The sequence below is a fragment of the Podarcis filfolensis genome (assembly GCF_964270895.1).
Source record: "Podarcis filfolensis genome assembly, chromosome: 8".
NCBI classification, from domain to species: Eukaryota; Metazoa; Chordata; class Lepidosauria; order Squamata; family Lacertidae; genus Podarcis; species Podarcis filfolensis.
The window spans coordinates 86,889,302-86,959,750 of NC_139611.1; the positions used below are offsets into that span (position 1 = coordinate 86,889,302).

The 70,449-nt window shown below is 49.2% G+C and overlaps 4 protein-coding genes across 5 annotated transcripts in view; 3 read left to right on the top strand and 1 right to left on the bottom strand.

The window, feature by feature from the left end:
• Positions 1-149, top strand: part of FOSB (FosB proto-oncogene, AP-1 transcription factor subunit) — a 10,055-nt gene extending 9,906 nt beyond the window's left edge. For both annotated transcript variants that reach the window (XM_083627750.1, XM_083627749.1), the window contains one exon: positions 1-149. This exon is cut by the window's left edge. The gene's annotated coding sequence lies outside the window, so the exon portion shown is untranslated.
• A 4,692-nt stretch (positions 150-4,841) lies between these two features.
• Positions 4,842-37,857, bottom strand: RTN2 (reticulon 2). The gene is made up of 10 exons (XM_083627541.1): positions 37,742-37,857; positions 29,361-29,405; positions 26,824-27,318; positions 23,870-24,118; positions 14,574-14,781; positions 12,622-12,760; positions 11,292-11,361; positions 9,025-9,071; positions 8,071-8,129; positions 4,842-5,591 (listed from the first exon to the last, which is right to left on the bottom strand). The coding sequence occupies exons 1-10, from the start codon at positions 37,770-37,772 to the stop codon at positions 5,549-5,551; spliced, it is 1,386 nt and encodes a 461-aa protein (XP_083483667.1). The 5' UTR covers positions 37,773-37,857; the 3' UTR covers positions 4,842-5,548.
• Positions 37,858-40,191: 2,334 nt separating this feature from the next.
• PPM1N (protein phosphatase, Mg2+/Mn2+ dependent 1N (putative)) lies at positions 40,192-55,941 on the top strand. Its single transcript, XM_083627600.1, has 5 exons — positions 40,192-42,534; positions 49,096-49,213; positions 52,191-52,305; positions 53,809-53,872; positions 55,439-55,941. Exons 1-5 carry the CDS (start codon positions 41,608-41,610, stop codon positions 55,466-55,468), a joined length of 1,254 nt encoding a protein of 417 aa, XP_083483726.1. The 5' UTR covers positions 40,192-41,607; the 3' UTR covers positions 55,469-55,941.
• Positions 55,942-63,513: 7,572 nt separating this feature from the next.
• LOC310768780 (amino acid transporter heavy chain SLC3A2-like) overlaps positions 63,514-70,449 on the top strand; it is a 25,186-nt gene continuing 18,250 nt past the window's right edge. The window contains exons 1-2 of the mRNA XM_083627548.1: positions 63,514-63,583; positions 69,936-70,286. Coding sequence (XP_083483674.1) covers positions 69,959-70,286 — 328 coding nt within the window. The 5' untranslated portion in view covers positions 63,514-63,583; positions 69,936-69,958. The remainder of the gene's footprint in view (positions 63,584-69,935; positions 70,287-70,449) is intronic.

Here is a 70,449-nt window from a genome sequence, read left to right on the forward strand (position 1 = left end):
TTTTTGTGTGCAATGTTGTTTTGTTAAGCAGCAGGGGGGGCCGTCGGACGGGAAGGAGGGGAGAGAACCCTGGACCCGGCTGGTGACTCTTCCCTGCACTTAACCTTGGCTAGCAAAAATAGCAAATAAAGACAGCTTTGAAAAATGCACTTTTTAACGATGGATATAAGATCTCTATTTTTTCAAACTCCTGTAAAGTTCACATTAAGGTGCAATAATAAAAAAAAGAAAAACCTCGAGCCGTAGAGCTGCCTGGCTTTCTCCACACCGAAACCCCCATCACCTTGTGCCTTAACCCTTCACATTCAGGGCGGGGCAGACCCTGGGGTGGCCGGGTGGCAGGAAGCTGAGTGAGTGACATGTTTATGCGCTGGGACCTTGTTTGGTGTTGGAGTGCCCTCTGCAGCATGCCAAGTGAAAGCACATGTGGTGAGATCTCCTGGAAAGCAGATTTTGGGGTGTATGTGTGTCGTTACAACCCTTAAATCCAGGGTCTAAAATTCAAAAGAACCCATGATCAAAGTGTTGGTGCTGACCTTTGAAGCCCTAAACGGGCTCGGTCCAGTATACCTAAAGGAGCGTCTACACCCCCATCGTTCTGCCCGGGCACTGAGGTCCAGCTCCGAGGGCCTTCTGGCAGTTCCCTCCGTGCGAGGAGTGAGGTTACAGGGAACCAGACACAGGGCCTTCTCAGTGGTGGCGCCCGCCCTGTGGAACGCCCTCCCACCAGATGTCAAAGAGAAGAACAACTACCAGGCTTTTAGAAGGCATCTGAAGGCAGCCCTGTTTAGGGAAGCTTTTAATGTTTAACAGACCACTGTATTTTAATATTTTGTTGGAAGCCGCCCAGAGTGGCTGGGGAAGCCCAGCCAGATGGGCGGGGTATAAAAAAATAAATGATGATGATGATGATCAGACTAAAGGGGCCCATCTAGTCCAGCATCCTGTTCTCACAGGGCCAGCCATGATGGGAAACCTGCGAGCAGGATCCGAGCACAAGAGCAACTCTCCTGCAGTTTCCGGCAACTGGGATTCAGAAGTCTTGCTGCCCCCGACTGTAGAGGGCAGAATATAGCCCTTGTGGCTGGTAGTGATTGGTTGCCTTCTCTCTCTCCCACAAATTTCCTAGGTGGCACTTCTGCATGGGAGGAATCTTGTAGGGTCTTCCCAGCATTCCATTGTAATAAAAGAAAATCTTCCCTTATGGGGGGGACACAAGAGCCCTTATAGAGTCCTTTGCAGGGGGGGCAAGGAGAGAACTCTGGACCCGGCTGGCAACTCTTCCCTGCACTTAACTCTGGCTAGCAAAAATAGCAAAGACAGTTTTGCAAGAGGAGGAAGCTTTGACGCTCCTCCGTCTGGATCTCAATTGCATGTCACCCCCCCCCCCCCGGACTTCCAGCCAACTTTTGGTTTGAACCTTCCAACCCTGCTTTTCGCTGAATTCCAAAGATTTAAGAGTTTGGAACTAGAATGAACTACCGTTTCACGCAGCACATAGTTAAAACTGTGGAACTCCATGCCGCAGTGTGCTGGGCCTGGGGGTAACCCGTGAAACGCGGTCCTGGTGCGGTTCAGGATCCGAAGGTTCTGCTGGAAGTCAGTCCGACAGGGCCGAGGCAGGACACGAGGCAGGAAACCAGGCAAGGACAGGTGCAGGATCTAGCATACAGCAATGTTGCTCCCGCAACCTGGGGTGGGGTCCAGCAGCCTTTTATCTCTGCCGGGGTGACGGCCGGTCCTGATCCCCTGGCAACTTACCTCCCTGTTCTGCCTGAAGGCGAGCACTCCTCCTGCGAGAACTCAGGTCTCTCCTCCTCTCAGACCTCAGTCTCTGCAGCTCAAGAGACGTCGGTGGGTTACTAGACCCAGAGGCCGCCTCAGCCTCCACTGACCTAACTGGTAGTGGAGCAGCTGTAAGTGATGGCCCAGCTGGAGGCAACGAGGGAATCCCCGCATCTGGAGCCAGGGCAGGCTCAGGCCCCTGACACAGCCCAGCTGGTGTTTGCTGCAGGGGAACCTGTGCAGACTGGGACTCTTCAGGATCAGGCCCCAGACTTGGTTCAGATCATGCCTGAGGCAAAGGATCCGGTGCAGACTGAGTCTCCTCTGGTTCCAAGTCCAAGCCCAAGTCCCAGGCCATCACATGCAGGAGGCAGGGCTGGCCACCAACTTATTAAATTAAACTAAATTTTTATTTATACCCCGCCCTTCCCGGTTTAAAAACCGGGCTCAGGGCGGCTAACAGCAAATACAAAACACTGATCAAAATGTGACTTTAAAACAGCATAGAAACAGCATAAAATACAACATAAATGCAGCATTGATGTCAATAAAATTAAAAAACCCAGGGGTCATTGGGGGGGCGGGAAACCCCAGTCAGTAAATATCAAGTCATGGTAAAGGTAAAGGGACCCCTGACCATTAGATCCAGTCGTGGCTGACTCTGGGGTTGCAGCGCTCATCTTGCTTTATTGGCCGAGGGAGCCGGTGTACAGCTTCCGGGTCATGTGGCCAGCATGACTGAGCCGCTTCTGGCGAACCAGAGCAGCGCACGGAAATGCCGTTTACCTTCCCGCCGGAGCAGTACCTACTTATCTACTTGCACTTTGACGTGCTTTCGAACTGCTAGGTTGGCAGGAGCAGGCACCGAGCAATGGGAGCTCACCCCGTCGTGGGGATTCGAACCACCGGCCTTCTGATCAGCAAGTCCTAGGCTCTGTGGTTTAACCCACAGCGCCACCCACGCTAACTGGCCAAGTTGGTCCTACTAGGGCCAGCAGGAGACCAGGGAAGAGTTTAAATGTGGGGTCCCAGATGGCTTTAAGAGGATTGTAGGAATTCATGGAAGAGACGGCTGTTGATGGCAGCTGGAGGCAGCGATAATTCAGAATGCCAGTTGCTGGAAGCCAAAAGCAGGGAGAGCTTTTCTCCTGCTCAGATCCTGGGGCATCTCTCCTCTGCTAAAATCCATCAGCATTCTTGATGAGTACAGTTCCCTTAGTTTCCGTTATCATACCATCAAAAGGGCAAGAATACACAGATATTTTAGCATCTTTGACAGGAGTAACATCACTTCCAGTTTCCTTTTTTAAATAACCAGGCCATGCAATACTGTACAGGCACAAATGCCAGAACCTAGGATCTTGCACTCTGATGTTGTCAACATTAAAGTGGCCCAACTCAGGAAGAATAGACACATGCCTGAGCGATAAGCTTAGTAAGAAATATTCCATTGCCACATTTTTTACTCATTATTGAAGTTTGCAGCAAAGACGCCAGTTCTTCAACATCCCAGAGATTTTTTTTGCTGAGCGGCACACTAGATCAGGAAGTATCTCTAAGGCTGTCTTCAAAGCTGCTTCATAGCCTTCAATTACCTCTCAAACAGAAAGTCCCATTCTTCGAAGCTCTTCTGCATGTTCTAGGAGGGCTCCAGGAAACACCAAAATTTGTTCCATCACCAACTTCTTGCTCTTGCATGTGAGAAGCCAAGACAATCATTTCTGCAGCCGGTTGGCCACAGTTGAGAACAGGATATTGAGTTAGAGGGGCCTGATCAGATCCTGAGGCTCCAAGACTTTGGCCACCTCATGAGAAGAGAAGACTCCCTGGAAAAGACCCTGATGTTGGGAAAGATGGAGGGCCCAAGGAGAAGGGGACAACAGAGGACGAGATGGCTGGACAGTGTTCTCAAAGCTACCAGCATGAGTTTGACCAAACTGCGGGAGGCAGCGGAAGACAGGAGGGCCTGGCGTGCTCTGGTCCAGGGGGTCACGAAGAGTCGGACACGACTAAACAACAACAATGGGGCTGGTGGGTGCCTTGCGGTTCACTCACTGGATAGGGTTGTGTCCCTCTCCTCGGTGGTTTTCACTTGCTGGTGGAAGGACAGCAAGGAGAGAAGCAGCCTGGCATCCCTAGACAGGGAGTTCCAAAGTTGCCTGGGAGCAGCCACCACCAAGAAGGCCCTTTCCTGCATCCTCACCATGGGGTCCTGAGAGGGTGGGGGCCTGAGAGAAGGGTCTCTCCTGAAGACCTAGATCCTGGGCAGGTTCATATTGGAGGGGGGGGCGCGGGATATGGTGCTTCAGACAGCCTGGGACGAAGGGGGCTTGCGCAGGAGAAATCCCTAAGGATGAGTTACGGTGTGCTTGAATTCGTGTGCTATAGGGCTCCCTGGAAAAGACCCTGATGTTGGGAAAGACGGAGGGCAGAAGGAGAAGGGGATGACAGAGGACGAGATGGTGGGACAGTGTTCTGGAAGCTAACAGCCTGAGTTTGACCAAACTGCAGGAGGCAGTGGTAGACAGGAGTGCCTGGTGTGCTCTAGTCCAGGGGGTCACGAAGAGTCAGACATGACTAAACGACTAAAAAACAACAAGCAGCCAGGCTCTTCTTAGCCTCTTATGGAACCTCCAGGCCCAGAGGCAGTCTACCTGGATTCCTAGGTTCTTTGGGACATTTGGCTACTGTGAGAGTAGGATGCTGGCCTGACCCAACAGGATCGTCTTACATTTCCAAATGCGGATGCCTCCAATGCCTTCTGCTATCTTCCCTCTTTTAAAGCTCCACCTGTAGCATTTGAAGGCACCTGATGTTTTGTGAAGGACGCATTATTTTTTCGAGACCGCCCCCCCCCCGGCCGGCAATGCAGAGGGGGGACTGGGCATGCTCTGCCCCTTTTACAAACTGTGCGGAAAGAGGAGTGGGTGATTTGGGCAAATGCAGGCGTTCTCACGTGACCCCCCCACCCCGCCCACCCCCCAGCAGCCCATCCGTACATGAGCCCAAACCCCAACGATGCAGGAATCACAGCCAGGAAGCCACACGTCGGACACTTCTTGTTGTTTTTTTCCCCAACAACCATTTTTATTAAAGTGTAAATCCAGGCAAAGATTGAGAACCGGCTCGCGCCAACCCCGTCGTTGGCCGGGATGGGTGTGGCAGAAAGTGGAGCGTCCCGGGAGAAAGAAAGAAACATAAAAAGGTGCGTGGAGGTCGATTGTGTGCTCTGGCCAGCGTTGGGCACCTGTTTAAGACGGAGCCTTTCTCCTGGAGAAAGAAGGTGTTGCTCCAAGGCTGGCGGGTCCGTGTCAACTTTCCCTTAAGAAATAAATTCAGCAGACAGGGAGGGAGACCGGGGAGGGTGGCGCTAGGGTAAGAAAGGGGCCTTTGCCCACCCCCCAAACAGCCACAGCTTCCTGCAATTCCCTTGGGGGTGCTGGGGAGGGTGCCCCCCTCCAAGCTGTGCCAACTCTGCCCAAGGACGGCAGCCGCTCAGAGGACTACGCTGGGAGAACGGACGTCTCCGGCACGCAGTTAGCCCAGGGGGGTGGACTGGAGAAGGCGAGCGGCTTTGTGTCGTGTCCAGGCCATGGCGGGGAGGGGGGGAAGGAGGTGAGAGGTCAGGAGGGTCTCTTTGGGAAGGGGTGGGTGGGAAGCTGGAGGGAAGGAAAGGGGCAGAAGGAGGAGGAGGAGGTATGTGTGGGTGTATATATATCTGTGTGTGTGTGGAAGGGGGTCAGAGCAGGAGGGTGGGGTTCATTCATTCGGCTTTCGCTTTGGCCGTCGGCAGCTTGGACAGCATCCTAGGAGGAAAAGGAGAGGGGAAAAAATTAAGCCAGTAGCGAGTGGAAGGAGTTTCTTGCTTTTAAAAAAATTATCTGCAGGACATCGTCTAGAATAAAATACCGTATTTTCGCTCTATAAGATGCACCAGACCACAAGACGCACCTAGTTTCTGGAGGAGGAAAACAAGAAAAAAAATATTCTGAATCTCAGAAGCCAGAACAACAAGAGGGATCACTGCGCAGTGAAAGCAGCAATCCCTCTTGCTGTTCTGGCTTCTGGGATAGCTGCGCAGCCTGCATTCGCTCCATAAGACACACACACATTTCCCCTTACTTTTAGGAGGGAAAAAGTGAGTCTTATAGAGCAAAAAATACGGTAGCTTACTAGGGAAATGCTGAAGTTGCCCTTTGGGGCGCCTCAGGGTCAATTTTTTATGGTAGCCCAAATCTCAGTCGTATGGGAGTATGCACAGTGGTACCTCCGGATGCGAACGGGATCTGTTCCGGAGCCCCGTTCACATTCAGAAGCGAAGGCAACCCGCTTCTGCAGGGAAAACCCACAAACAGGATCCGCGCACAACACTCTCCCTTCCTGCCATTTCCAGCAGCTGATGCTCAGAAGCATCGCTGCCTCTGACTGTGGAGGGCAGCACAGAGCCATCACAGCTAGTAGCCACGAGAAGCCCTCTCTTCCTCCATGAAATTGTTCAATCCTCTTTCAAGCCAATCAGAGTTGGTAGCTGTCACTGCTTCCTGTGGCAGGGAGTTCCGCAGTCTATTTCCCCCTTTTGAACTATTGGCCCACCCAACAACACAGCGTACACATTTATGCAGGTTTAATCCACGAATGAATCAAGTCGATGCACATTCCAAGAGCTCTGCAAACAGGTGACAGCCCTGAGTTTAAGCCGGTGAGCCCAGTCCCTTTGCAGCAGCCCAGTCCCCACACCTAAAGCGAAATGCACATTAAGGACTTAATCCAGATGTGAAATTCTGGGGGACGTACGAGAGGGGAAACTCAAACACTTTCGCATCTCCTTTTTGTGTGTGAGAGTGTCTTCGAGGCTTGTGGTTGAAAACAGGATGTGAGGCCAGACGAACTTGTGCTTTGCGGGGAGCGAGGCCAGTTCTTCTTAAATTCTTCTGAACTTCCTCACGGCAGGTGGGCGCTAAAGGCGACGGGTGGTCCCTCCAGCCTCAAATTTGAGAGCACACTGGTGCAACTTCCACCAGTCCCAAGTTTGCCTGCGACCAGCAGGGTGATCAACTAACATAGAAACATCTAACTATGGTCTTCTGCAACCTGGTGCCCCCTCCAGGTGTGCTGATTGGGGGCTGGGGGGTGTTGTCATCCAAAACATCTGGAGAGGGCACCGGGTTGGCAGAGTCTGCTCTGGAGGTTGCAGGAGGGTTAGGAGAGCTGCTTCCCTCGCCAATGCTTATCGGAAGGGCCTGCCTCCATAATTTCTATAGGTCCCGAACAAGCACTGGTAGCAGTGGCCCAGTGTGCCAGCAGGGGGTGCTGTGGGGCTAGGGTATATACACAGAAACCCCATACACTATTCAGTTTCTGAAAATTCATAGCACCCACGGGTGACGCTCTCTCTTCCAAACAGCAGTGAAATAGGGGCCAACGTCATGCAGTGCTTGGAGTGTTGGGCCAGGTAGAGGTAGAGGTAAAGGTAAAGGGACCCCTGACCATTAGGTCCAGTCGTGACCGACTCTGGGGAGCCGGCGTACAGCTTCCGGGTCATGTGGCCAGCATGACTAAGCCGCTTCTGGCGAACCAGAGCAGCGCACGGAAACGCTGTTTACCTTCCCGCCAGAGTGGTACCTATTTACCATATTTTTCGCCCTATAGGACACACTTTTCCCCCTCCAAAAATGAAGGGGAAATGTGTGTGCGTCCTATGGGGCGAATGCAGGCTTTCGCTGAAGCCTGGAGAGTGAGAGGGGTCAGTGAGCACCGACCCCTCTCCCTCTCCGGGCTTCAGGAAGCTATCCGCAAGCCTTGGGAGCCCGGCGGGAGTTCCCGCCGGGCTCCCTAGGCTTGCAGATAGCAGCCTGCATCCTGAAGCCTGTGGCACGCTGAGCACCTTAGAGACCAACTAAGTTTGTTTTGCATGTAAGCTTTTGTGTGTATGCACACTTCTCCAGAAAGTGAAATATAAATAAATAGAAATATAAAGGTGAGATATAAATGCAATTCAATGGCAAAGGTAATGAAGAGGACAGCAGAGTTATGGGGGTGCTGCATGGCCCGCAAGCTTGACCAAAGGCAGGACCTGAAATGCAGAAGGCGAACCCTGCAGAGGAAATCAAAATTCCCACTTGGGGTTGGGGGAATCGAACTGTTATCCCCTTTGACCAAGGATCCAGGCCTGGTGGGCAATGGAAAGATGTGGTGGCCCCCTCCCCAGCTGAGGAAGAAGCAAGGAAAAGAGGCAGGGGGCAAAGGAGAGAAAATACCCCCCCCCAAAAAAACCCCATAACTTACTTTGCTCTGAGGTTACTCAACTGATTCCTCACCAGCCCCACGTACTGGTCAATCTGTGCCTGGAAAGAGGAAAAAGGAAAAGGGTCTGTGGTGAGCGGAGATTTGCTGGAAATGCCAGGAAGACGTTCAGGCTCCAGGATATGTCTGTGTGTGCTTTAAAGAGGCTGCTTCCTTCAGGTGTCACTCCATACATGCTCAGAGGCACGCTGGCCTTCCACTGGTATGTTTGAAAAGCTGCTTTCCAGAGAAATCGAAAGGCACTCAGGCACCTGCTTAAGGGGTTCCTAGACTTGCATGCAATCCATGCCAAACATCGGAAGAATCCTGGGAACTGTAGTTTGCACACTCCTGGAGCCCCTTAATAAGTGAACTACAGCTCCCAGGGTTCTTTGCCCAGTGAGAGAGGGCAAAACAAGGAATATGCAAGAACATGTCAGTGATGGGCAGGTCTGAACCCAGTGGATCTTCGTGCAGACCTTAGTCAATCAGGGTCAAAACAAGGTTGGGGGACAGCTGACCCTGCCCTCAAATGCTGTTGGCCCCCAGCTCCACAATGGTCAGTAATTATGGGAGTTCAGATGTCTTCTAAAAGTCTGGTACGTGTTGTTCTCTTTGACATCTGGTGGGAGGGCGTTCCACAGGGCGGGCGCCACCACCGAGAAGGCCCTCTGCCTGGTTCCCTGTAACTTGGCAGCTTCTCGCAGCGAGGGAACGGCCAGAAGGCCCTCAATGCTGGAACTCAAGTGTCCGGGCAGAACGATGGAGGTGGAGACACTCCTTCAGGTATACTGGGCCTTTGAGGCAGTTTAGGGTTTTAAAGGTCAGCACCAACACTTCAAGGGCTTTGATGTCAGCAGAAGGGGCCCCCGCACCTTAAAGGAATTGAATTTTCCCTTGGGTAAAGTCTCCCAATTCCAGCTACACTCCCCCCCCTTCATTGCCCAGGACACCCACCTGATGTTGCCTGTACAGCAGAGGAAAGGTAAATGCACTTATCACACCTGCAGAAAGGAGGAGAATAAAGAAAAATGAAAGTAAAAATCTGCCGCGCTGCTCCCTGACTTTCTTCCCCACCCTGATACCCTAACCGAGAGAGACCTTGCAACTGGGCTGTTAACTGGCCTGCCGCCCCCCCCCCCACCCCAGCTCATCTTGTCTCTTTCAGGCAAATCTCAGAGGCAATAGCAGGGAACCATGGCAGATTCTCCAGTGGTAGTTTAAAAAAAACTAAAACTGCCTTTAGTCAAAAGCCTCCCCCCCCCCCTTTTTAACAGCAGTAGGAAACGGTTGCAATAATGAACCGTTGGTGTAAACTCCCCACCCCAAAATATATATACCGTACTTTTCTATGTATACGACACCCCCATGTATAAGATGCCCCCTTTTGGGGGGACTCAAATTTAAGAAAATGGGGGGAGATGGCACAGAGTTGAGCTTTTTTGCAGAGGATTTTTATAAAATATATATACATTTTTATTGGTTTTTTTAAACATATCATTTAACCTAACTTCTTATCTTATACAATATTTTAGACTTCCGTCAACAACTTCTGAAGATTTTCTGTTCTTTATCACTTGTTCTGCATTTCTTAATTTCTCTATTACTTTTAATTATCCTTAACTAATAATTCTCATCATAGTCTTTTTCAAGTAGTTCTCCTTACAGAACTTCCTGCAGTCCTACTAGTGTAATCTGTTTATTACAACTTTTCTTCAAATAGTTCAAATATTTACTTTTTAGCAGAGGATTTTAGGGGTGGTTGCTGAAAACCTCTCACGCATCGCAAAATTCGCCTCTCATCTGCGCCCTCGCCGGCAGAAGCTGACAATCGCCCGCCCGATTGCAGCAGCGTCAGCCAATCAACGCCACCCGTTGACACAGCAACCAATAACACGCACGATAGCCGCTAACAGCCACAGCGGCAACCAATCGAACATCCACCGTATGCACTCCCCATGTATAAGACGACCGCCATATTTTTTTTTTGCATGATTTTTAAAGGGAAAAAAATCTAGTCTTATACACAGAAAAGTACGGTACAGTCATACCTCATGTTGCGTTTAAGTCGAGGGTGCAATGAGATTAAGGGCCACTATCTGAACAATAATCTTGGTCATTTGATTGCTCTTTTTACCCATTGCTGTCTTTTTTATTTGTATATATTTTATTTGTATACCGTATCTTTCACTCCATAAGACACACTTTTCCCCTCCTAAAAAGTAAGGGGAAATGTGTGTGCGTCTTAAGGAGCGAATACAGGGGGGAGGCAGGCAGGAAAAGCCCCCAAGAGCCGCACACAAGCTCCACGAGGCTCTTGCGGGCTTTTCCCCAGGAGGGAGAAGGGACTGACACGGCCAGTCAGTCCCTTCTCCCTCCTCGTAGAAAAGCCCGCAGGAGCCACACGCTCCTTAAAGGGTGCGCGGCTCCTGGGGGCTTTTGCGTGAGGTGGGGGAATTGCCATAGTCGCGCGCAGCCTCTCCCGGCCGGATGGATGCTGCTTGCTTTCTTGCCTTCTTTGCTCTTTGGGGCTGGGAGGGGGAACCCGGGCTTCCCCCAGCAGCCCTGAGAAGCTCTGGGAGAAGCGGACAGGCTTTCTTGATTTCCCCCTCTAAAAACTAGGTGCGCCTTATGGTCCATGCACCTTATGGAGCGAAAAATACGGTATATTGCGTGTTTTATGTTGTTATGGCCGTCGGCTAATGCGAATAAAGTTTATCTTACCTTATTGTTACGTTCTTTCAGGTTACGTCCCGTGGTGACTCGGAAGTACCAGAAAGAGTTACTTCTGGGTTTGCCGCTCGCGCATGTGCACAAGCACTAAATCAAGCTTCATGCATGCGCACCAGCGCCAAATCGCACCGCGCACCTGCGCAGATATGGAACTTCAGGTTGCGCTCTTTAAATGTTGTGAACGGGCCTCCGGAACGGAGTCCGTTCGCAACCAGAGTACCACTGTATATATCTGGCAGGGCACCTGTGTCATAATCCGACAGGTGGAGTTTTGTGACAAAGCTTCACCAGCTGAACCAGTGGCTCTTAAAGGCGCAGGAGACTTTTCTCCCTGACTACTTCTGTCTAGCCCAAGGCGACGCAGTGAATCTCGACTGAACCACTGGGACCGCCTGCAAGGGCGTTGTTGCTTGTTCCCCCAGTTGGTGGGCTCCTCTTATCTCTGCCCCAGCCCTGAGATGCGTTGCTCCTTGCCCAGCCCACGGCCTTACCCAGTATCAGCAAAGTCAGCCCATTGAAGACGGCGCCCACGTAGGTGAGGATGTAGAACAGGAAAGCAAACTGAGAAGCAATGGGGGAGAAAAGAAAAGGGTTCAGGAGGCGTTCATTAGGCACAGAGAAAGTTCCGTGACCGGCTGGAGTGCAATCTTGGGAGCCCCCCCCCCCCGGTCCTGCTGTGTCCCTGGCAAGATTGGAACCTGTTCCCCTATCCACACACACACACACACACACACACACACACACAGCATCCGCCACAGAGGATGTAGTGCTTAGAGTGTCAGACTAGAAACTGGAAGCTAAAGGTAAAGGGACCCCTGACCATTAGGTCCAGTCGTGGCCGACTCTGGGGTTGCGGCGCTCATCTCGCTTTACTGGCTGAGGGAGCCGGCGTACAGCTTCCGGGTCATGTGGCCAGCGTGACTAAGCCACTTCTGGCGAACCAGAGCAGTGCACGGAAATGCCGTTTACCTTCCCACCGGAGTGGTACCTATTTATCTACAGTCATACCTCAAGTTGAATGTGCTTTGGGTTGAGCACGTTCGAGTTGCGCACCGCGGCAACCCAGAAGTAATGGAGCATGTTACTTCCGGGTTTCGCCGTTTGTGCATGCACAGACGCTCAAAATGACATCACGTGCACGCGCGGAAGCGGTGAAACGCGACCCATGCACGCGCAGATGCACCGTCGCATCTTGCATTCCGTTTGGGATGCGAGCGGGACTCCGGAACGGATCCCGTTCGCATCCCGAGGTACCACTGTACTTGCACTTTGACATGCTTTTGAACTGCTAGGTTGGCAGGAGCAGTGACCAAGTAACGGGAGCTCACCCCATTGCGGGGATTCAAACTGCGACCTTCTGATCGGCAAGTCCTAGGCTTTGTGGTTTAACCCACAGCACCACCCGCGTCCCAAGTAACTGGAAGAGCAGAGTTCAAATCCCCCCCCCTAGCCCACAAAGTTCGCTGGGTGACCTTGGGGGCCAGTAATTTGGCTTGCTGTCATTCTGACCTACCCCGCAGGGTCGTTGTGAGGATAAAATAGGGAGCAGAACCATGGACCCCCCCTTCAGCTCCCTGGAGGAAAGTTGGGATGTAGATGGAACAACAGCGCGAAATATAAAATAAATATATGAGACATGCCAAGCTAATTGCATGTCTGTTGACGTCAGCACACATGGCCATCTTAGGGTCTATTCATGTCAGTGGGTCTACTCTTGAGTTGGATTTAGTCGGACGTATCTCTCGGCCAACCAGGCCCTGCTCCGTGACAGCTGAGCGGAACCTCCACATCCAGGGGCAGTTGAGCCCGACTCCTCCTTACCTTAATGGACTCCACCAAGTCGTCCACCAGGAAGAGGCGCTGGAGGGACTTGGTGCCCGACGTGACGTAGAAGACGACCCGCTCCGTGAGGCGCTCCAGCTGCTCCTTCGACAGCCCCAAGTCGGCGTCCAGCTGGGCCCTGGCAAAGATGGGATGGGTGGGTGAGCAAACGCCAGGCGACCTCGTCAAAAGGCAACCTTAAGAAGCACCCCTGTGCACATCCCCGGCTGCACAGCTCAAATTATGCTCCTCCAAAGTGGTATGGGAGCGGGTTGGGCTAGATGACCGCTGGGGGTCCTTTCCAAGTCTATGATCCTGTGGTTTGCAGCTGCTCTCCTGGAGAGAGGGGGATTTACTGGGAAGCAAGGTGAAGGGGGATTTTTGGTCTGCCATTCAAGGATGGAAGGCTGAACCCCAGGCAGAAGGCGGTGAAGGTCCTGTGTGAGTGCCTGGAGGCGGTTGGAGGATGGATGGTGGCTAACAGATTGAGGTTGAATCCTGACAAGACAGAAATACTGTTTTTGGGGGACAGGAGGCGGGCTGGTGTGGGGGATTCCCTGGTCCTGAATGGGGGAACTGTGGCCCCGAAGGACCAGGGGCGCAGCCTGCGAGTCATTCTGGACTCACAGCTGTCCATGGAGGCGCAGGTCAATTCTGTGTCCAGGGCAGCTGTCTACCAACTCCACCTGGTACGCAGGCTGAGACCCTCCCTGCCCGCGGACTGTCTTGCCAGAGTGGTGCATGCTCTAGTTATCTCCCGCTTGGACTACTGCAATGTGCTATACGTGGGGCTCCCTTTGAAGGTGACCCTGAAACTAGCAACTAATTCAGAATGCGGCAGCTAGACTGGTGACTGGGAGCGGCTGCCGAGACCACATAACACCGGTCTTGAAAGACCTACATTGGCTCCCAGGATGTTTCCGAGCACAATTCAAAGTGTTGGTGCTGACCTTTAAAGCCCTAAATGGCCTCAGTCCAGTATACCTGAAGGAGCGTCTCCACCCCCATCGTTCTGCCCCAGACAGTGAGGTCCAGCTCCGAGGGCCTTCTGGCGGTTCCCTCACTGCGAGAAGCCAAGTTACAGGGAACCAGGCAGAGGGCCTTCTCGGTGGTGGCGCCTGCCCTGTGGAACACCCTCCCAGCAGATGTCAAAGAGAAAAATAACTACCAAACTTTTAGAAGACATCTGAAGGCAGCCCTGTTCCGGGAAGCTTAGGGAAGCATGCCTGGCATGTTCTGGTCCAGGGGGTCACATAGAGTCGGACACGACTAAACGACTAAATAACAACAACAAATCTTATATTTTGGAAATGTACATCCAGGGTTTTTTCCTTTAATTTTGTTGGGGCCTCCAAGAGAGTGGTGGAAGGGGCAGGATGGAGGGCAGGGAGGCTGACAGCAGGGGGCGCCAGAGCCAAGGACTGGTGGAACCAGCTAATTCTAGGTTGTGTATTTACAGCCTCTACCCCAAAGAGAGACGTCACCTTGCCAACAAAGGTCCCTATAGTTCAAGCTATGGTTTTCCCAGTCGTGATGTATGGAAGTGAGAGCTGGACCATAAAGAAGGCTGATCGCCAAAGAATGGATGCTTTTGAATTCTGGTGCTGGAGGATCAAACCTCTCCATTCTGAAGGAAATCAGCCCTGAGTGCTCACTGGAAGGACAGATCCTGAAGCTGAGGCTCCAAGACTTTGGCCACCTCATGAGAAGAGAAGACTCCCTGGGAAAGACCCTGATGCTGGGAAAGATGGAGGGCACAAGGAGAAGGGGACAACAGAGGACGAGATGGTGGGACAGTGTTCTCAAAGCTACAAACATGAGTTTGACCAAACTGCGGGAGGCAGTGGAAGACAGGAGTGCCTGGCGTGCTCTGGTCCAGGGGGTCAGGAAGAGGCGGACACGACTAAACAAGAACAACAATGGGACTGGTGGGTGCCTTGTGGTTCACTCACTGGAAAGGGTTGTGTCCCTCCCCTCGGTGGACGGCGAGTAGTATTTTGCTGTAAACCCTGAGAGAGATGGTGACGCTGAGGGCCGCCAGGGAGACATAGGAGGCCACGCTGATGATGCTGAAGTGCAGCAGGCACAGCAGGGCCACCATCAAGGCGGTGAAGACGAACGCCGACTTGCGGGTGTCGCGCCAGTACACCAAATCTGCCACTGCAAGCAAAAGAGAAACAACAGCTGCATGACGCTGCAGAGAGAGAGAGATAAAAACCACCCGTCTTGCTAGTCCTCAGGACCAGTGCAGGATTTACCTAGAAGCTAAGCAAGCTATAGCTTAGGGCCCCAATCTCTTGGGGCCCCCCAAAAAATGTAAAGGAAAAAAAAACAACTGAATGTACATTTCCAAAATATAAGATAAGAAAGCAAATAAAATAAAACCTACATACAGCAACAGTGTTTTGGGTTGTGTTGTGTAGGCTCCTGTGATGTAAGTCATGGGCCCTGCCTGCTCCCTCAAATATCACTGCTTTGCTCCTTTCTATATATAGGGTGCCTACATTCTGCATGGACTGGTTGCACAGCAACATGTGCAAATGGCTTGAGATAACTAAAGGTAAAGGGACCCCTGACCATTAGGTCCAGTCGTGGCCGACTCTGGGGTTGCGGCGCTCATCTCACTTTATTGGCCGAGGGAGCCGGCGTACAGCTTCCGGGTCATGTGGCCAGCAGGACTAAGCCACTTCTGGCAAACCAGAGCAGCGCACGGAAACGCCGTTTACCTTCCCGCCGGAGCGGTACCTATTTATCTACTTGCACTTTGACGTGCTTTCGAACTGCTAGGTTGGAAGGAGCAGGGACAGAACAACGGGAGCTCACCCCGTCGCAGGGATTCGAACCGCCGACCTTCTGATTGGCAAGTCCTAGGCTCTGTGGTTTAACCCACAGCGCTACCTGCGTCCCTGAGATACCTATTAGGCTCATAAATTACCATATAGCATATATTCAACACACAAAAAACAGCGGCAATTTGTTGTTGACAAAGGACAGCTGGCCATATGAAGGGCCCCATTACCTTCAGTAGCTTAGGCCTCATCAAACCTAAATCTGGCCCTGCTCATGACACCAAATCCCTGCCACTGCAGGGAGAAAGCGAAGCAAGCAACAGCAACTTCATTGTGCTGTAGAGAGAACCACCCATGTTGCTAGACCTTATGAAGGTGTAGGGATTTGCAACACAGCAGGCAAGAAAAGGGAAGCAGGAGGCACTAAAATAGGGGTCAGCAAACTTTTTCAGCAGGGGGCCGGCCCACTGTCCCTCAGACTATGTGGGGGGCCGGACTATATTTTGGAAAAAATAATAATGAATGAATTCATATGCTCAACAAATAACCCAGAGATGCATTTGAAATAAAAGGACACATTCTGCTCATGTAAAAAAACACTGATTCCTGGACCGTCTGCGGGCCGGATTGAGAAGGCGATTGGGCCGGATCCGGCCCCCAGGCCTTAGTTTGCCTACCCATGCACTAAAAGTTTCAGAACCACCAGGAGAGATCGAGCAACATCATCTCAGGTCTGAAATTTAACGCACTGGCTTTTTAACGCACTCCCGAACTTTTCTAGTCACTGCCTGCTTGGTTCCTTAAACTCACCCCAGTGCCCCCTACCCCGCCCTCTAAAAAGCATTATTCAGAATAGCAGTTTGCAAGACCCGCTGATAAAAGCAATAACATAATCTGATTCAAAATAGTGGTAGACCGATTGCACATTTGATCCAAATCTAATTGAAACTCTTTGATCTGAATAATTCAACCAAGCTGGGGAACTTGCAGCACGAATACTGTATGCCCAAAGATGGGAAGAAGGAGACGTTCTAACCGAGGAAGAACGGTTTTTGAAAAGGAAGGCGGAGTATGCAGAAGTGGCAAGACGAACAGGCAAGATTAGAGACCAAAACGACGAAAAAGTTCCTTGAGGACTGGAGACCTTTCACTGAGTTTTTAAAGAACTAAAATAGCAGGATGAAAACACAAGCAGGGCTCGAATTACGAGCAACTGTGTTAATTAGTGAGATAAATAGGTTAAATTGAATGAATGGAATAGCATTTCCAAAAGGAAATAGGGAAAGCGTGGAAGGGGAGGGTGGGAAGCAAGTGGATAAAGTAAAGGCAAAGGTAAAGGGACCTCTGACCATTAGGTCCAGTCGTGACCGACTCTGGGGTTGCGGTGCTCATCTCGCTTTACAGGCCGAGGGAGCCGGCGTACAGCTTCCGGGTCATGTGGCCAGCAGGACTAAGCCGCTTCTGGCAAACCAGAGCAGCGCATGGAAACGCTGTTTACCTTTCCGCTAGAGCGGTACCTATTTATCTACTTGCACTTTGACATGCTTTTGAACTGCTAGGTTGGCAGGAGCAGGGACCGAGCAACGGGAGCTCACCCTGTCATGTGATTCGAACCGCCGACCTTCTGATCAGCAAGTCCTAGGCTCTGTGGTTTAACCTACAGCGCCACCCGCATCCCGAGTGGATAAAGTAATTCGCAGTAAAAACAAGATAACCAAGGAACTGGATCCAGTGATAGCAGCTTTTCTGCCTGTGACCAGGGAGGTAGAGCACAGCCATGGCATCTAGGAGCCATCGACAGCCCTTTCTTCCTCTGTGAATTTGTCTAGTCCTCTTTGAAAGCCACCAAACTCGGTGGCCACCCCTGTGCCCTGGGAGAGAGATGCCCCGGCCTCTGTCCAGCTTTCTCCAACCAGTAGGTTCTGTGGCCGCAGGAGATCCCGTGACGCAGAGGCGAGAGGACTCCGATCTGCCCCAGGCACTCACCCCCTGACTCAGGGTTAAGGTGGGTCACGCTGGCTAAGGGGGAAAACTCAGCACTCCAGGAGAAGAAATCAATCCTCTTCTGACCGCCCCACCCACTCCAAGTGTAACGGCCGCATCCTGCACTTAGGTTTCTAAGGAGGGAGCTGCCAGCTGGAAGCTGCTCTTTTGGACCCGGGAGACCCTGCTTCCTCTCCCCAGAGGCTGCCGCTACACCCCAGCAATGGGGAAAGCACTCTGCACATGGTCAGGGGCACCCTTGCTTTCCTCCCTAATCATTGCCATTGTTGCACTTGGTTACATCCCAGACAAATGGAAAACAACACAGCTCACAGCACAGAAAGCTAAAAAAAAAAAAAAAACAAGGCTGAAAACTAATTTAATAGAATTAAAGCAACGTGTTGTGTGAAAATTCAGATCTGAAAAAAAACACAACTTCTCAAAGGCCTGTTGGAATAAATAAAGCTGTTTTCCACCTGCCAGGGGAAGGACAGCAAGGAGGGAGCCAGCCTGCCGTCCCTAGGCAGGGAGTTCCAAAGTTGCCTGGGAGGTGCTACCACCGAGAAGGCCCTTTCCTGCATCCCCAGGAGCCCCCGCCCCATGAAGAAGCCTGAGGCTTGGATTTGGACACGGATCTGAACTCAGGGCTCCAAAGCCCAACCAATCCTCACTATGGCTTTGCGGTGGCCTTTCCTCCCTCTTCTGCCTGCCCTCCAAGCTCAAGGGGAGCCGGCCCTGCTGCAGTTCCACCTAATCCCTGTCTCACATTTGTAAGAACTCGGGTCTTTTATTGTGGCAGAACCTACCCTTTGGAACTCCCTGCCTAGTGATATCTGGCAGGCAGCCTTCAGCATCCTCTTTCTGGCACTGCTAAAAGAATCCTTGTTTGGATAACCCAGGTGTCTGAGAAGCCAGTGTGAGTTTTCTGTTAACTGTTATTTTAACGTTCCAAAAGAATTGTTGCTGTTCATTCTTCTGCCCAATCCTTTCAGTGCATCTTCTCTGCAAACTGCTCTGAGGGCTGCTTTCGTTTCACAATCCGCCTGTGTGTACGTTTGACGGAATAAATCCATAAATAAGGGGAGGCCACGCCCTTCCGGCGGGATGAATCGGGGAGCCCGTGCTGGGCTGAAAGGTTTGGACCCAAGGCTCCTCTAGCAACAAGCATCTTCCTGTATGTGCTCAGGTACAGATTCAGGAACAAAGGAAAGATCAGGTTATCTGTCTTTTCCATCCAGCTTAGCCTTGTCTACTCTGACTGCAGCTGCTCTCCAGGGTCTTGGGCAGAGGGCAAAAGGGTTAAACCACTCGCTATCTATTCTCCTTTAGAATAAATAATAATAAATTTTATTTATACCCCGCCCTCCCTGGCCAGAGCCAGGCTCAGGGCAGCTAATGCCAATAAAATCTCAGTAAAAACATAATAGGGGGGAAAGGGAGGAAAAGGGGAAAAAACACCCCAATTTAAAAAACAGGTTAAAATGCAATTTAAAATACAGCCTCATTTTAAAACAGCTGATAAATCAAGCCTCGCCCAACCCCGTGCCCTCCAGATGTTCCAGACTACAACTCCCAGGTGTAGAATCGGGAGGTTCTTTTTCAAAAATCCTTTGAAGGGCTCCTTTCCCTTTAGTTCTCTTTTAAAGAAAATGAAAAAAACAACAACGCACGCATATATAAAGGGGTAACCAGTCAACCAAGCGCTGTGAGCCCTGCCAGTTTAATTAACTGGTGGTGTTTGAAGAGGCAAGGATGGAAATATATATGTTTTACATGTTACACATTGTCTGTTACGTGTGTTGTCTGTTAAGTGTATGTGAGTCTGTTCCTTCTGTCGCTGTCATTTTAGAAATGTTTAAGGGGTTTGTGTTTAAAACTGGCCACAACATCCACAGACTGCCTTTCTTAAGTGTGCATAGTTTAAAAATGCAAGCTTGCTTCAAATTTTAGTTTGAAAAAACCATGTTGGACCTGATCAACGTAAACATGGCATGTTTTAACACTGGGAGCCGCCCAGAGTAGATGGGGAAACTCAGCCAGATGGGCAGGGTATAAATAATAAATTATTATTATTATTATTATTATTATTATTATTATTGAGTTGTAGTTTGGGACACCTGGAGGGCGCAGGGTTGGGGAAGGGAACCCTTGCGGTTGGCCCCAGCGATCTTGGAGGACAGCGGAGGAGGAGGAGGATGGAAAAAGAACCTAAATGCCTGCAGCTGTCCGAAGCATCACACACACACCCCTCCCTGCTCAACCCCTATAACTGACAGCCCCAAATGCCAGGCAGGCAACTCAGCAAGGAAAGAGAGGCTGCGACAGGAGGGGGGCGGAAAAAGGCAGGCCCTGGCTGCAGGGATTTGGGGGGGGTCCCATCTACCTACCCACCCACCTCCTATGGCACCCGCATCACGCCCCAAAACCTTGCCTCCCCTGATCTCAACACCCCCCTCAAGCCATACAGGATGCCCCCTCTGTCAAAACAGCCGCACACAGCTTCTAAGGATCGGGTCCATCTCCCTCCCGGATCTTCCCTCCTCCCGTGTCGAGATAGCCCAATTGCAGACCCTCGGTTGACACAGCCCCCCCAATCTTTCTCCCTGGCAAGAAATCCCCCTTTTCAGAGGTCCTTCCACTCATCTTTTAAACTCCACCCAGCTCTGAGCCCCCTTGGGGGGTATAGATATATTTTAAAGTGGGTTTTTTTGGGGGGGTGTTTCCTACCTCTGTTAGCCATGGCGAGCCCCCTTTTCTCGCAGATCCAAGACTCGTCGCGGCTCTGCGGGAACCTCTCACGAGCGTCTGGCTGGAGGAGGGGAGCCCAGTCCTGGGAGGGGGGTGTCGGGGCAGAGGAGGGGGGGCTATTTATAGCTGACGAATCCCAGCTGCCATTTACCGTCACAGAATCTCCTGCCTTGGCTCGCTTAGAGCGGGTTCAGATCACCCGGAGTTGGGGGCGGGGAGGCCAACAGGAGGGAGGCCAGCACCCAAATTCAGGGGTGGCGGCTGGGAGATGCTCATTTTGGGGTGTTGCAGGAATTTATGTCTAGGTTGGGGGGTTGCCCCTCCAGCAGATATCATGCACATGCAGCCCACTACCAAAACCAGCACAATTGCTTTTGTGATTTGTCCCCACAAAACACATCATCACAGTTTATTCCTGCCTATTCCAAGGGCCTTTGCTGCACGATACCAAATGTAGGAATTCACTGATCAATGTACCTATGTACTGGCTCACGGGGGAAACTTCAGAAATTCATATAGACATGTGGGCTCAGCTACTCAGCAGCCCCTCTGCCCGAGTGATAATTCCTGGCATCCTGATACCTGAGTGCCAGACAGGTAGCCATTCCAGAAATAACAAACCCAGATGAAGACAAAAGGGTGTGGTTAACTTGGCTGGGAAACAGGGAAATGTAAATATCTCTTTTGCTTCACTTGATGGGTGTTTGGTGGAGGGCAAGGGGGACCATGGGGCAGGGTCCAGGATGCTCAGATTACTGCCGCCAGACCTCCCCTTTCATGATGTAACCATGATGTATGAGTGATGTAGTTTGGGGGGGGTGTAACATGGGGATTAGCAGCTAATAAAAGTTTGGGTTCTCTTTTGTTCTGGGCTTCCACCTTGTTCCACCTGGTGGCAGGTGGGAGTCCTGTCGCGACAGTCTTCAATCAAGACCAAGCCTACTGGCTGCTGTTTTGCTCTGGTATTCCTGGCTGGCGTCCTTGTTTTTTGTCCAAGGGAGCCCTCAGATTTCTCCGTTAATGGGGGGGGCACTCCTGGTTTCCATCTGCAGCCAAACATGGGGTGAGTTTTCCCTCTCACCTGAGACATCTGACGAAGCAGAATGTTGGACAGTTCAGGGCAGATTTTTTAAAAAGTTCTTCCTCATGCAGCGTAGATTGGACTGTGGAACTCCCTGCCACTTGGAGTTTAGGGATGTCCACCAACCTGGATGGCTTTAAAAGAGGACTGGCCAAATTTCGGGAGGCAGCAATGCTTCTGAATGTCAGTTTCTGGGAACTGCAGGGCGGGAGAGGGCTCTTGTGTTCGAATCCTGCTTGGGAGTTTTCCACCGGGGCATCTGGGCGGCCCCTTGGAGGACAAAGATGCTGGACTGGGTGGGCCCTTGACCTGACCCAGCAGCCAGGATTTTCTTACGTTCTGATGGAACCTCCAGCTCCAGAGGCAGTCTACCCAGAATCTTAGGTTTTGTGAAAACAGTAAAACAGGTTGCTGGACTCGATGGGACTTTTTCTTGACCCAGACCAAGCTCCTCTTAAACAGCTGCTTTCCTGCAACACGCTCTTAACGCACAATGTCAGAGGAATTAAAGACCCGGAAACTACAACTAATCCAGAATGCGGCAGCTAGACTGGTGACTGGGAGCAGCCGCCGAGACTACATAACAACAGTCTTGAAAGATCTACATTGGCTCCCAGTACGTTTGCGAGCACAATTCAAAGTGTTGGTGCTGACCTTGAAAGCCCTAAATGGCCTCAAAGGCCCAGTATACCTGAAGGAGCGTCTTCACCCCCATCATTCTGCCCGGACACTGAGGTCCAGCGCCAAGGGCCTTCTGGTGGTTCCCTCGCTGCGAGAAGCCAAGTTACAGGGAACCAGGCAGAGGGCCTTCTCGGTGGTGGCGCCTGCCCTGTGGAACGCCCTCCCATCAGATGTCAAAAAGAACAACTACCAGACTTTTAGAAGACATCTGAAGGCAGCCCTCTTTAGGGAAGCTTTTAATGTTTAACAGACCACTGTATTTTAATACTTTGTTGGAAGCCGCCCAGGGTGGCTGGGGTATAAATAATAAATTATTATTATTATTATTATTATTATTATTATTATTATTATTATTATTATATCATGCCAACAAAGGTCCGTATAGTTAAAGCTCTGGTTTTCCCAGTAGTGATGTATGGAAGTGAGAGCTGGACCATAAAGAAGGCTGATCGCCGAAGAATGGATGCTTTTGAATTCTGGTGCTGGAGGAGACTCTGGAGAGTCCCATGGACTGCAAGAAGATCAGACCTATCCGTTCTGAAGAAAATCAGCCCTGAGTGCTCACTGGAAGGACAGATCCTGAAGCTGAGGCTCCAAGACTTTGGCCACCTCATGAGAAGAGAAGACTCCCTGGAAAAGACCCTGATGCTGGGAAAGATGGAGGGCACAAGGAGAAGGGGACGACAGAGGACGAGATGGTGTTCTCGAAGCTACAAACATGAGTTTGACCCAACTGTGGGAGGCAGTGGGAGACAGGAGGGCCTGGCATGCTCTGGTCCAGGGGGTCACGAATAGGCGGACACGACTAAACGACAACAATTATTATTACTACTACTTCTGGGTTAAACACAAAACTGGGCTTTTGTGCCCGCAAATAGACTCTGGGTGTGCACACATCACCAGGAGATTATATTCTCTCCGCAATGCTTCAGTTCCTCATTTATGCTGCTTTGCGCAGCTCTGTTTAAAGGGACTGGGAGCCGGAAACCGGGAATGTTCAGGGAAGTTTTTAATCTGTGATATTTTAGTGTATTTTTGGTTTCTATGGAAGCCGCCCAGATGGGCGGGGTACAAATAATAAATTATTATTATTATTATTATAACTGGGAGCCAACGCCAGCCTTGCAGAGCGGGCTGCGTGTGTGAGAGAGGAAGACAAAGAGCGTTCCTTCTCAGGTGCTCAGCCGCAGAGTCAGCTGCCGTGTGAGAGAGGCGGGTGGCGAGGGGAGAGAGAGGAATATTTGAGAGTCACACGCAGGAGACCCTTCTGGCTCCAATTCCTGCTCCGCTCAGCACAGAAGCTATTTTTACTCGCTGACTCGACTCGGCTACCATCCCGGCCCGGGCAAGTTGCCAGCGGGGGTGAGTAGGGATGTTTTGTGGGCGAAGAAGGCCTTACTAGGCCAACGCCATGAAAACTCAGGCATGGCGGGGGCGGGGGAGATGCTAGAAAGCCACAGATGCCCCCCTCCCCTCTAATATCCTTTTTTTTAAAAAAAAATGCTTTTTATTGATTTTTCATTTAATACCTCCCCACTAATATCCATGTGCGGCAGCTCACGAGTTGCAGAATAAGGCCTCTAGCTAAGCAGACCACTTGGAGCTTTCCCTTCCTTTCATTTTAATATGCAAGTTTGTAGTCCTCATGGAGGCAGCCAGTAAAAAAAAAAAAAAGCAACACCCTGCAAATTCTCCGCAAAAAGCTATTAAGGAACGGCACCTCATCATTCTCCGGTCGCATTCACAGCATACAGGGCTGTGATACAGTCACAGTTTCCCCCTCTCCTAAAGAATTCTGGGAGTTATAGTTTGGGGCGCCGAACGTTCTCTGGCAGCGCCCCTTACCCCCCTCGCAGCGCTACCATTCCCAGAGCTCCCTGGGAAGAGGAGCCGGCTGTTTTTGCCGCTCTGGGAATTGCAGCTCAGCTTACTCCTTGTCTGAACAAGCTGCCGGTGGTTCGCTCACCTAGGGGGCATTTTTCCAGAGTGTTCCCTGACTGGTCCAGCTCTGCTTGACGCTGCTCTGAGACTGGCGCCCGGTCTTCTTCCTCCTCCTCTTCCTCCCTCTGCTCCACCTCCTCGTCCCACGACGGGTGTTGGCAGAACTCGGATGAGGTCAGTGCTGGGTGCTGGGTGGTGTCAGCACCGCAAGGGGCGCCCGGTTCCGGGTGGGGCGCTAAGGCGTCGGGTGGCGGCAGGTCCTCCAGGGAAGTTTCTGGGGGAAAGTGGACAGCACCAACCAGAAGGTTCACAACACTTTTATTCCTCTTAGAATCGTAGAATTCCAAAATGACAGACCTGATAAGAAACCACTCGGGCGATAAGGTGGAAAAAGGAATGGAAAAGCTTCCAAAAACTACCTGATAAAATTTGGTTCCAAAAACAATACTTTGTTTTGCCCAGATTAATTTCACAGTTCTATGGGAGAAATTGGTGTTAACCAGGGGTCAGCAAACTTTTTCAGCAGGGGGACGGTCCACTGTCCCTCAGTCCTTGTGGGGGGCCGGACTATATTTTGGGTGAAAAAATGAACAAATTCCTATGCCCCACAAATAACCCCGAGATGCATTTTAAATAAAAGGACACATTCTACTCATGTAAAAACACGCTGATTCCCAGAATGTCTGTGGCCGGATTGAGAAGGCGATTGGGCCTGATCCAGCCCCCGGGCCTTAGTTTGCCTACCCATGCTGTTAACAAATGAATACAGACTATTCGCTACTAAAGGAAAGTATTGAAACCGCAAAGAGATAGAGGGAAGTTAACCAAAATTGAAGGGATTCAAACCAGTTTTCCAGAACAGAACAGAACAGAAAGAAAGAAAGAAAGAAAGAAAGAAAGAAAGAAAGAATACAATCAAATCACTGTTCGCATTCTTTGAATAATTTGGTGTATTTGATCAATTTCCCCCGCCTTCCTTTTGCTCTTTCTTCTTTTTATATTCCTTTTATATCTTTGTTTTTGTTTGCTTTGTACTTTTTCTTTTTAGTTTGAATATTTGGATGTTATGTTTAATATATGATTTCTTTGTAAAATTTTAAAATGCAATAAAGAATTAAAAAATTGAATCGTAGAATAGTTCGGTTAGATGGGACCCCCACGGATACTCTACTCCAACCCCCAGCCATCCAGGGATCACATGGTATGGATGAATTGATCTGGAATCACTACCTTGCCTCCTAGTTGTTTATAATATCACACTTTTACGCAGATAGAGATGGATATGTTGCAAATCTCTGTAATGTTTCTATGGTTGAGATCTGTATAGGGGGGAAATCTTCGTTCTCAGTGCCTCAGATCTTACCAAGTAGAGGCACATTTATACAAACAATTGATCGCCTGCAATTTATCTCTCTATCTCTTTAAACAGGAATATTCACAAATAAAATATCAGAGCAGTTTGCAACAGCTGCACGTAAAAACCAGTAGGTATCCAAATAAACCCCTGTGTTGCAAAAGAGAACGTCAACAATGTTCAGGCAACACGATGACCATATATATACGTAATAGAGAATCTTTATAGAATTCCTTCAAACATTAACAAGTTCAAAATGAAATCTCAGACTCAAAGTCTCTGAAAGTCTTTAAACGAAGAGAGGTACCAAACTCTGTACGATGAAAGACAAGCTGTGAAGCTTTGTGTATTCAGCAAATATAATGTCCAACACTGAACAGAAATTCCGGATATTGACTACTGTTTCACATGAGCACTGCTCCACAGCATTTGATATTTCCATTCACATATATTCATTCAAAATAAGATGGGTTTATGAAACAAACCACAGAGCCTAGGGCTTGCCGATCAGAGGGTCGGCGGTTCGAATCCCCGCAACGGGGTGAGCTCCCGTTGCTCGGTCCCTGCTCCTGCCAACCTAGCAGTTCAAAAGCACATCAAAGTGCAAGTAGATAAATAGGTACCGCTCCGGCGGGAAGGTAAACGGCATTTCCGTGCGCTGCTCTGGTTCGCCAGAAGCGGCTTAGTCATGCTGGCCACATGACCCGGAAGCTGTACGCCGGCTCCCTCGGCCAGTAAATCGAGATGAGCACCACAACCCCAGAGTCGGCCATGACTGGACCTAATGGTCAGGGGTCCCTTTACCTTTACAGTGGTACCTTGGGTTAAGTACTTAATTCGTTCTGGAGGTCCATTCTTAACCTGAAACTATACTTAACCTGAAGCACCACTTTAGCTAAAGGGGCCTCCTGCTGCTGCCGCGCCGCCGGAGCACGATTTCTGTTCTCATCCTGAAGCAAAGTTCTTAACCCGAGGTACTATTTCTGGGTTAGCGGTGTCTGTAACCTGAGATACCACTGTACCTTTATGAAACGATTCCATATTCTCCCACCATGCTGACGAAGATCTAGGAAACAGCTTATGTTTCATCATACAAATTTGAAGGAATTCTATAAGGATTGTCTAAATGTGCCTAAACGTTGCACGTAAAAACCATACGGTAAAAGCCATGCTTAAAAGGGTTTCAAAAAACAACAACATTGTTTTGAAAGACACCAGATGTGTTTTCTTCGGAAGAAGAAGAAGAAGAAGAAGAAGAAGAAGAAGAAGAAGAAGAGGAGGAGGAGGAGTTTGGATTTGATATCCCGCCTTTCACTCCCTTTAAGGAGTCTCAAAGCGGCTAACATTCTCCTTTCCCTTCCTCCCCCACAACAAACACTCTGTGAGGTGAGTGAGGCTGAGAGACTTCAGAGAAGTGTGACTGGCCCAAGGTCACCCAGCAGCTGCATGTGGAGGAGCGGGGAATCGAACCCGGTTCACCAGATTACGAGTCCATCGCTCTTAACCACTACACCACACTGGCTCTTTGCCGGGCAAAGAAGCAAAGGCGAGAGTTGTGTTTCGTGGCCACAATTCCATCCCAGGCTTCCCCTGGAGCGCCCATTTCTGGGTACCCCTCCCCATACCTGAGGACGACTCGCTGCTTCTGCTGCTGCTCTGGCCCCCCACCAGTGCCTGCGCCGGGGGGCTGTGCCTCTGCGACCCTGGCGCCCCCTCTCCTTCCCCTCGGTCTGCTTCCTCCACGGAGCCTGCATGGGCTTCCCATCCCAAGAAAGGGTCCAGTCCTTGGCCGTCAACCGGAGGGGGCGCCCCCTCTCCCTCGGGGGACGGGCAGAGGCTGGGGATATTCTCCAAACTGTCCCCCAGCGCCGGCACAAAGGTCTCGCAGGTGTCCGTACGCGGCAGCAGGGCCCGCGCCCGGCGGGTCTGGGAGTCGCGCCTGCCCCGGGGGCCGTGCTCCCCCAGTGTCGGGCTGCTGTTGAGGGGCCCCGCGATGGTGATGTAGGAAAAAGTCAGCTCCCGGGGGGTCCCCCACTCCAGAGACACCTCCTCGTCTTCCTCGTCCTCCGAGAACTCCCTCGCCGTCTGCAGCTCAGGGAAGTCGGATTCATCGTTGCCACCTGGGGAGGGAAAAATGTCACCTTGCAGGTACAAGATCACCTCCATCTATCTGGACACAATTGCCCCCCCCCCCGGTCATTTCTCTTCCCTCTGTGTTGGTGGTCTGTGTGTGTGTGTGTGTGTTTGTCTCCAGAAATTTTTACACATCGCTTGGGAAGACAGGCGAACAAATGCCAGTGTACTGGAAGAAGCAAAGATCACCCATGTTGAAGCAATGATTCTTCAACATCAACTTTGTTGGGCTGGTCATGTTGTGCAGATGCCTGATGATCGTCTTCCAAAGCAACTGCTCTATTCCAAACTTAAAAATGAGAAGCGTAATGCTGGTGGTCAACAAAAGAGGTTCAAAGACTCTCTCAAGGCAAATCTTTAAAAAATGTAGTATAAACGCCAACAACTGGGAAACACTGGCCTGCGAGCGCTCCAGTTGGAGAACAGCCTTTGCCAAAGGCTTTGAAGACACTCGAACTCAGGACGCAAGGGAGAAACGTGCTAAGAGGAAGGCACGCTTGGCAAATCCACACCGTGATCAATTCCCGCCCAGAAACCAATGTCCCCACTATGGAAGGACGTGTGGATCCAGAATTGGCCTCCACAGTCACTTACGGACTCACTGTTAAAGCCGTATTTTTGTGTGTGTTTTTAATAATTTATTTTTACTGAGTTTTTAATAATGTGAAAAGAAAAAAGAAAGTACATCCTAACAATACACAAAAATAAATTACTATTTACACAAACATAAATCCTTTCCACCCCCTTTACATTCCTGCCACCACACTCGACTTCCCTCCGCCACACCACAACTTCCTTATCTTTTAAATTCAATACTATCATTGCACTCTTTGGGTTTTGATCACCTACTTCAAGGCAGGAATATGCAGCTGTCCCAAACGGCTTGGCCTTATCAGCCCCTCGCTCTAACCAACTGAGCTCTAATACTTTATTATCTCCATGGAGCTGCACTTTGCCCTTTTGTCCTTCCAGCCTGTGACACTTTCTGATTTACATATTGAACCGTTTGTTTTCTTTCTCTAAGAAACCCGGGGCCCTCTCAACCGGAGTCTTAACCAGGGTTTGCGAGCTCAGTCTTGGCATAGCTGTCAACTTTCCCCTTTTTAAAAGGAAATTCCCTTATTCCGAATAGGATGTCAGGGGCTCAGGAGCAGGAGCACTGGGGAGAGAGGAAATGGAGAGCGAAGGGGAAGAATCCGAGGGCAGCGTAGGGGAGTATGACAGTGGCCCGAGAGATTCCATGAGCTTCTCCAGCGAATCAGAAGATTCCCAGAAGGGGGCGCCGATGGTCAGGGCAAGGGGGGTCCCAGGGGGGACGCACCAGAAACAAGGAGCCAGAGGGGAACCCCAAAGCAGCAGTGGAGGATCAGGACCAGTTTCCCCACCAGAGCGTAGTGGGGGGGAGGAGTCACATGTGTCAGGGCCAGCGTCTCCTCCAGAGAGTGAGTCAGGGCTGACCACGCCTCCGTCGGAGAGTGGAGGAACAGAAGGGAGGTCAGTTGCAGCTAGCCCCCCCCGAAGGGGGAAGCAGTGACAGCAGCAGTGAAACGGTCAGGAGAAAAGTTACCGGCTGGGCGCATGCGCCAAGTTCAAATGTACAGGCGCGGGGAACAGCAGGAGACCCGGATGGGGAACCAGCTCTTAAAGCCCGCCGGAGGGAGGGAGAAGGCCCAGGGGACTCAGCGTCAGAAGAGTCTAGAAAGGGCGAGACCCCAACGGACAGGCGGAACCAGAGGCGGAAGGAACTGAGGAAGAGGTGGAGTAAGGCTAGAGTCTTAAATTGGTGTCTGGGGGGAGGAGACTCAGACGGAGCATCAGCGGTCTAACAGTTGAGACGTAGAGCTGCACGCTGCGGCTCTGGAAGTGAAACTGAACTTCAATAAAGACTTTTGTACTTAACAACGAAGCAGCGTTGGTCCTTTGTGAGCTGGGACCTCGGGCAGCTCTGACAGGATTCCTCGCAAGAAAAGGGAAGAGTTGACAGCTATGAGTCTTGGGCACCTGTGCAAAACGTCCCGTGGTTACTCACCATCTGTGGAGTCAGGTGTGGTGGAAGCGGTAGACGGCGACTCTTCTGCAAAAGAGAGAAGGAAGACCTTAGAACCCAGAGCCATTAACACAGAGACACACTTTTAGTAATGCACAACAGGGAGACTGACGTTGGTCCCTCGTTCGAATCTTGGCGACGCCATGAATTCATCACATGGCTCCAAGAGGCTGGTCCTTCTCTCCTGGCTACAACGCAAGGGTGGCGAATCTTATAGGGCTTTTTGTGCAACGATTATGGAGATGATGCAGTCAAAATGATCAAAACCCTGGACATTAGAAGATGCCACTGCTTAGCGGTCAGAACACCAGGTTAGGAAGACACGGGTTCAAATCCCCACTCAACCAAGAGGAGGCTTGCTGGCTGGCTGTTGTCCTACCTCACAAGGTTGTTCTGAGGTTGAGACAGCAAACTGTGTACTCATTTTTTCTTTGTCTTGAGATCCTTGGAGGAGGGTTGTCTTATGAATGTTGAGTCAAATCACTGGCCCCATTTACTATCATCGGCCTATTATTAAGGGACGCGGGTGGCGCTGTGGGTTAAACCACTGAGCCTAGGGCTTGCCGATCAGAAGGTCGGCGGTTCGAATCCCCACGACGGGGTGAGCTCCCGTTGCTCGGTCCCAGTTCCTGCCAACCTAGCAGTTCGAAAGCACCTCCAAGTGCAAGTAGATAAATAGGTACCACTCCGGCGGGAAGGTAAACGGCGTTTCCATGTGCTGCTCTGGTTCACCAGAAGCGGCTTAGTCATGCTGGCCACATGACCCGGAAGCTGCATGCTGGCTCCCTCGGCCAATAAAGCAAGATGAGCGCCGCAACCCCAGAGTTGGCCATGACTGGACCTAATGGTCCCTTTACCTTTACTATTATCAGCCAGAGCTTTTTTCAAGAGATCCTTGAACTGGAGTTGGTGGGGTTGACCTCTGGTCCCTACGCAGGTAAAATGCATGCTCTGCTGATGAGCTATGACATCGGCTCCCAAACTTTTGCAGACCCCGGCCCCCTGGGTTCCACGAACTCATCCCCAGTGCTCCCACCCTACCCTCTAAAAAGCATTATTCAGAATTGCAGTTTGCGCAATTCACCAAGGAAGAGAGCAACACAATAAAAATCCAAAACAGAAGCAGTGGACTAATCACACATTTATTCAACGTCCAGTTAAAACCACTTAGTTCAATTAACAAAACTGATGAACTTGATCCAGTGATCCTTTCAAAGTCTGAGTCATTCACACCTCCTGCTTCCTCCGAAGACCCCTTTGCCTTTGAGCACCCCCCTAAGGAATCCCACCTCCCCCAGGGGGGCCGTACCGCTCGCTTTGGGAACCTCTGATGTACAACTGTTAAAACTGAATTGCATGTTGCTGCAGCCCTGGGTCTTAAATGACTGCCTATGATTGCTCTAGAACACTATATACCGTTGCAATGCATTATTATTATCATTACATAATGATTTGGCAGCTGATCTGCTGGCAGGGCAAGGTGGATGAGCTGCAGCTATTTGCTTTGGCGAGGCCATCTGGGCAGGCCATGCCCCCCCCTCCATGCACACAGGAAACCAAGCAGGAGATCTGGGAAATGACCTCAGCTCACCCCACCCAGGCCTGGGTGTTCTACGCATTACACATGCAATGCACCATCTGGAGCTTCGCCAGCGGCCTGTGCAGGTAAACAAGCCTCGCCCCACAGTCATCGGTCGGACTCTGCCTTCCAACTGTTGCAGGAATTTATGTATAGGTTGGGGGAGTTGCCCCTCCAGCAGATATCATGCCCATGCAGCCCACTACCAAAACCAGCACAATCACTTTTGTGATTTGTCCCCACAAAACGCTGCATCAGTTCCTTCCTGTCTATTCAAAGAGCCTCTGCTGCACAATACCAAATATAAGAATTCACTGATCAACGTACCTATGTACTGGCTCACTGGGACAACTTCAGAAATTCATATAGACATGTGAGCTCAGCTACTCAGCAGCCCCTCTGCCTGAGTGATAATCCCTGGCATCCTGATACCTGAGTGCCAGACAGGTAGCCATTCCAGAAAGAACAAACCCAGATGAAGACAAAAGGGTGTGGTTAACTTGGCTGGGAAACAGGGAAATGTAAAGATCTCTTTTGTTCCACTTGGTGGGTGTTTGGTGGAGGGCAAGGGGAACCATGGGGCAGGGTCCAGGATGCTCAGATTCCTGCCACCAGACCTCCCCTTTCATGATGTAACCATGATGTAGTTTGGGGGGGGTGTAACATGGGGATTAGCAGCTAATAAAAGTTTGGGGGCTCTTTTGTTTGGGGCTTCCATCTTGTTCCACCTGGTGGCAGGTGGGAGTCCTGTCGCGACAGTCATCAATCAAGACCAAGCCTACTGCTGTTTTGCTCTGGTATTCCTGGCTGGGGTCCTTGTTTTTTGTCCAAGGGAGCCCTCAGATTTCTACGTTCGTCTCTCACCAGCAGCAGGAAACATCAGGAAGCGATTGCAAGAATGGGACTGGATTCGTGGGACTGGGGTCACTAGGGGGCACTGTGGCACCATGTCCCTGCTTCCTCCACACCCATCCACTAGGGGGCAACACTCAGGTAGGAGCCCCGAGACAGGAGTGGGGTTCTGATTGCCATGATTTTCTCTGTACAGCTGTACCTTGGTTCTCGAACAGAATGTGTTCCGGGAGTCTGATTGACTCCCAGAACTGTTCGAAAACATCCTGCAGCCAATTGGAAGCCGCGCCGGAGATGTTCAGTTTCCGAAAATCGTTCAAAAACCGGAACACTCACTTCCGGGCTTTGATCGTTCGTGAGCCAATGTGTTCAGCTTCCAAGGTACGACTGTATTGGACTGAAGTCTGCTCGAAATTAAAATTCTCCAACTACAGCCGTGCATTGGGGATTGTTCAAACCATTCAATACTCCAATAAATAAGTAAGTACGTACGTACAGTGGAACCTCGGGTTGTGAACATGATCCGTGCAGGAGGCACATTTGCAACCCGCAGCGCCATGTTTGTGCATGCGCAGGTTGCAATTCAGCGCTTCTGCACATGCGCAAAGCGCAATTTAGCGCTTCTGTGCTGAAACCCAGAAGTAACCCGTTCCGATACTTCTGGGTTCAGCGCGGTACACAACCCGAAAATGCGCAACCTGAAGCGTCTGTAACCCGAGGAATGACTGTAAATAATTAAGTAAGTTTAATTATCACAGTGTGGCGCTTTACATGACCAAGGGCAAAGGGGCAGATCCCTGCCCCAAGGAGATTACAATACAAGACTGAACAACTCCAATATGAAGAAGGGTTGCAGTGTTTGAGACTTTTTAGTTTAGAGAAAGCTGAGTAAAGAGGGGGCATGATAGAAGTTTTAAAAATTATGCAGGGCATAGGGAAAGTGGATAGATAAAAGAGCTAAATATTGGAAGATTCAGGACACATCAAAGAAGTATTTCTTCACTGCAGTACATAGTTAAACTTTGGAACTCCCTGCCACAGGAGGCAGTGATGGCCACCAGCCTAGATGGATTTAAAAGCGGATTGGATGAATTCATGGTCACTGGGAGAAAAAGGATGCTAGCCAGAAGGGCCATTGGCCGGATCCAGCAAACTCCAAAATATATGTAAGAATCAAGGAGCCCAGGAAGCTGGCTGGCTTCTGCAAAGACAGACTATTGATCCACCCAGCTCCACACGATCTGCGCTGAGCTAATGGCTCTCTGGGGTTGCAGGCAGGTGTCCATCTTTGCACTGCCTGGTGATGTGGGGGTTGAGTTCAGGACCTTTCGCACTCCCTCTGCGATTGACCTGAGGCTCTCCTTCAAAGAGGCATAATGTGTGTGGGTTTTTTTATCTAAAGGAACCTGTATACCCAGGATGTATGAATGGGCGCCCACCTTATGGACCAACCTATTGTGGGTGGCGCTGTGGTCTAAACCACGGAGCCTCTTGGGCTTGCCGATCAGAAGGTCGGCGGTTCGAATCCCCACGATAGAGTGAGCTCCTGTTGCGCTCTCCCAGCTCCTGCCAACCTAGCAGTTCGAAAGCACGCCAATGCAAGTAGATAAATAGGTACTGCTCCGGCGGGAAGATAAATGGTGTTTCTGTGTACTCTGGCGTGCCAGAAGCAGTTTAGTCCTGCTGGCCACATGACCCGGAAAACTGTCTGCGGACAAACACCGGCTCCCTCAGCCAGAAAGCAAGATGAGCGCCACAACCCCATAGTCACCTTTGACTGGACGTAACCATCCAGGGGTCCTTTACCTTTTACCTTTTTTTACCCAGAATGCTCTGGGGCCAGACAGGTAAGCATGCCCAGTCACAAGGAGGAAACATCTCAGGTGTGTGGAATTTCTCCTGCTCTCTCCCTTTCTCTGCTTCCACAAAGGCGCTTCCGTTTTTTGTTTTTTAATTCTACCTTTTATCTTTTGGCAAGAAAATGAGTTTTGCTTGTTCTGTTAAAAACCAGAAGAGTTTAGCCAGGGGATTACTGGAAGAGTAATCCATTAAGTTACTTCCCATCTCTTTGAGCCACCTCCCACAGCAACATTTCAACCAGGACTCAACCCCTGTGCTTCACTGCCAGTATTTAAATACTTCTGCCAAGCCAAGCAAGGGAACGCAACCCATTGTGCAAAGCTGGCTCTTGTCAGCTTGTGGTTTGATGCTGTTATGGACTGAGGTTCTCACCCTGGGCCAGCAGGGGGATACTGTAGATAGTTTTCACTCAGGTCCGCATATGCAAATAAGGAATTGAAAGTGACGTTCAGTGATTGGATAGTTACAGAAAGTTGATCCTGTTGCTTTGTAGTTGAGCTCTACATAAGCAGGTTGGCTGAACCATTCAGTTCAGTTCTGTTCTGGCCTGTGAAGAAGCTGTCTGAAGAATCGCTGTGTTTTCTGATATGTTCACCCACAACTTAACAGATGCCCTTTCTGTCTCCTGTGCAGCTCTGTCACCCTCTGCTTCTCATGTTCCATCATGTGGGCCTTGAAGCTCTTCACCTCGCATCGCATCGCATAGTGGAAAGAGGCGCAACCGGTGCAGGAGATCATTTTGTCGAAGGGATCTTCCTCTTCCTCCTCCGCTTTTAGTTTCCGGTTCCAGTTGTGACCCGAGGGGTTGGCACTTGACATCCTGGTGGATTCGGGAGTCTGGGGCGAGATGCTCAGCGGGGAAGGCCAAACACGCGAGATACGTGGAAATGGTGCCATTGTCTGGGCTGCCGGTCTGGTCTCCCATCCAAAAGCTGTCCGGGGCTGAGCCTGCTTAGCTTCCTGCATGTGCCAGGCACTCTGCCCACTGAGCTATGCAGGCAAAAAAGAAGAACGTCTGCCCAAAGAAGACCGCCCGCCTATGCCCAACTCTCCCTGGCTCCCCTTGGCCTTCGGCTCCCCTGAGGCCTCACGCCTCTCCTGGGCCAAGTCAAGGAATCCCGCGAGTGGGCCAAGCTCGGCTCTTCCGTTTTAGACCTTGAAATTTCAAGGAGATGCAGCTTCCCTAAAGAATCAATATCCAAGTGGGTCAGCTTATGGGGAAAGGGCTGTAGCAGAAGGTCCCTGAGTGCATCTTCAGGTAGGGTGGGGAACACCCTCTGCCTGAAACCTTGCTGAGTCTGTGTAGACAATTCTCAGCTAGGTAGACCCAAGGGCCCAGATAAAGCGGCTTCCTATGTCCCCAGGTCCACTTTCAGCTGCAAACATGCTGGAGATGCCACCTTCGTAGAGCAGAAGCCCCACACCTCCAGAAAGTCCACTGAAAACAGACTTTGCTCCCGTGCCAACGTCCCAGCAGCGTGCTAGGAGCTGCACACAAAAACACTTTCACAGCTCCAAATGCTGGAGAATTCTGCTCTGGGTGCTTAGTTGTGTATCTCCCCAAAAAGTCCACCAGCTGTCAGCAGCCCAAGCTTGAATTCACACAGTGTACGTTTCCGAGCACAATTCAAAGTGTTGGTGCTGACCTTTAAAGCCCTAAATGGCCTCAGTCCAGTATATCTGAAGGAGCGTCTCCACCCCCATCGTTCTGCCCGGACACTGAGATCCAGCGCTGAGGGCCTTCTGGCGGTTCCCTCATTGCGAGAAGTGAGGTTACAGGGAACCAGGCAGAGGGCCTTCTCGGTGGTGGCACCCGCCCTGTGGAATGCCCTCCCACCAGATGTCAAAGAGAACAACAACTACCAAACTTTTAGAAGACATCTGAAGGCAGCCCTGTTTAGGGAAGCTTTTAATATTTGATGCATTACTGTATTTTAATATTTTGTTGGAAGCCGCCCAGAGTGGCTGGGGAAGCCCAGCCAGATGGGCGGAGTATAAATAATAAATTATTATTATTATTATTATTATTATTATTATTATTATTATTATTATTACAATGTCTTGCAAGCCTCACTTCCTACAAAAGGTAATGGAGGGGAAAGAGAGCAATTTCCTCTTGCGCCATCGGAGCCCCTGCCAGCAGGTTTTCGACTTTGCCAGAGACTTCAGCCCAGTTCCCCATCCAGCTGCCTCTGCCCTCTGCTCTTCCGCTGCGGGAATCCACGGCCTGCCCTGCTTTGAGCAGAGACACCAGTGAGGTGTTGTGGTTCAAGTCTCTGGCCAGGACCTGGGAGAGACCAGAGTTCGAATCTCACCACTCAGCCCCACAATGCTCTCTTTGTGTGATCTTGCTGGCCGCCTTACTGCCCCTTTCAGACTACTAACCTGCCTTGCCAGGGTTGCTGTGGGTGTTAAATGAGGACCAGGATCTGGGAGACAGGGGTTCAAATCCACACTCGGCCGCATGACCTGGGGGTGGGGGCATCCCTTAGCCTAACTTGCCCCACATGGGGAGGGAGAAAAAGTTGCGGTATAAATGCAACAAATAAATAATATAGACACTCCTAATGCCAGCTGTCCCGTGAATCCATGTAAATGCTTTGCTGTGATTTGGTCCATGTCCGGCTGTTACCTTGCAATACAATCCTCTGCACACCTTGCTGTTTAGTCATTTAGTCGTGTCCGACTCTTCGTGACCCCCTGGACCAGAGCACGCCAGACACTTCTGTCTTCCACTGCCTCCCGCAGTTTGGTCAAACTCATGCTGGTAGCATCGAGAACACTGTCCCACCATCTCATCCTCCGTCGTCCCCTTCTCCTTCTGCCCTCTATCTTTCCCAACATCAGGGTCTTTTCCGGGGAGTCTTCTCTTCTCATGAGGTGGCCAAAGTCTTGGAGCCTCAGCTTCAGGATCTGTCCTTCCAGGGAGCACTCAGGGCTGATTTCCTTCAGAATGGAGAGGTTTGATCTTCTTGCAGTCCATGGGACTCTCAAGAGTCTCCTCCAGCACCAGAATTCAAAAGCATCCATTCTTCGGCGATCAGCCTTCTTTATGGTCCAGCTCTCACTTCCATACATCACTACTGGGAAAACCATAGCTTTAACTATATGGACCTTTGTTGGCAAGGTGATGTCTCTGCACACCTACACGAAAGTAAGTCTCCATGGGCCTTATTCCTTATTAAACTTATCTGGCATCACAGTCTTGCCCAGAAATTTCTCCCCACAGCCGTCTCCTTTATCCTTCTAGAAAAACACCACAAATGACCTCTACTCCCCTAGCCTTGCACCAAACACTTGCTTCTATGCACCCTTTTTTAATCAAAGGGAATCTCTCGCGACTGCTGTTTTCCTCCTCTCTCTTTCTCTTAATCTCTGGAAAAGCCCTACAGTTACATCTTTGGGTGGGGGTAGCGTGGGTTTATCTCCCAGAAGCTGCAGGAGGTTCAACCTTTGGACGCACCAAACAGCAGCCAAGAGCACGTGCAGAGTGCAGTTGGAGCCGGCCTCTTTCCACATCTGCTTTCACAAACGCAAACGCAATTAAGCGCCCCCTCCACACATTCACACCTGAAAACTGTGAGGTCTCTGTGTGTGTGCATGACACGGGGGGGGGGGGGGAGCAGGAGTCACAAACGGTGGGTAAACATGTCTATAAATAAATATTTCAGAAATGAGAATAGCTCTCAGGACCAGCTGAACACCAGGTCCAGGAGATGCATTGGGGGGGCAACGAAAGTGGGGTTTTTTTGGGGGGAGCGCTGGCAAACCCTTCCCATCCTCCACTAGGGAGTGGTACTCCCCTGTCCCCCCCCCCCATGGAAAGTCATCAACCCCCCCCCAAAAAAATATACATTTTTTACGCTATTGAATGGATATTGTTGTTGTTTTTTCTTCCCACACCTGCCTGGGAGGAAATGGGCGATGCTTTGAAAAATCGATGACTAGAGAAGGGGCGTCCAAAATGGGCGGTTGGGGGTTTTTTTGGGGGGGGGGTTGGAGGAGGGGGGGAGAGAAATAAGGAGCCTTGCCCGCCCTCCCGCCCTCTCTCCCTGCCCCACAAGATACCTACTGCAATGGGCGAATCCCAGGACCTGCCCCATCGCCCGCCTCGTGGTCCATGCGGGATGCGCGCTGCGGCCGCGCTGCCCCCCTGCGCCTCCGCCGCCTCCCGCCGCTGCTCATCTCCCCCGCGGCCCCATCCTGCCCCCCGCCGCGGCCCGCCGCCTCGAGGGCAGGCAGGCAGGGGGCCGGGGCCGGCCGGAGGCTCGCGGGCCGCCTGGGCGAGGCGGGCGAGGAGACAAAGAAGCGATGCAGACAAAGGATGCAGGAGAAGATGCAGGAGAGAGAGAGAGAGGGATGGAGTCGGAGGAGCCTACCTTGCAGGGAGGGAGGGGCAGGTAAGGAGGGAGGGAGGTCGCCTGGGGGGGGTCTTTAGGGTGGGGTGAGGGAGGAGGGGTGGTCGTGGAGAGGGAGAGGTCTGGCTCGCCTTAGGATGGAGAAGGCCCGCCCAGGCAGGAGGGAGGAAAGATGGATGGATGGGAGGGTGGGTTGCCTGCCTGCCACTCAACATGTAGTCCCGCCCTCCTGCTATCGCTGCAGAGCAGAATTGGGGAGGGGGGGCGAATCATTACATGCTGGGAGGGCTGAACACCACCAGGTCAACAGGGTGGATCTAGGGATCCAAGGGTCATCTAGCCCAATGCAGGAGTCACAGGAAACAATCCCTGGCAAATGGCAATAATAATAATAATAATAATAATAATAATAATAATAATAATAATAATAATATTTATACCCCCGCCCATCTGGTTGGGTTTCTCCAGCCACTCTGGACCTAACAGAATACTAAAAACATGATAAAACAGGGGTCAGCAAACTTTTTCAGCCGTGGTGGGCCAGTCCTCAGACCTTGTGGGGGACTGGACTATATTTTGTGGGGGGGGGGGGGAATGGACAAAGTCCCATGCCCCACAAATAACCCAGAGATGCATTTTAAATAAAAGCACACATTCTACTCATGTAAAAGCACGCTGATTCCTGGACCGTCCGTGGGCCGGATTGAGAAGGCGATTGGGCCGCATCCGGCCCCTGGGCCTTAGTTTGCCTACCCATGTGATAAAACATCCGACATTAAAAGCTTCCCTAAACAGGGCTGCCTTCAGATGTCTTCTGAATGTCAGATAGTTGTTTATTTCCTTGACATCTGGTAGGAGGGCGTTCCACAGGGCAGGTGCCACCACCGAGAAGGCCCTCTGCCTGGTTCCCTGTAGCTTCACTTGTTGCAGTGAGGGAACTGCCAGAAGGCTCTTGGAGCTCGACCTCAGTGTCTGGGAGGCTGAACGATGGAGGTGGAGGCGCTCCTTCGGGTATACTGGTCCACTCTCCTCTCCTATGGCTTCCAGCAACTGGTATTCAGAGGCATTTAAAGCCCCCCACTGTGGCTTTAAAAAATGTAGTATAAACACTGACAACTGGGAAACACTGGCCTGCGAGTGCTCCAGTTGGAGAACAGCCTTGACCAAAGGTGCCATGGGCTTTGAAGACACTCAAACTCAGGACGCAAGGGAGAAATGTGCTAAGAGGAAGGCACGCTGGGCAAATCCACACCAGGATCAACTCCTGCCCGGAAACCAATGTCCCCACTGTGGAAGGACGTGTGGGTCCAGAATCGGCCTCCACAGTCACTTACGGACTCACTGTTAAGACCGTGTTTATGGAAGACAATCTTACTCGGCTACGAGGGATCGCCACAGAAGAAGAAGCAGCAGCTCTGGCCTACACAGTCGGAGGCACAGTCTGAAAACCAGTTGATGGAAACCACAGGAGGGGATAGGGACCTTGTTTGGTCAGATCCTGCTTCCAGGTTTCCCAATATGGCATCTGGTTGGCTTCTGTGAGGAAACAATGCTGGACTAGGTGGGCTTCTCTTGTGTTCTCATGTGCTGGGATTTCTTTTATCTGCGCCTGCTTGCACTGGGAGTGGGTGTGGAGAGCTGTGGCTCATCCCAGTCGAGTCATCCGCCCTCACCTCCTTCTCTCCCACAGCACCATAACTCAGTTCTGCCCCATGAGGTCACACCAGGCCATACACAGGCATCATGGGCTGTGTCATAATAAGGGCTAGAGAAGAGCTTTCCAAACTGTGCGTCGCCAGAAAGGGGTTATCTTAACCTCCTTGTTCGCTTGTGAAACTGAATTACTGTGTCACGAAATGATGCATGTCTAAAAAGCACAACATGGAAAGTTGGTGGGCTAGAGGCTTGCGTTAAAAATGAAACAGAATGAAAGAATGAAGACTACGGTTCTGAAGAGGTGAGGTTCCTGCAGCCCAGCTGGCCTATGAGTCGTTCTGGAACATGCAGAACTGCCCGGATAAAGGTGGTTGCTAAAGATTTTGTTTTTCATTTTATAATGTATATGAAAGAGAAGGAAGAGAGGGTGAAAATTAAACAGGTGAAAATTAGAAACCGAAAAGCAAAGCTGTAAAATAGGCGCATAGAATATGTACGGGTTAAAACAGGGGTCAACAAACTCCTATGCCCCACAAATAACCCAGAGATGCATTTTGAATAAAAGCACACATTCTACTCATGTAAAAACACACTGATTCCCAGACCGTCCGTGGGCCAGATTGAGAAGGCAGTTGGGCTGGATCCAGCCCCTGGGCCTTAGTTTGCCTACAGATGGGTTAAAATAACAAAGTCCAAGTAAGGGAATATCAGCCTTATCTAATTATCAGGTATCAGTCCAGATTTGTAAGATTTGGGACTGTTTCCCATCGACTCGCAAAGACTATCTGAGCTGCCAATATCATACAGAAGAATGGTTCTTTTGACAATATGTCTACATTGGTGTCATCGAAAACATTCGGTAACATTCATCTTGGGCAAAGTTTTCTTATTATTTCCGTCAAAATGAAATCCCAAAACGTCTTGCACCGGTTTATGTTCCCCAATTCAATTCACCAATTTACAATTAGGTGATGCAGAAGGAAACATATTTGGGCCATTTGCAAAGGAGTGCAATACCAGGATAAAGGCTGCGACCTTCTGGGTTCTGTTTCATAACCGGCCCTAAGAGGTGCCTGGCTTTAAAAACAGAAACCATCTCTCCAACTGGCTGCTACGAAAGGCACCATCTGGCGGCCAGAGTGGGGGCAGGTGAATCCCGAGTGGGAGTCCCTGCAAAGGCCGCCTCCGACACAGGCGAGGATTAGGGGTTTTTAAACCCCATATTTAGCGCTGGATGAAGAGATTACGAGCCGCTGGGCTAATGCCGAAGCCGAGAGCCAATTGGGAACTGCTTTCCCGGAGGGTGGGGACAGATGGGTGCAGGGCGGGGGGGTGGAAGCTGCGGGAGTGACCCAGAGCCGATGCTGGAAGCAGCCGGGAGCAGAGCAGGAACATTAGGGGTGAACAGCTGATGCTATTTTCGGAAGAGGGGATGATGTGTGGACCGTCTAAAGAGGAAGGACTTTAGCGAAGACCACCTGGGCTCCCACAGTGGTCCCATGGGCAAACCACCATCAGCAACTGAGGCTGTGACGCTGTAATGACCCTCCTCAGCTAACGTGCAGCACCCATCGCGCAACGGGCGTCAAAAGCTCAGGGACCGCCAGGCGCCAAATTGTGCAGCCTTCCGGAAGAGGGTAGGATCTGCAAGCCACCAACGACCGAGAGCAGGTGGTCGCCAGTGACAAGAGAGATCCCTAGTGCGTCTTTCAAGATGTCGGTCTGAGTCGTCCCTCAAAGAGAGCACTCAAAACCTGGTTGGGACTTGTGGTTGCCTCTGCAAGGAGCAGATGTTGGACTAGATGGGCCCTTGGCCTGACCCAAAAAGCTCTCCCATTCTTCTGCTCTTCAAGGACAGCAGCAACACAGGATCCCCGGGGGAGGCCACAGCCCCCTTGACATTTCGGGGAACGCATTGCGCTTTATGGCCAAGCTCCTGAGCATGGCCACCTTCGTGAGGCTCCTGGTGGCCGAAGCCGAGAGAAGGGTCTCGCTGTTCTTCAAAGCAGAGGAGGCCCAGGAAGTCCCCAGTTTCTTCTTGGACAAGCCCCAGACGGAGAAACTCCTGGAGGAAGGAGAGGTGGGCGGCTTGAGGTACGGCCTGGGCTCCATGCAAGGCTGGCGGGCGCACATGGAAGATGCTCACACCGCTCAGCCCCAGCTGCCTGGAGCCCTGGCCGGCTGGGCCTTCTTTGCCGTGTACGACGGGCACGCAGGCAGCACGGTGGCTCAGTTCTGCGCCAGGCACTTGCTCGGGCACGTGCTGGAGGCCGAGGCCCTGTCCGGCCAGGAGGAGGACCCCACAGCCGTCAAGGAGGCCGTACGCGAGGCCTTCCTGGCCATCGACAGGCGCATGCAGGACCTGTCACGGGCCGAGGCCTGGGAGCACGCGGGCACCACTGCCGTGGCCGTGCTGGTGTCGCCCCGGCACCTGTACTTCATCAACCTGGGCGACTCGAGGGCTCTCCTCTGCCGCTCGGCTGCCGTCACCTTCTACACCGACGACCACAAGCCCACCAAGCCGAGGGAGCGGCGGCGCATCGAGAACGCCGGCGGCACAGTGGTGCTGCAGAGGGTCAACGGGTCGCTGGCCGTCTCCCGGGCCCTGGGCGACTTCGGCTACAAGGCGGTGTCTTGGCGTGGCCCCACCGAGCAGCCGGTGTCCCCCGAGCCCGAGGTGTACCAGCTGGAGCGCTGCCCTGACGGAGACGAGTTCCTGGTGCTGGCCTGCGACGGGGTTTGGGACACCTTTGACAACGCGGGGCTGTGCGCCTTTGTGCGCTCACGACTCTGCCTCACCGGCAGCCCGCGGGACGTCTGCGAGTGCGTGCTGGACTCCTGCCTCTACAAGGTGAGGGGGGAGGATAGAGGCAGGGGGTTCTCACTTAGAGTTGGAAGGTGCACCCAGGGGTCATCTATTCCAACCCCCTGCAATGCAGGGATCTCAGCTGAAGCGTCCATGACAGGTGGCCATCCAACCTCGGCTTCAGAACCTTCCCAGGGGTTTTCAGTATTGTGGAAATTGCGGCCAACTAGATTTTTAGAAGGGACGCGGGTGGCACTGTGGGTTAAACCACAGAGCCTAGGGCTTGCCGATCAGAAGGTCGGCGGTTCGAATCCCCGTGACGGAGTGAGCTCCCGTTGCTCGGTCCCTGCTCCTGCCAACCTAGCAGTTCGAAAGCACAAAGTACAAGTAGATAAATAGGTACCGCTCTGGCGGGAAGGTAAACGGCATTTCCATGCACTGCTCTGGTTCACTAGAAGCGGCTTAGTCATGCTGGCCACATGACCCGAAAGCTGTATGCCGGCTCCCTCGGCCAATAAAGTGAGATGAGCGCCGCAACCCCAGAGTTGGTCACGACTGGACCTAATGGTCAGGGGTCCCTTTACCTTCACCTTTAGATTTCTAGATTTCTCAGATTATTGAGAATGAGGCCTATAGGAAGGAAGTTGAGCAGTTGGGGGAGTGGTGCAGGAAAAACAACATACTCCTTAACTTAAAGAAAACAAAAGAGATTATTGTGGACTTTAGGGAATGTAAATTGAATATTCAGCCACTCATTATTGAGGGGAAGTGTGTGGAACAGGTCTCAGTGTTTCGATTTCTGGGAATGGAGTTGAGAGATGACCTAACCTGGGGAGAAAACAGTAAAGACCTGGTGAAGAGAGCACAGCAGAGGTTATATTTTCTGAGAATCCTCCAGAAAAAATAATCTCTCAAAGGACCTGTTGATGGCATTTTACCATTTTACCATGTACTGAGGAGAGTATATTAACTTATGGTCTGTGTGTATGGTTTGGGAGCTGCACGGTCAGGGAAAAAACAGTGCTGTCCAGGGTTGTAAAGACTGCAGAGAGAATAATTGGGTGCACTCTTCCCACCTTGGATCAAATCTATGCTTCCAGGTGCCATAAGAAAGCTGCAGAGATAGCGCAGGATAGTGCGCACCCCGGAAATGATCTCTTTCAGCTTCTGCCTTCTGGAAGAAGGTACAGGGTTATAAAGACTAGGACTAGCCACCTGAGAAACAGTTTCTATCCAAATGCGATTTTGGTTTTAAACGCAGTGTAAGGTAGTCTCTATGGGGGTATGTTGTATTTAATTATGGGGTATCAGAGTTTTTAGGGGCTAACCAGCCTGGGATAGCAGGCTTGTTATTTTGAATGTCTCATGTCGATTTTTTTCAACTTCATTGTTCTGTATGGAACAATGGCAATAAAGATTATCGTATCGTATTGATTCCTGCATTGAAGGGGGTTGGACTACTTAGCCCTCGGGGTCCTTTCCAGCAATACAATTCTTTGATTCTAATGACGGCATTGGAAGGGGCACCCAGTGCCCATCTAGTCCAACCCGTATTATTATTGATGCCTTTGCAAAACACAAAATAAATAAAACGCATCACATGGTTAAAATAATTATTAAAACCAGACAAGCGTTTGCTCCCCTGAAAAAATGTAACTTACCATCCCTTACAAATGTTTCCGCGGTGGTGATAATGCCAGGGCTGCAGGTTCGATCCCTGTATGGGACAACATTTCAGGGGGTTGGACTAGATGATGATCAGGGCCCCCTTCCAAGTCCACAATTCTATGATTTTATGAGTCCTTAAAATTGCCACTCTAAAGGCAAAACAGGCCCCTTTCTCAGAGGTCTAGGGAGACCTGTCCCTTAATAAAAAGTCGGATATCCAATCAACCTCCTAGCTGGGAGATGTAAATCATTGAACAAGGCTGCTCCTAAGTTTTCGTAGTTTGAGCAAACCAGTAAGTAAGTGGGGTGAATCTTAAGGCGAGCTGCCTCCGAATGGGAGGACTCTCTTTGCATAAGGAATCTGGAAATAGCATCCTTCAGCTAAGGCAAGTTGCATAGAAAGGAACCGCAGAACTTGCAAAGGCTTTTCCTCGTTCCACAGTAATAATGCAGGGATCACAGCTAAAGCATCCCTGACAGATGGCCTTCCAACCTCTGCTTAAAAAGCTCCAACGATCCCTCTGCCCTCCGAGGGAATCCGTTCCACTGTCAAACAGCTCTTGCAGCCCAAAGGTTCATCCCAAAATAGCGACAGGAGGTGCGTCTTTTTAGAACCCACCTTATTTTGATGATGGCAAGGTGTTCTAAATTCTGTTTAATATTGTGATTTGATCTCATAACCCACCCTGGGACCTTAGGGCGAAGGGCGAGTAACCGCAGAAATGTTGTTGTTGTTGTTTAGTCGTGTCCGACTCTTCGTGACCCCCTGGACCAGAGCACACCAGGCACTCCTGTCTTCCACTGCCTCCCGCACTTTGGTCAAACTCATGTTCGTGCCTTCGAGAACACTGTCCAGCCATCTCGTCCTCTGTTGTCCCCTTCTCCTTGTGCCCTCCATCTTTCCCAACATCAGGGTCTTTTCCAGGGAGTCTTCTCTTCTCATGAGGTGGCCAGAGTCTTGGAGCCTCAGCTTCAGGATCTGTCCTTCCAGTGAGCACTCAGGGCTGATTTCCTTCAGAATGGATCAGTTTGATCTCCTTGCAGTCCATGGGACTCTCAAGAGTCTCCTCCAGCACCAGAATTCAAAAGCATCCATTCTTTGGCGATCAGCCTTCTTTATGGTCCAGCTCTCACTTCCATACATCACTACTGGGAAAACCAGAGCTTGAGCTATATGGACCTTTGTTGGCAAGGTGATGTCTCTGCTATTTAAGATGGTTTGTCATTGCTTTTCTCCCAAGAAGCAGGCGTCTTTTCATTTTGTGACTACTGTCACCATCTGCAGTGATCATGGAGCCCAAGAAAGTAAAATCTCTCACTGCCTCCATTTTATAGAATTACAGAGTTGGAAGGGAACCCCAGGGGTCATCCAGTCCAACCCGCTGCAATGCAGGAATTGCAACTCCTTGAAAGGAAAGGAAAAACTACTCCCCTTCCCCAGAATGAAAATTAAAGCATTAAGCAGGCTTAGTAATTATATTAATTATAATAATTATATTAATTATAATAATTATATTATATTTTATATTATATTTTATTGTTTAAATTTTTATTTTTATAATATATTATATATTATATTTATTATAATTTTATATTTTATAATTTTATAACATAATTTTATATTTTATAATTTTATATATATATTATATATTTTTATATTATATTATATATTATAATTAATTATAATAATTATTATATTATATTATATTATATTATATTATATTATATTATATTATATTATATTATATTATTATATAGAAATAATAATAATAATAATAATAATAATAATAATAATAATAATAAATTTATTTATTTATACCCCGCCCATCTGGCTGAATTTCCCCGGCAAGCTGGGTGTTAAACCAACCAACCCAAGTTTAGAGGAACCTGAGATCTTCCTGGCTTAACTGGATCTGTGGGACTCTCTGCATTCAGTTTTATGATTGCTGCTGCCCTTTTCCTTCTCCTGCTGAGCATTTATCTCCATTCCTGGGCCCAGCCATGTAATTAACACACATCAGCCTCCTCCCCCAAGGGCTTAAGGAAGCAGCTGCCAGTTGAGGGCACTGGAGGTCCAGGATTAGTGAAGCAGGACAGTGGAGCATCAAGAAGTCGTTTAGGAGGAGCAGGAAAGGTGAGTTCCAGAAGAGTTTGTTAAAGAGCTGCGCTCCGTTGGAGCATCTTGAAGGAGGTTCAAGCAGCAGGTGAGGGAGGCATGTGTCCCGCCGGACTTCATCAGGCTCCAGGGAACTGTCCTGCCCCTGCTCTAAAGAAAGCGGAAACGATGCAGCGATAGAATCGCAGAATTGTAGCATCAGGAGGGACCTCCAAAGGTCATCCAGCCCAACCCCCTGCAATGCAGGAGTCACGGTTCGTTCTGAAGTTGCAGAATCTTCTTTACTAAACACTGGGGTCTTGATACATAATAAGAGCCTTCCTGGACTGGGAGCGGCCGCCAATACCATATAACACCGGTCTTGAAAGACCTACACTGGCTCCCAGGACGTTTCCGAGCACAATTCAAAATGTTGGTGTTGAATTGAAAGCCCTCAATGGCCTCAAAGGCCCGGTAGACCTGAAGGAGCATCTCCACCTCCATTGTTCTGCCCAGACACTGAGGTCCAGCTCCGAGGGCCTTCTGGTGGTTCCCTTGCTGCGAGAAGCAAAGCTACAGGGAACCAGGCAGAGGGCCTTTTCGGTGGTGGCACCCGCCCTGTGGAACACCCTCCCACCAGATGTCAAAGAGAAGAACAACTACCTGACTTTTAGAAGACATCTGAAGGCAGCCCTGTTTAGGGAAGCTTTTAATCAATCAATCTTTATTACGGTCCAGAGACCCAACAAATCGTTACAAAGCAATGCACAATTCAGACAGCCCACCTCCAGGTTAAACAAGCATTTTGTTCAGACTTAAAGATAGGAATCATTGGTTCTTGCAACCACCGATAAAAACTTTGTCACTGCTAATGTTCTAGCGTTTGTCCGGTCTTCCAATAGGAACCTGACATAGTGAGCCTCTGATTTTTCCGGGAAAGGTACCAGCAAGGGTAATTTTATCAGTTCAGCCCCGGCTTGCTCATATTTCGCACAGTGCAGCAAAATGTTTTATAGAAGCTTTTAATGTTTAATAGACTATTGTATTTTTATATTCTTTTGGAAGCCGCCCGGAGTGGCTGGGGAGACTGAGCCAGATGGGTGGGGTATAAATAATATATTATTATTATTATTATTATTATTATTATTATTATTATTATTATTACTGGATCAGGCCAATGGCCCACCTAGTCCAGTATCCTGTTCTCACAGCAGCCAACCAAGATGCTTGTGGGGAGTCTAAAAGTAGGACGTGGGCACAGGAGCTCTCGCCCCCTTGGGGTTCCCCAAAACTGGCGTACTGCCTCCGAGGGTGGGAGTAAAACGCAGCCATCATGACTAGTGGCCAATGGTAGCCAGCCCCCTTCTCCATTAATTTGTCTAATCCCCTTTGAAAGCCATCCTAGTTGATGGCCTTCGCTACGTCTAGTGGAAGGGAGTTCCATGGTTTAACTGTGTGCGATCAACGTTCAACTTGATGGGTGTGTCCATCCATATATTAAGTATAGAGGGATGGCGAGAGTGTCGGACCAGGACCTGGGAGAGAAAGGTGGAATAATAATAATAATAATAATAATAATAATAATTTATCATCTATACCCCGCCCATCTGGCTGGGTTTCTGGGCGGCTTCCAACAGAACACTAAAATACAATAACCTATTGAACATTAAAAGCTTCCCTAAACAGGGCTGCCTTCAGATGTCTTCTAAAAGTCTGGTAGTTATTTATCTCTTTGACATCTGGTGGGAGGGCATTCCACAGGGCGGGCGCCACCACCGAGAAGGCCCTCTGCCTGATTCCCTGTAACTTGGCTTCTCACAGGGAGGGAACTGCCAGAAGGCCCTCGGTGCTGGACCTCAGTGTCCGGGCAGAACGATGGAGGTGGAGACGCTCCTTCAGGTATACTGGACCAAAGCCGTTTAGGGCTTTCAAGGTCAGCACCAACAATGATGCTATAAAAAATGCTATAAAAAATGCTGCACATTCACTTTCTTTGCACCATGCATAACTTCACACACCTCTAACATGCTGTCTGCACCCCCAAAATACGTGCCCTTTTTCTCTGCTACCCCCCCCCCCAGATATTGCAACTTTTCCTCCTATAAGGAGTCAAAGCATTGCCTGTAAACGGACTGGGCTGGCTCTGTCTCGTGCATCTGGGAGGAAGGAAACGGATCTGGCCCCTGAGATGTTTGTCCAGGGAGAATAAGGTCATCCAGGTTGAAGGAGATGGTTGTCACCCCTGCAAAACAATTGCTTTGCTAAGCAGGCGGGAGGACACAATCCTCAGACGACTCTACGCCGTAGCTGTCAACCGTCCCTTATTTGGCGGGAAACTCCCTTATCCCAGCGCCGTTTCCCGCTGCTGTCCTTTATTGATGATGTCCCTTAAATTTCCCAGGTTTCAAAGGAAGCAGCTCCTCTCCCTCCCTCTCTGCCGGCCAGGGAGGAGGGAGGCTCCAGCTGTGTTGCTTGGCTGCGTTGCTCACCCAATGAGGAGTCTAAGAACGACTGGGGGGTGGAGCTTGCATGCCTTGTGCTGATCAAATCGGCCGCGTTGCCTGGGGACTCGCCTTTGCTCAGCGCTTCCCAGCGGAGAGGTGACAGTGGTTTTCCTTGCTGCATCCCCTTTGCCGGGTTGCTGCGCTGTGGGAACCACCGCTTGAGGCTTCGTTTGGCTGCTGGCTGGGCTTTCTGCCTTTGGCTCGGAGGGGCTCAGAAGTTGAACATACCTGTGCTTGGAAAATCCCTTATTTTGGCTGCTGATCCCTTATTTTCGAGGCTGCTGGTCCCTTATTTTCAAATCTGTAAGTTGACAGGTATGCTCTACGCTCTCCCTGCAGGGCAGCCGTGACAACATGACCTGCATCGTGGTCTGCTTCCCAGCTGCCCCGGGCGTCTCCCAGGAGGCCTTGCAGAAGGAGCAGGAGCTGGACGCTTCCCTGGAGAAGAGGGTGGCAGGTGCGTACGCCGTTTGCGCCGCGACGGAGCGAGGCCTTTGGCCGCTGGCAAAAGGGAGGAGTGGGATTTTGAGAACGGGGAGGAAAAATAACGGAAGGGAAAGTAGTGCTGTGAGGGTTTTGGGGGGGTCAGTTTGGATGATGCCCTGGGCCCCTTTCAGTTCTTGGGTACCCAAGTGAGGGTTAGAATCTAACAGAGGATTCTGTGGGTGAGCTACTCAGACAGGTTTCCTTGCACAACAATGAGCGATGTCCTGGAGTGTCAACACAAGGGGGCTTGTGAAGAAGGCGCAGCAGAGACTGTACTTTTTGAGAATTCTAAGGAAAAACCATCTTCCGCAGAAACTGCTGCTTGCCTTCTATCACTGTGCCATTGAGAGCGTGCTCACTTATGGCTTATGTGTGTGGTACGGAAGCTGTACTACCCAGGACAGGATGGGGTTGTGCAGAGTTGTTAAGGCAGCAGAGAGCATTGTTGGCTGCCCACTCTCCACCTTAGAGCAGATTTATGCCACAAGGTGCCATAGGAAGGCACTGGACATAGTAAAAGATCCATCGCATCCTGGTCACTGTCTCTTCGAGCTCCTGCCGTCGGGACGGAGATACAGGACGATGAAGACAAGAACGAGCCGTCTTAAGAACAGCTTCTTCTCCAGAGCGATCTCGGCCCTGAATTGGAAGCCTGGACTTTGAAAGTCATCTAATCTTCCTTGCTGTGCTATACTGTATTGTTTTTAATTAGTGTTTTTATGGAGCAGTCAAGTAATTTCGTTGTCCCTGAGAGGGGGCAATGACAATAAAGATATTATTATTATTATTATTATTATTATTATTATTATTATTATTATTAGAAAGCATGGGTAGGCAAACTAAGGCCTGGGGACGGATCCGGCCCAATCGCCTTCTAAATCTGGCACATGGACAGTCTGGGAATCAGCGTGTTTTTCCATGAGTAGAATGTGTGCTTTTATTTAAAATGCATCTCTGGGTTATTTGTGGGGCATAGGAATTCGTTCATTCCCCCCCCCAAAAAAAATAGTCTGGCCCCCACGCAGTCTGAGGGACAGTGGACTGGTCCACAGCTGGAAAAGGTTGCTAACCCCTGGCATAGTCCATCACAGGAGTCAGCAAACTTTTTTACCAATCACCTTCTAAATTTGGCTCGCAGACAGTCCAGGAATCAGCATGTTTTTACATGAGTAGAATGTGTGCTTTTATTTAAAATGCATCTCTGGGTTATTTGTGGGGCCTGCCTGGTGATTTTACATGAGTAGAATGTATGCTTTTATTTAAAGTGCATCTCTGGGTTATTGGTGGGGCATAGGAATGCGTTCATTCCCCCGTCCCCCCAAAAAATATAGTCCGGCCCCCCACAAGGTCTGAGGGACAGTGGACCGGCCCCCTGCTGAAAAAGTTTGCTGACCCCTGAGCTAAAGTGTCCTCATCCGCATCCCAAAAAATGAGCTAGGCTGCAAGAGTTGCAAGGCCCTCCAGGATAACGGGTGGGACTCTCCTTCAGCCCCCTCACCTATCTGAACAATAGCCAGTGCTTTGAGGTGTGAGCTGCGCTGGAAGGAAGCTGGAAGCTGGAGACACAGAGTCCTGCTTGCTCTGTGCTGGATCCCAAGACTAATGGAGACACAAGATCTGTTGGGCTGCGAACACCATGAGCCCTCCAGACTAGACTCAAGTTGTGCATATGGATAAATGAAACCATATATACTAAAGACACCACAGTTTCCGCTGTCCTTTCTGCCAAGGTGAAATATACTCGGAGTCGAGAGCGGATTTCATGCCCTTTATTCAGCTCATAGTGGTGAGGAGGAATGGAAGTTCCCCCAGAATGTCTGCTTTATATACATTATTTACACAATGGGCCCCACATGATTGGCTAATTCCGGGATTCACCTGTAGGCCAATCAGGTTGCGGATTCACTTCCACCTGGAGCTGGATTGGGTGGCTCCTGTGGACCAATCAGACTGCTGCATTCTGGATCCTATTGTTCTAGGACCAATCAGGCTGCTGCATTCTGAATCCTATTGTTCTAGGGCCAATCAGACTGCTACCATTTGGATCCCATTCAACTCAGTACATAACACAAGGACACCGTTTTGGAGGACTACATGCAGTGCTATAGATCTGAGGAGCCGAGCTCGGAGCTTAGGCAAGAAAGAGTCTTGCAAAGTTACACAGGTCTTGCAAAGGTGCAGCTCAGGTTCTGCAAAGCATGTGCCAAACAGCAGGTGGGGGAGCTGAGCTCTTTTGCATAGGGCTCTGTTTTGATCATTCGAACTCTCGTCCTTCGGTGCCTGTTCTGCAGACTCAAATAAAGATAATAATAATAATAATAATAATAATAATAATAATAATAATAATTTATACCCCACTCTTCCCGGTTCAGGGCGGCTAACAACAAATTTAAAACACTTAATTGATGAAACAAAAAACATGAATAACGTGAATAACAATAAATTCTGAATTCAAAAATCAATTTAGGGGGGAAATCCATTCAATGAACATTAGATGATCACCAGGGCTGGCTGGCTAAGTTAATCCTATTTGGGCCAGCGAGGAGACCAGGGGAGAATTAGCTGTGGGATCCCAGAGCGGGTGATCTTCATAAAAAGGGGAGAAGGAAGGAAGGAAGGGGAATAAGAGATCAAGCTAAGTTCAAATTGAAAGCCAGGTGGAATAGCTGTGTCTTACAGGCCCTGCAGAAGGAAATTAAATCCTGCAGCGACCTGGGCTCATGGGACAGAGCATTCCACCAGGTCGGAGCCACCACTAAGAAGGCCCTGGCCCTGGTGGAGGATAGTCTGACTTCCTTAGGGCCCGGGACCTCTAAACTATGATTATTCATGGACCTGTTTGTGTCTGGATGGGGACCTAGAAGCCACTCGTGGGGCAATTATCCGCCAGTGCCATCGAGGTAACCAGCCCCTCCACTTCTCTCACCCCACCCCAAATCTCACCCCAGAGCTTTACGATGAACTACTGGAACAGGAAGGGGGTCCAAACCTCGTCTCCGTCTTCCAACGTCTGGCTACAGAGGCGAACCCTAACCTTCCCCCTGGGGGAGGCCTGGCTAGCAAGTAAGTATGATGATCTGCCTCCCCATTCCTTGGGAATCACGCACCCCCACCCCACTCTCATATCTGCAGGGGGGTCCGTTTCTTCTAAAACACACAATCTAAAACACACAAGGATCGTCAGCTTTCGAAACCTAAAGGATTCCGGGGCCTGGGCGGGGCTTCTGGGCCAGTGGGTGGAGCCTAGTACGGACCTGTGGGTGGAGTTTGGGGCGGGGACCAGATGATGATGATGATGATTTATTGAATTTATATACAGTGGTACCTTGGGTTACATACGCTTCAGGTAACATACGCTTCAGGTTACAGACTCTGCTAACCCAGAAATAGTACCTTGGGTTAAGAACTTTGCCTCAGGATGAGAACAGAAATCGTGCTCCGGCGGCGCAGCGGCAGTGGGAGGCCCCATTAGCTAAAGTGGTGCTTCAGGTTAAGAACAGTTTCAGGTTAAAAACGGACCTCTGGAACGAATTAAGTACTTAACCCGAGGTACCACTGTACCGCCCTATATCCGGAAAGTTCACAGAAAAGATCAACATAAAAACCAATATATATATATATAACCAAAATAAAAGCAAGAACCCAATAACCAGCTCCATCTGGTACGCAGGATGAGACCCTCCCTGCCTGCATACTGTCTCGCCAGAGTGGTGCATGCTCTGGTTATCTCCCACTTGGACTACTGTTATGCGCTCTACGTGGGGCTACCTTTGAAGGTGACCAGGAAACTACAACTAATCCAGAATGCGGCAGCTAGACTGGTGACTGGGGGCGGCCGCCGAGACCACATAACACCGGTCCTGAAAGACCTTCATTGGCTCCCAGGACGTTTCCGAGCACAATTCAAAGTGTTGGTGCTGACCTTGAAAGCCCTAGCCCAGAATACCTGAAGGAGCATCTCCACCCCCCCTCGTTCTGCCCGGACACTGAGGTCCAGCGCCGAGGGCCTTCTGGTGGTTCCCTCATTGCGAGAAGCAAAGCTACAGTGAACCAGGCAGAGGGCCTTCTCGGTTGTGGCACCCACCCTGTGGAACACCCTCCCATCAGATGTCAAAGAGATAAACAACTATCTGACATTTAGAAGACATCTGAAGGCTGTTCAGGGAGGTTTTTAATGACTGATGTTTTATTGTATTTTTAATCTTTGTTGGAAGCTGCCCAGAGTGGCTGGGGAAACCCAGCCAAATGGGTAGGGTACAAATAAATAATAATAATAATAATAATAATAATAATAATAATAATAATAATAATAATTACAGCCCCCCAAAAAGAACCACATTTTAAAAGGGCATGGACTACATCTAATTTGTCAAGAAAGGCCATTTTCAGGCTTAGCCTAAATTGAGAAATGTAGGTGCCCCCTAATCCCAGAGCTGCGGCCGTGTTTGCTCGGTGGTTGTATGAAAAGCACTCTGTTTATGCTCAGAAGCTTTTCTTTCTGCAAAGAAAGGAGGGCCAAGCGGCTTGGGGTACCAGAAGCTAGTGACCACCTTGTTCCTCTCGCAGGAGAGCTGTGATCATGGAGGCTTATCAGCGGGCGAAGGAGAGTCGCGAGGAGCAAGAAATGTCGGTAAGAACCTCCGGATCTTATTAAACTGTCTGTAGGAGTTGGAAGGGAGTCCAGAGGGTCATGGAGGGCAATCCCTTTGTTCTCCTCGTGGCACCACCACACCAGACAACTGGTCTCTGAAGCCTGGGAAATTCGGGACAGGTAAAAGAACATCATGTGGCCGAATTGAACTATGGAACTCCTTGCCACATGAGGCAGTGAGGGCCACGGACTTGGATGGCTTTAAAAGAGGATGGGGCTCCTAGCTAGGAGCTCTCCGTGGCTCCTAGCCAGGATGGCCTGATCCAGCAGGTGCTCTTCTTTTCTTCTTCTTTTTTTATCACCAAACAGCATTTTATTTCATTTGTGATTCAGATTGGTGTTATTTTCCTTCAAGGGTAAAAAGTGCAGAAACTTCTTCTCTGAACTGTGCAAAGATTTTACTCTATTACTAGCTAGTTTACCATACCCAGTTACTAATTTTTATGACAGCTTTATCCTCCAATCTTAAAAGTGCATTAATAAAAGAGAAAAGCCAGTGGAAGCAAAATCCACATCTGTACTTTGCTGTTCATTATGTTTTGGGGATTTAAAGCAATTCTCTTTAAAAGTCTTTGGGTTGCTAATACAAATCCTTCCCCCCTCTATACTGTGACAGACTCTGGAAACGCATTATTCACTTCCATTTGCCACAAACTTTTGATGGTTTTCCTTGCGCTGATTTTTATATTGATTTTAAGAATCTGCACATAAAACCATCTTTGTTGATCATGTTCAAGTTTACTAGAAGCACAGAGGATGGTTGCTATTATAAAAGCCACTCCCTTGGTCTCAAAAAAGGCTTGGTCATAGAAGACTTTCCCCTTGACATCTGTGCAGGGTTCTGTGTCAGTTCCTCTAAGAGATATTTTGTCCTCTGAATTTATCGATTCTACAAACTTAAACCAGTTTCAGAGCAGCCTAACCATCTGCTAAGGTAAAGGTAAAGAGACCCCTGACCATTAGGTCCAGTCGTGGCCAACTCTGGGGTATTATCTCGCTTTATTGGCCGAGGGAGCCGACGTATAGCTTCCGGGTCATGTGGCCAGCAGGACTAAGCCACTTCTGGCGAACCAGAGCAGCGCACGGAAATGCCGTTTACCTTCCCGCCGGAGTGGTACCTATTTATCTACTTGCACTTTGACGTGCTTTCAAACTGCTAGGTTGGCAGGAGCAGGGACCGAGCAACGGGCGCTCACCCCGTCGCGGGGATTCGAACCGCCGACCTTCTGATCGGCAAGTCCTAGGCTCTGTGGTTTAACCCACAGAGCCACCCGCGTCCCCCAACCATCCGCTAAGCTGCCCCAAATAAACTTTTGGGAACTTGTGAAAAGTGTGGCGGAGGCTGCTTTTCAGCTGGACTGGCTGGTTCATTTGATTCAACTTTATTTAAATATTTAATTTATATATTGCTCAGCGCCACCGATTCCCAAGTTTCCAGAAAATACGATCGATTGAAATGAACTTTGGCTGCTCGCATTCCGACACAATTTCTGCTCATGGTGCTCCAACCAAGTTCTTATTTCTCCCTGCCCTTCTTTGTTTCAGGCCCCCAGTGCGAATGCTGCCTCAGAATGAACGCTCTGCTGTGCGGGTTGGACCACGGATGCCAAGACATCATTTTTGCGAAAGAGAGCAGGCTGGGGAAGCAAATCTGACCAGGATTTCTGGGCAAACTTAGGAAGCTGGATGGCAATGGATGGGGTGGGGCGAGTCGGATTGGGGCCACCACAGCCCCCTTTCCCCACCGCCACCAGGGTGGAAAACACCATCTGGACTGAGCGGAACAGCTGTCACTCAAGGCAAAGGCAGTCTATGTTAGAACAGATCATGTATTTTGTTTCTTGCCTGGACATAAATTTTGCTTCTTCTTCTTTATTTGAATTTGCATTTTATTTATTTGTTAACATTCTCACATTACATCTGTAAACGTTGTCATGTTACGTTACAGGACTTACTATAATTTCCAACATGTATACAAAAATTATATACAAATTTTATATACCTAGAAAGAAAATGAAACAAAAAAAGGAAGAACAAAGAGAAAAAACAAAAACAATACATTCCAACACTCTAGACTTCCTGTCTATACCGTTGTATATTCCTTTTTTACATGAATGTACTCTTACTATTGTATATTTCTTTACATTTTATCTAATACATTCCTATATCAATATGTGCTCTTAGTCTTATTTCTCAACTCAGTCTCACTCCCACGTCAATCAAATGCTAGCATAGATAGCAAACCTTTACTGTATTGTTTTATATCTATCCCACTTTTCCATAAATTTTTGTTTTGGATTGCCTCTCAGGGTATTTGTTAACTGCTTTTAAAGTTTTGCTTCTTTAACACTGCATTCCAACAGGAAAGACTTGCAAGAATCACCTCCACCCCTGGAATTTATCAGAAGGGGAAATGCAGCCTGTATAATTCAGTGCCTCTCAAACTTGGGTCTCCAGCGGTTGTTGACTACAAATCTCATCATCCCTGAGCACTGGTCATGCTAGCTATGGATGATGGGAGTTGTAGTCCAACAACAGCTGAAGACCCAAGTTTGAGAAGCACTGTGTAGATCAGGGGTCGGCAACGTAAGGCCTGTGGGCCACAAGCAGCCTACGGGGGTCGTTTAACCATCCCACTTTTGTTGTTTAGTCGTTTAGTCATGTCCGACTCTTCGTGACCCCATGGACCAGAGCACGCCAGGCACTCCTGTCTTCCACTGCCTCCCCCAGTTTGGTGAAAGTCATTTTAGTAGCTTCGAGAACACTGTCCCACCATCTCGTCCTCTGTCGTCCCCTTCTCCTTCTGCCCTCCATCTTTCCCAACATCAGGGTCTTTTCCAGGGAGTCTTCTCTTCTCGTGAGGTGGCCAAAGTCTTGGAGCCTCAGCTTCAGGATCTGTCCTTCCAGTGAGCACTCAGGGCTGATTTCCTTCAGAATGGAGAGGTTGGATCTTCTTGCAGTCCATGGGACTCTCAAGAGTCTCCTCCAGCACCAGAATTCAAAAGCATCCATTCTTCGGTGATCAGCCTTCTTTATGGTCCAGCTCTCACTTCCATACATCACTACTGGGAAAACCAGAGCTTTAACTATACGGATCATGGAGCCCAAGAAAGTAAAATCTCTCACTGGCCGACTCTGGGGTTGCGGCACTCATCTCACTTTACTGGCTGAGGGAGCCGGCCTACAGCTTCCGGGTCATGTGGCCAGCAGGACTAAGCCGCTTCTGGCGAACCAGAGCAGTGAACAGAAACGCCGTTCACCTTCCTGCCGGAGAGGTACCTATTTATCTACTTGCACTTTGACGTGCTTTCAAACTGCTAGGTGGGCAGGAGCAGGGACCGAGCAACGGGAGCTCACCCCGTCATGGGGATTTGAACCACCGACCTTCCAATCGGCAAGTCCTAGGCTCTGTGGTTTAACCCACAGCGCCACCCACGTCCCTTCCTCTTGTGTAGGGAAGTGGTATGCACAAATATCCAAATATTTACGTTCTGGAACCTCACAAACTGTCTCAGAGGCTTCCTTTTCCTTTTCTTATTGTACCAAATATACCTGTCTTCTGGAAATAAGTTTCGTGCTTCCAGGCTTCCACATGGCGATATCGGTGGCATAATTGGTGAGAGCCTGTCTCAGCTTCTCACATTTCACTACTGCGTGATTGAATGCCAGGTTGCATCGTATTGGTCTGAAATCTTCACCCCCTTGTTCGCTTGGATTTGTTCATCCAATATGTTTGTTTCTTACTTCGAACTCATGACTGTGTACGCAGCACAAGACAGCATCTTCGGGGACAATTAAACGTTGCTTTTGGTAACGAACCGCCGTTCGTTTGCAAATGTTAACACAGTGGCAGAAAATCGGGGAGAAACCCAGGTGCCAAATGAGGAAAGAGGAAAGGCTATGTGCCTGAAAAATACAAATGAGGTTATTGGGCTTGTTGCAGGAACACCCCCCCCAATCATTCAGTTTGTACAAACTTCACACACAGTCACACTCACACACTACATACGCTACGCTTCTGTTATAAATTCTTAGTAAATCAACCATACATTGGATCCACTTTTATTTTACTCCATGAAGGAAGGACTATCAAAGGGGGATTGTTTGATACAGGACGGCCATAATCCCTTGAGCATACCAGCACATACACAGGAGCCCTACCCAGTTGGCATGACAACCTTGATGGTCCCAGACAGAAGACCATCAAGGACACAAGGGACTTGCATATGGGAGTGGATTCAGCACAGACCGGAACAAAGGACAATGATCAGCTCTTCCCTCTGGGGGCAGGAAACTGCAAACTCCCCTCTGTCACCTGGAAAGTACTCATGGGGAGGGGGAAAGGGGGAACCAGCCAGGTGACAGGACACTCAGGTTACCACCACAACTCCTCCCTCAACCCCTCCTTTCTGTGATGTATGTATGATGTTTCTGGGGGTGGTCTTGATCTTGTTGTTGTTGTTTAGTCGTTTAGTCGTGTCCGCCTCTTCGTGACCCCCTGGACCAGAGCACGCCAGGCACTTCTGTCTTCCACTGCCTCCTGCAGTTTGGTCAGACTCATGTTTGTAGCTTCAAGAACACTGTCCAACCATCTCGCCCTCTGTCGTCCCCTTCTCCTTGTGCCCTCCATCTTTCCCAACATCAGGGTCTTTTCCAGGGAGTCTTCTCTTCTCATGAGGTGGCCAAGATCTACAGGGTCTTGATCTACAGGGTGGCATTTTCAAAAGGCTTTATAAGGTCTTGCACACCATTTTTCTGGGTCCCTGCTCTCTCCTGCAAGTGAGGGGAGCACCCTGTTGCAACAGTTCAATAAAGGCCAAGCCTACAGGCTGCTGTTTTGCTCCAAGTAATCCTGGTTGGTGTCTTTGTTTTTGTCCAAGGGAGCCCTCGGATTTTCCCGTTAACAGGCTGGACCTTGTTCCTTAAGGAAATATATTTACCGTAATGACACAGAGCAGAAACACTCCAATGCACGTCTTTTGAGGCTGACGGCTGCCTTATAGACTCAGTTTCCTGCACAGACTGACCTTTGAATACATCGCTGTGGGTTGTTCAGAATGTGCGAGGAAAATTCAACCCCCAACATTCTTTTAACGGCGCACTTGCTTCTCCCCGTATCAGTTCTACGTCAACAATGATAAGTCCTGCTGGACTGACTCGCCAAAGCATTAGTAAGGCTGCTCCTGCTCTTTGCGATGGAGAGAGACTCGCAGTGACGGTACTTCTGTGATGTCACAAAATTCACAATTCGCCACCAGCCCAGCTGCCTCTTAAGTTCCTTCCTGGTTATAATTGCGCAGCTCAAGAAATGAAGGACTCAGCAGCATGTCATTCCCCCCACAAATTATTTATCATTGCTTTCACAGGGATGCTTTTCTTTTAAAAAAATTAAAAAATAACGTTTAAGTAACAGATGCGAGAAAAAGGTTCCGCAGCTCAGTAACATGACAATATGAGCAATACGAAAGGAAATTAGCAACGGTTGCTGGAGTCGTCATTTGCCAAACAGATGAATGCAATAATAATAATTACGGGTTTTATGCAAGGCAAAATTGAAAGAGACATAAGAAGCCTCAGAACAGAAAACCGTCAGCCGTCACCGGAGGCTGCTGTTCATCAAGTGAGAGCATGGCTCTGTCGAGGTCAGGTCTGTCCACCCTGTAGACCCTGGCTTAAAATTTACAGATTGTTCCCTATTGAAGGAGAATTATATGAAGATGATGTATAGATGGTACACAACACCAGTGCAGTTAGGGAAAATGTACAAAACTAGTTCAAATATATGTTGGAAGTGTAAGGAAAAGGAGGGGACATTTTATCATATGTGGTGGGATTGTAAGGTAATTAAAAAAATTTGGGAAATGATTTACAACAAATTGAAGAAAATGTTCCATTTAACATTTGTTAAAAAACCCGAGGCATTTTTGTTGGGGATTGTAGGGAAAGACCTGTCAAAAAAGTTGAAAAACATATTCATGTATGCGACAACGGCCGCGAGAGTTCTGGTAGCACAAGTATGGAAGACTGAAGAAACCCCAACTAAAGAATCATGGCAAGAAAAATTGATGAACTATGCAGAACTGGCAAAACTGGCATATAAGCTATGGGACAAGGATAACTGTGATTTTAAGGATGAATGGGAACCCTTTACAAAGTATCTGAAGACGCAACAAAGTGAACTGGACTCCTTGGCAGGTTTTGAATAAACACTCACAAACCTTTTATTGATAATAATCAGCTAAATAGTTTGAGGATCTATACAACTTTGTAACATGCAGAAAACAGCATTCTTAGAGAAACCAAAGACTGGAACTGAGGGAAGTCGGGGTGGGGGGGAGGGGGAGGGAGGAAAAACGGGGGGGGGGACCAAGGATGATATGTTTTTGGATAATATGTCTTGTTATAATTTTGAATAATTTTTTTTTAAAAAAAAGATCATCCAGCAAAATAATAATAATAATAATAATTACGGGTTTTATACAGACATAAAAGAGACATAAGCAGCCTCAGAACATAAAACCATCAGCCGTCACCGGAGGCTGCTGTTCATCAAGTGAGTGCATGGCTCTGTCAAGGTCAGGTCTGTCCACCCTGTATGCCTGACTCGGACTGGCAGCAGCTCTCCAGGGTTTTGGGATGGAGATATTCTTGGCCCTATCTGGAGATGCTGCCAGTCAGGTCTACAGGGTGGACAAACCTGAATCGATATTGAATATTGATACTGAATCGAGCAGCACCTGCATGCGAGGAAAATGCGCTTCTCCTGAGCCACAGTCCTATTTCATATTTTAAAAATGCACTATTGGTCTGTCACCCCCCCCCAACTGTATTACCTGGGTTATGAAGGTGCCCAACAGATGTTAAAGCAAAGCTTATGGGATAATGTACACAGTGACTTGCGATCTCGATCACACGCAGTCTGTAGTCTGCTGGCAGTAGGAGTACAATATGGGCATGTCTTTAAGTTAACATCTTACATTAAAAACCTGACAGTACCAAACTATTGAAGGCTTTTCACCAAAGCCAGACTAAACGTCTTTCCTTCTGCAGTGTTGGATGGCAGGTTGAGAGGAGTTCCCTACCAGGACAGACTTTGCTCGTGTGCTCAAGACATCGATTCCATAAAACATATTTTGTTGCACTGTGCAAAATACGAGCAAGCCAGGGCTGAACTGATACTACCCTTGCTGGTACCTTTCCCAGGAAAATCAGAGGCTCACTATGTCAGGTTCCTATTGGAAGACCGGACAAACGCTAGAACATTAGCAGTGGCAAATTTTTATCGGTGGTTGCAAGAACCAATGATCCCTATTATTCTGAACAAAATGCTTGTTTAACCTGGAGGTAGGCTGTCTGAATTGTGCATTGCTTTGTAACGATTTGTTGGGTCTCTGGACCGTTATAAAGATTGTTGGTGTTGTTTAAAAATATGGAACAAACTGTGGGTGATAGAATCGTAGAGTTGCGAGAGACACCCGAGGGTCATCTAGTCCAACCCCAGCAATGCAAGGGTCACAGCTAAGGAATCTCTGACAGACGACCGCCCAATCTCTGGTTAGAAACCTCCAGGGGAGGAGGGTCCACCCCTTCCTGAGGGCCGCTGCTAAACAGCTCATACCATCAGAAACGTCTTGCTCACATTTAGTTGGAATCTCCTTGTCATTTGAAGCCATTGAGTCTGGCCCTCCCCTACAGAGCAGTAGGAAACAACCTGGCTGCGTCCTCCACGTGGGAGCCCTTGAGATATTTTGATATCCTATCTCCTCTCAGCCAACTCTTTTCCAGGTGAAACATACCCAGCTCCTTCAACCGTTCCTCACCAGGCTTGGTTTCCAGACCCTTGAATGTGTGCGTGCGTCAAAGTTTGGCATTGCAAGGACTGAATGGTTGAAGTCTCACGTGAAGGACTTGGGCGGATGCTTTTCCTAAACCCTGCCTCATTTAATCCCCCACAGCAACCCTGTGAGGTAGACCAGGCTGACAGGAAGTTGGGCTGGAAATAATTAATAATAATAATAATAATAATAATAATAATAATAATAATAATAATATTTTATTTATACCCTGCCCATCTGGCTGGGTTTCCCCAGCCACTCTGGCCAGCTTCCAACAAAACACAGTGGTACCTCGGGTTAAGTACTTAATTTGTTTTGGAGGTCCGTTCTTAACCTAAAACTGTTCTTAACCTGAAGCACCACTTTAGCTAATGGGGCCTCCCGCTGCTGCTGCTGCGCCACCAGCGCACAATTTCTGTTCTCATCCTGAAGCAAAGTTCTTAAGCCGAGGTAATATTTCTGGGTTAGCAGGGTCTGTAACCTGAAGCGTCTGTAACCTGAAGCGTATATAACCTGAGGTACCACTGTATTAAAATACAGTAATGTATCAAACATTAAAAGCTTCCCTAAACAGGGCTGCCTTCAGATGTCTTCTAAAAGTCTGGTAGTTATTTTTCTCTTTGACATCTGGTGGGAGGGCGTTCCACAGAGAGGGTGCCACCACCGAGAAGGCCCTCTGCCTGGTTCCCTGTAGCTTGGCTTCTCGCAGGGAGGGAACCGCCGGAAGGCCCTCGGCGCTGGACCTCAGTGTCCAGGCAGAATGATGGGGGTGGAGACGCTCCTTCAGATATACTTCAGAAAGTCTCAGTGCTTCTGCGAAATCCACATGAAAGGTTAACAGCCCTCCTTGCCCCCCGCCCCGGAATCTGGCATTCAAAGATATATTGCCCCTAAACATGGGTGCTCGTTTTGCTACTGTGTCTCCCTCAACCATTCCTCAAACGACTGCTTTCAATACGCCTGCTTGGAGCAGGACTTAAACGGACATCATCCGATAGCTGGAAGTGATTTAGACCCAAAAGAACCAGAATTCTGGCAAATAAGCCAAGAGACCACGCTGTCTGCAATTTAATTTGGGAAGATTTCAAATTACCGTATATTTCGCTCTATAAGACGCACCAGACCACAAGACGCACCTAGTTTTTGGAGGAGGAAAACAAGAAAAAAAAATATTCTGAATCTCAGAAGCCAGAACAGCAAGAGGGATTGCTGTGCAGTGAAAGCAGCAATCCCTCTTGCTGTTCTGGCTTCTGGGATAGCTGCGCAGCCTACATTCGCTCCATAAGATGCACACACATTTCCCCTTACTTTTTAGGAGGGAAAAAGTGAGTCTTCTAGAGCAAAAAATACGGTAATTAAAAATCTTCCCAAAATAAATTGCAGACAGCATGGTCTCTTGGCTTATTTGTGCATGTTACGAACTGGCTTGCTGGGGGTGGGGAGCTGCAAAAGCCCTCTCCTTCTTCTGGCTTTTGATCTTTGGACCAAGCGGGTCTTCAGAGAGAGGACTGCTCCCTGTTGGTCGTTTGACCACCCGAAAAAGAGTGTCAAGAGCTGGAAAGGAACAAGGTGAGGAGAAGGGGCCTTTCCTCCTGCTTGCACAGCTGACGAAATATTGCCACCCCCCTCCTAATGGTTCACAAGGACCTGGGAGCTCCCAGCCAGCCCCCTCCCGCCCCCGTCCAGGACATTGGGTGCAAGAGATATCTGGGGAGAGACTTCACCCACTACTGCCTTCCTCCCAGCCCACCAGAGTCCGGGAAGGAAAGGAGGAGACTCAGAGAGACTGGACTGTTACTCTCTTTTGTTACTCTCATTCTCCCTGCCCTCCTTTGCAAGAAGAGAACGCAACACGGTAAGAGCGATGCCTGTTTTGCAGGACCATTTCATTGCAATATTTGGCAAAGCGTCCAGCGCTTCCCAAAATGTGATGGCCTCTGTATAACTGTCACAGCGATCCTGTAAAGTAGGCCTCGTTTATAATTCCCCCGTTTTGCAGCTTGTGGGAAGGCACAGAGAGGGGGGGGTTCAGCGGGGTGGACGGCAGCATGCCATATACATTTTAATGTATTTTTAATCTTTGTTGGAAGCTGCCCAGAGTGGCTGGGGAGACCCAGCCAGATGAGCAGGGTACAAATAATAAATTTATTATTATTATTATTATTATTATTATTATTATTATTATTAGGCCACCAGGCGAATCCCCAGTTTAGCAACTGCATCCTAAACGGCAGGCTCTGGGGGCTTCTTTCTCACACACCCCCTATTTTGCTGGGGAAAAAATTATGCGAGGGACGTGTTAATCTGTCCATTTTGGGTTTCTCCTTTTCCCAATCTTAAATTCCACGCTGCACGTTTCCAAATCGGTTTGAGGATTTTACTTTAAGGCCTCCCGACAGTTCGCCAGCATTTTCGTGCAAAGTTCTCCCGATACACACCTTTTCGTATGCAGTTGTATGCCTAATAAACACAATTTTTGCAAAGCGATTTCCCTTAATGCAATGCGTTCCTGCGTGTTATTTGCCCGGACAAATGAATTTCCGTGCACAATTCAGGTCCTGGTATATGTAATTTTGTACATGAGACTTGGCTGAGGAGCTACGTTGAAAATTTCAGAGAAGGGTGAATTGTGATGGTTGGTTTGGCTTTGGTTTGTGATTTTTTTCCAGAAAGGTTGAATTGGGCAGGTCCACCTTTAATGCAAACTGATTTTAATTTTGCCCCCATTGTTACTGGATCCAGAGACTGGAAATGACCACATTTCCCCTGTATATGAAACATCTTGTTCCATAGACAGCCAGGGCCTGGGTTCAAATCTCCAATCAGCCACGAAACTCCCTCTCTGCCTCACCTACCTCTACATGGCTGTTGTGGGGGGAGAACCAGGAATGCCACTTTTAATTCCTTGGAGAAAAAGTTGGGATATACAGTCATACCTCGGGTTACAGCCGCTTCAGGTCGTGTTTTTTAGGGTTACGGACCACCGAAACCCGGAAGTACCGGAATGGGTTACTTTTGAGTTTCGGCGGTCGCACATGCACAGAAGCGCTAAATCGCGCTTTGCAGATGCGCAGAAGCACTGAATCACAACCCGTGTGTGCGCAGATGCGGGTTGCAAACGCCGCAGGCTGTGAACGTGCATCCCTCACGGATCACGTTCGCAACCCGAGCATCCACTGTAAATTTCATCCACAGCCTGCTGTATCCATGCAACACAAGCATTTTTCAGACCAGCCACCAGCATCGCTCAGCAGAGAGCTCCAAAATGAGGAACAGATTGTAAGAAAAGTACGTACTAGGGTGTGTTAGAATTTAGGCATTTTGTTTTCAGCAAAAACCCACTAGACCGGGGTCAGCAACCTTTTCCAGCTGTGGGCTGGTCCACTGTCCCTCAGACCTTGTGGGGGGGGCCGGACTATATTTTTTGGGGGGAAATGAACGAATTTCTATGCCCCACAAATAACCCAGAGATGCATTTTAAATAAAAGGACACATTCTACTCATCACGATTTAAATCACTAGTCAGTAAGACTTGATTTAAATCTTTTTTTTTTTATTAGGAGCTGCTGTACAGTATTTTTATACAACCCACTGCATAATATCTTGCTCAGGAATACCAACAGTATGTTAGGTGCCACGTTGTAATTGATTATAGCATGTTAGATTTCATATTGTACACAAGTCCGGATCATCCTTATTGCAAAAAAACCCCTCCAATTTTGGGAACTGGGTGCATGGTTGGAGCACAACTGTTGCTTGAATTGCACTACCTGAATTCGCAGGTCTGTGACTGAATCCTGCCCCCAAACAGTGACTTTCTGGAAGTGCTCTTAAAGGTAAAGGTAAAGGGACCCCTGACCATTAGGTCCAGTCGTGGCCGACTCTGGGGTTGCGGCGCTCATCTCGCTTTATTGGCTGAGGAAGCCGGCGTCCAGCTTCCGGATCATGTGGCCAGCATGACTAAGCCGCTTCTGGCGAACCAGAGCAGCGCACGGAAATGCCGTTTACCTTCCCGCCGGAGCGGTACCTATTTCTCTACTTGCACTTTGACGTGCTTTTGAACTGCTAGGTTGGCAGGAGCAGGGACCGAGCAACGGGAGCTCACCCCGTCGCGGGGATTCGAACCGCCGACCTTCTGATCGGCAAGTCCTAGGCTCTGTGGTTTAACCCACAGCGCCACCCGCATCCCTTGGAAGCGCTCTTACTTCTGTGTAAAAGTGCGTAGGATTGGGAGGGGAGAGGTTATCATGGCTCCATCTCAGCAAAACCCTGAGGAATGTATCAGGTCGGTGGCAGATCTTTACTTGTAACACAATATGGAAGGAGAGGCGTTGTGTCTCTGCATAGCAGCACAAAGCCAGGCTTGGGCTGATTCTGAAACGGCTCTGCAATAGTCGCCACAGCTCTCAGAACACAGTCCAAGAACGCAGTCATCGAAGCACCTCCCGCAAATAAGTGGCAGTATCATCTTTGTTATCGTCACTGACTCTTTTTTAATGCTCAGGATAGGAGTTGGAATATTCAGGTCAGAGAAAAAGAAGGATTTGTTTTTTTCATTTATTCATTATTAATGTTACAATACATATATCAGGGACACGGGTGGCGCTGTGGGTTAAACCACAGAGCCTAGGACTTGCCGATCAGAAGGTCGGCGGTTCGAATCCCCGCGACGGGGTGAGCTCCCGTTGCTCAGTCCCTGCTCCTGCCAACCTAGCAGTTCGAAAGCACATCAAAGTGCAAGTAGATAAATAGGTACTGCTCCGGCAGGAAGGTAGACGGCGTTTCCGTGCGCTGCTCTGGTTCGCCAGAAGCGGCTTAGTCCTGCTGGCCACATGACCCGGAAGCTGTACGCCGGCTCCCTTGGCCAATAAAGCAAGATGAGCGCCGCAACCCCAGAGTCGGCCATGACTGGACCTAATGGTCAGGGGTCCCTTTACCTATATGAGAAAATGAATGGGGAGTTGCCACACCCGAACTCTGAAGGCTCCCTGCCTATCTCATTAATAAGGCCATCCCTCCTGCCGCTGTAAAGATGGGTGTTGCGAAAAGGCGTCTTGCAAAATGCTTCTTGCGAAGGATGCGGGGACTATGTGGCAATCCTGCCCCGTCCCAGGGAAGAGGCGGAGGTAGCAGGAATTCAGCTGTTAATGATCTTCGGGAAAATCAAGGCAGCATTCCAAAGTCACACACGCCTGTCTTTGCTCCCGTGTCTGCCTTTGTGAAGAAATCCACCAGAGGGGCCCATCTCCAAGGCCTCCTCAACCTTGTTCCAGTTATGATACCTCCAGCTATCTCTCGGCTCAGATCCCTTCCTTAGCACGATGTAGCTGATAAGAAGGAGCAGCCGTGCTTCCTTCCAGGAAGAATCATAGAAGCGCAGCAGGGACCTGAGGGTCATCTAGTCCAACCCCCTGCAATGCAGGGACCGCAGCTAAAGCATCCATGGCAGATATAATAATAATAATAATAATTATTATTATTATTATTATTATTATTATTATTATTATTATTATTCCACGGGTAGAGGGAAGACACAGGGCAAGAAATAAGAAGTGGATAAATGTTGGTACATAATGAAATGTGGAAATGTGAATTTACGAATATAATGTATATGTATCATTATGTAAAGATTTCATATATGTAAAGGTAAAGGGTAAAGGGACCCCTGACCATTAGGTCCAGTCGTGGCCGACTCTGGGGTTGCGACGCTCATCTCGCTTTACTGGCCGAGGGAGCCGGCGTACAGCTTCCGGGTCATGTGGCCAGCAGGACTAAGCCACTTATCTTAATGCTGCCAATGTTTTCAAGTGTACACAATTTCCCCTTGTATATTCAGTATACATCTTCTTTAAATGAATGTTCTTCTTGTTCTCTTATTCTGTAAGTTAGATCTGCAAGCTGCGCATATTCCATCAGTTTAAGTTGCTATTCTTCTTTGGTTGAGACTTCACTTGAGCTCCCCATTCATTGTCTTGTGGGCAGGAGAATTCTGTGATCCCACGATTCATCTCAGAATCAGGGTGGATAAAAAGCAATGGTTTTATTTATTATTTATTTTTTTAAATTAGTTTTTTTATTTAAATCGGATTTTTAAAATAAAATGCTTTCGGAGGAAAAATCTTTCTAAAGATAGTTTTCTATTTAGGTTACATTATAGCCCAAAGGCTATTCATCAGGAAGTAAGGATTTGTTGTAAGTTTTTCATGTGTGCTAAAACTCAGTCTGTTGTTTTTTGTTTTTTTTTAAATCGTTTAACCACATCAGTTAACAAACATGGATACATATGCTATAATGTTATTGTTTTAGTTGCATAAATTGTTATTAAGGAAATGATTATTTTTCTCCTTCCAATAAAATACAGTAGAAAAGTTGTCCAAATATAAACAATAATTTCATAATTTCCTGTCTTTGTATTTCTAATAGTATAACCAAATCAGCTATTTTTGATATAACTGTAAAAACTACTCTGAAAAATAATGATTCCAAAAATGAAACCTTCATCTGGTTGCAAATACCAAGATTATACAGTGGAATCTCTTTTTTTTAATAAAATATTTATTGAAGTTTTCAAAAAGTTTAAAGAAAAACAAAAAACAAAAAAAGAACAAAACACAGACATATAACTTTCAATCACATATTTCCTTGACTTCCCCACATCTCCCCTTCTTGTATTCCAATTCAGTTTTTAATTCAACAAGTTCCTATCCCCAAATTTTACCTTATTATATTTAAATCCTTTTGCTTAACCAATTTTAACATAAACCTCAATCTTTATACATCAAAACTTATTCTTAATACCTTTTTCTAAAGTCAACCCCAATTCCATTTCACGGATTCCCCATTTTAATCTAAATAGCAAAACAAAATATTTACAAGAAAAAACCAAATATATTTGTACCACCTTTGGATACCCAAAACCCCACTCCCCGCCTTTCCCGGTTTCAATCTCCAACCGATGTCCTTCAATCCATCTAGTGTCAGCCTGGTGACCTCACGTCCGAGGCCCTTAAATCTCTCTCCTTTCCTCTCTGCCGGTTTTTTTGATAGTCCTTTATGATAAACACCAAATCTCGGAGAAGCTCTGTCCCAATAAGGTCCATGTTTCTTCCTGCCAGGCCTCCATATTTAGAATTGTAATCCAAGTCTTGTTTTTTACTTCTTTTAAGTCCAAGTGTCCCAAAAACTCCTGCTTCCACTTTAATCAGGTTTGTCTTTTCCTTTATATCCATCTTTGCAGGCCTTTGGCTCTCTTTAATCCTCTGCTGCATTATAGCTCCTCCTTCCTTTCCCTCTAAATTGTCATGTGTATCTTCTCCCACTTTTTCAAGTTTCTCAAATTTCTTTTCTTGTTCAGCTGCAAGAGTTTTTAGCTCAGATGCAAAGTCTTTTTGTTCTGGCACAAAGGCTTGAGTCAGGTCCCTTCCAATTTCCGCAAGTTTGTTTGCTTTTTCATTCAATGTTGTAGCATTTCTAGCCAAAATATACAGTGGAATCTCAGGTTGCGAACGTGATCCGTACGGGAGGCACATTTGCAACCCGCAGTGCCGTGATTCAGCGCTTCTGCGAATGCGCAAAGTGTGATTTAGTGCTTCTGCGCATGCGCCGAAACCCGGAAGTAACCCGTTCCGGTACTTCCGGGTTCGGCACGTCCGTAACCCGAAAACACACAACCCGCAGCAATCGCAACCCGAGGTATGACTGTACCAGCAAGAATGAGTCTTTCTGTACAAAAATGATTGAAGTCACATCTTACTGCCTAGTGATTTAAATCAAGTCTTCCTGATTAGTGACTGAAATCGTGATCAAAATTGATTTGATTTAAATCAAACCCACCCTGGTCAGAATCAAACACACTGTTAAGTTGTGGGTGAACATATCAGACGACACAGCGATTCTTCAAACAGCTCTTGTTTATTCACAGGCCAGAACAGAACTGAACTGAAGGGTTCAGCCAGCCTGCTTATATAGAGCTCCACTACAACGCAACAGTAACAATTTTCTGTAAGTATCCAATCACTGAACGTCACTTTCAATCCCTTATTTGCATATGTGGACCTGATTGAAAACTATCTACAGTATCCCCCTGCTGGCCCAGGGTGAGAACTTCAGTACATAACACACCCACCCACCCAAATACTGCTCTGACTTGCGTTTTCCACACTGCAAAATGCTCCCCTCTTTCCAACTCTGTCTTTGACTCCCTGCAGCTCTGCGGTCAAAGGAATAGAGGATGGGCAAAGCGGAAGATGTGGTCCTCACCTCCCAGGTGCCCAGCGAGAGCATCCCTTTACTGGGCCACGCCCTGCCCAGCCCCACCTACCTGAGCCAGGAAGAGGTGGTGCAGCAGGCGGGGTCTGCCCCCTGGCCGGGCGTCCGCAAGGCCCTGCTCTGCCTCCTGGGGGCGCTGTTCGCCTGCCTGCTCGCCCTGGCCGTCCTCCTCTTGGTCACGATGCCACGGCCGCGGCCACCCTTGGTCTGGTGGCAGAAAGCGTCCTTCTACCACCTGCCCCTGGCCTCCTTCCCGGATTCTGACAGCGATGGGCAAGGGGACCTGGAAGGTAAGGAGGTCAGACGGTTGTGGTTTCTATTTTTTAAAATTGCGTTTTCAAAAACAGGAACGGAGAACATATTTAACCCCCTCTCCTCCCCCTGTCCCACTTAAAACTTTGTACCAAATGTGTACATATACCATATGACATCCCTTCCGCCCTATTCCTGGTT

Bases quoted from the DNA above. Each gene is read 5' to 3' on its own strand.
- PPM1N (XM_083627600.1), top strand. From the start codon at position 41,608: ATGGCCAAGCTCCTGAGCATGGCCACCTTCGTGAGGCTCCTGGTGGCC. The intron at 49,214-52,190 runs GTGCGTACGCCG...ATCTCACCCCAG, and splicing joins CCTGGAGAAGAGGGTGGCAG to AGCTTTACGATGAACTACTG. The intron at 52,306-53,808 runs GTAAGTATGATG...TTCCTCTCGCAG, and splicing joins GGGGGAGGCCTGGCTAGCAA to GAGAGCTGTGATCATGGAGG.
- RTN2 (XM_083627541.1), bottom strand. From the start codon at position 37,772: ATGGGGCAGGTCCTGGGATTCGCCCATTGCA. The intron at 11,362-12,621 runs GTAAGGAGGAGT...ATTGCTTCTCAG, and splicing joins ACTTGGTGGAGTCCATTAAG to TTTGCTTTCCTGTTCTACAT. The intron at 8,130-9,024 runs GTGGGTGTCCTG...TCCTCTTTCCAG, and splicing joins TGCTGTACAGGCAACATCAG to GCACAGATTGACCAGTACGT.